The following is a 71,787-nucleotide window of genomic DNA, read 5'->3' as shown; positions in this document are numbered from 1 at the left end:
TCCCCACCCAAATCTCATGTTGAATTGTAATTCCCAGTGTTGGAGGTGGGGCCTGATGGGAGGCGATTGGATCATTCTTTTTTTTTTGAGATGGAGTCTCTCACTCTTTTGCCAGGCTGGAGTGCAGTGGCACAGCCTTGGCTCACTGCAACCTCTGTGTCCTGGGTTTGAGTGATTCTCCTGCCTCACTTCCTGAGTAACTGGGACTACAAGTGTGTGCCACCATGCCCAGATAATTTTTGTATTTTTAGTAGAGACGGGGTTTCACCATGTTGGCCAGGTTGGTCTTTATCTCTTGACCTCATTATCTGCTTGCCTCAGCCTCTCAAAGTTCTGGGATTATAGGCATGAGCCACTGTGCCCAGCCCATGGTGTGGTTTCTAATGGTTTAGCACCATCCTTCTTGTGCTGTCTCATGACTGAGTTCTCATGAGACCTGTTTGCTTAAAAGTGTGTAGCATTTTCCCCTTCATTCTCTCTCTTCCTCCTGCTTCAGTTATGTAGGATATGCTGGCTTCTCCTTCACCTTCTGCCATGATTGTGAGTTTCCTGAGGCCTCCCAAGCCATGCTTCCTGTACAGTCTAAGGAACTGTGAGCCAATCAAGTCTCTTTTCTTTATAAATTACCCAGTCTCAGGTAGTTGTTTATGGCAATGTGAGAACAGGCTAATACATATGAGCATACCACAGTTTGTTTATTCATTTACCTGTTGATTATCACTTGCATTGCTTCCACCTCTTGGCTATTGTGAATAATGCTGGTAGGAACATGAATGTACAAATATCCCGTTTAGACTCTGCCTTCAATTCTGTTAGCTATATACCTATACATGGAATTCCTGGATCATATATATGGCAGTTCTATTTTTAATTATTTGAGGAACCACCATACTATATTTCATAGCAGCTGCACTATTTTGCATTCCCACCAACAGTGCATAAGGATTCTAATTTCTCCACAATGTAGTAATTGTCATTTTCTTAAAAAAAAAATAAAAATGATGGTAGCCATCCTAATGGATGTGAGGTCTCCATTCATTTTTATGGGAGAGCAATAATATTCAATTGTATGAATATACCACATTTGGTTTATTTATTCTTCACCTGACAGACATTTGAGTTGGTTTTTCTTTTTGGCTAGTATGAATAATACTAATATGAACACTGCAGACAAGTTTTTGTTTGAATATATGTTTTCAGTTCTCTTGGGTATATGTGTATGAATGGAATATCTGGGTCATATGGTAACTCTTATGTTTAACTTTTTAAGGAACTGTCAAACTTTACCAAAGTGACTTTAATTATTTTATATTTCCATAGCAATATATGACGGTTTCCATTTCTCCACATTCTAATAATTGTTTTTTGTTCATATATTTATTATTGTTTAATTATAACAATCCCAGTGGATAGGAGTTGATATTTTATTGTAGTCTTTGATTTACATTTCCCCGTGGTTAATAATGCCAAGCATTTTTTAATATGCTTATTGGTCACTTGCATATCTTCTTTGGAGAAATGTCTATACACATCCTTTGCCCATTTAAAAATTGGATTATCTATATTTTATTTGTTGTTTAGTTGTAAAAGTTCTTAATATATTCTGTGTAGTAGGCCCTTGTCAGATATGTGACTTACAAATATTTTCTCTCATTCTGTGAGTTGTCCTTTCTGAGACTATCCTTTGAATCACAAAAGCTTTGAATTGTGTTGGAGTCAAATTTATCTACTTTTCTTTGGTCAATTGTCCTTTAGGTGTCTTACCTAAGAATCCATTGCCTAATTCAAGGACGCAAAGATTTAAATGCACGTTTTCATCTAAGAGTTCTATGGTTTTAGCTTTTACATTTAGAACTTAGATCCATTTTGTGTTAGTTTTGTAGGTGTGAGGTAGGGTCAGGATTCATTCTTTTGCCTCTGATCCAACAGTTGTCCAAGTATCACTTGTTAAGCCTCAATAGGGGTTTGTCTGATCTTTCTTCTTGTAATTATACTGGGGTTATATTTTTTAGGGAAGAAGACTACAGAGGTAAAGCACCATTCTTATTATGTCACATTAAGAGTACACGCTATCAATATGACATATCAGTGATGATGTTAACTTTAATCACCTGGTTAAGGTCATGTTCATCAGGCTTCTCCACCATAAAGTTAGTCTTTCTTTTTGTTCTCATACTGCACCTTTTAGAAGGAAGTCATTATACAGCCACCCTTAAGGAGGAGTTAAGCTCTACCCCTTTGAGTGCTGAGCATCTAAATAAATTATTTGGAATTCTTCTTCATGGGAGAAGATGAGAGAGAGGTAAATAGGATAATGTAAACTCATCAGGGTGGGATCCCTATGATGGGACTGGTGGTTTCATAAGAAGAGAAAGAGAGGTCTGAGCAGGCATGCTCTAGCCCCTCCACCACGTGATGCTCTGTACCACTTCAAGACCCTGCAGAGGAGAGTCTTCGTCCATATTAACTTGTTCAATAATTTATTTAAATCAGTATGAAGTCATGGATATTTATTTTATACTTTGGGTAATAATATAATATTACCTTCTTTTTTCATTTTTTTTTTTTTTACTTTCTTCTTCATTGTTTATATGGAATACTTTATTTACTTTTTGCTCTTTTTTTTGGTCTGATTTTAGTCATTGAGAGATTTTCCAGTTGAGACCTGTATTCCTTTGACACTTTATTATTATGTGTGTGTATGTGTTAAGCACTTTCTACTTACTTTCTGGCACTACAAGATCCTCCAGGCTCATTTTGTACATTTACTAACCTAGTCTTAGAATCAGCCAAATTTCTCCAAGGGCTCCTGTTTCCTTTTGTTGGAAAATGGTGTTAAAATACAAATCTGAGGGTGTATTTGATAAGTCCATTTTTTAAAACTTTCGTATTGAAGAACTGTCAAAATAATGTCAATTTCAGACTTAGGCCACAGGATTTGGGTATCCACACTTTGAAGAAGAAAGGATAGAGATGTGTCTTCGGTAGTTTTCTGTTGCACCATAAGCTTGGTGTTTTATAAAGAAAGTCAATTTATTTCTTACAATTCTGGAGGCTGGGAAGTCCAAGGCAAGGAGCTACATCTGGTGAGGACCTCCTTGTTTGTCTCCTCTGCAGGGTCTTGAAGTGGTGCAGGGCATCACCTGGTGAGGGGGCTACAGGATGCCTGCTCAGGCCTTTCTTCCTCTTCTTATAAACCCACCAGTCCATCATAGAGATCCCACCCTGCTGAGCTTATCTTATTCTAATTAACACTGTTACAATAGGGATTAAGTGTCAACGTAATTTTGGAGGAGGCATTCAAACCATAGCAAGGTGGATTCTGCACCAGTGGGTGGTAAATAGTGAAAGGAGATAGAAGATGCTGAGACTCCCTTCTTGTCTTTTGAACACAGCTTGAATTTCCCAATCACCTCTGCTTTGACCATGGTCTGCATACTGAATCAGTGTCAATTGAAATATTTTTCTCCTCATTATTAGTCATATTTTTATGCTTCTTTGCATGTCTGGCAATTTTTGATTGGATGTCAGACATTGCAAATTTTTGTGGGAGGCCACATGTTTTTGTATTCCTATAAATATTCTTGAGCTTTGTCTGGTATATAGTTAAGTTACTTATGAACAGTTTGATTATGCTGGGTCTTGCTTTTAATATTTGTTAGGTGGGACCAGAGAAGTGCCCAGCAGAGGGCTTTAGCATGAGTCTGTGCTGAAGTCCTCAATGATCTAAAAGCTTCTCCAGTACAAGATACCCCGTGTGCATTCCCTGTATTTCTAGTCCAGTGTTAGTACCCAGAAGGGGTACAATAGATGCTTCAATTTTGATTCATGGTACAAAACTCATCAAATGTGAGGAGTACTCCAGAGGGGCTTGATCCTTTTGGCTTGGGTCAGGAGCCTCAGAGCAATGATGAAGGGACAGAAGAGCTGGGTACTCCTCCCGGGAGCTGTAGCCATGAGTGTCCATGAAGGACAGGCCCAGCCACTCCTCCTCCTGCAGGGGGCTCTGGTCTGTGAAGGTCTGGTCCATGGTGCTCATCATTTGGGTCCTCTCCTGGTGGTAATTGACAGTGGTCTTGGTCTCGTTCGCCACTTTCCTGTGGGGTGGGAGTGGGAGGTTGATGGGAGAGACAGGCACTGTGTGGAGCTGGACAGCACTCAGAGGTGGGTGGAGAGGCCCTGAAGTCAAGGGTCTTGAGGCCTGGAGCCAGCAGCTGTTCTTGAAGCATCTTTGGATGCTGAACAGCTCTGCCTCCGTCCTCTACTCATCAAACCCAGAGAGCTGTTGCCTCCCCCACATGAAGCTGGCAGGGTCCCTGTCCTGGGGACCTTTGCTGAGGGCAAGGCATGGAGCAGCAGTGACCTCAGGCTGGGATCCTGCTTCTAAGTCTCACTGGCCCTGTGGGCTCAGAAAATGGGAAGGAAAGCCACTCCAGGTGTCATAGCAGACAGCTCCCCTGCCCCCACTGCACCCTAAACTAGGAAGGTGGCTGGCCTGGCTCCAGCCACAGTGTTTTCCCATCTCTATCTCCTTTTCCCTCATCTACTTCACTCAATTGATTGCTGGAGAAAATCAATTTGACTGTAGATCTTCAGTCAAAGATCTTCATCAAATTGATTTTCTCCAGCAGTGGGAATGGGCCGGGTGAAGCTGTCCTCCCTTCTTCCTCATGACCGGGGTCTGGCAATAGCCTGATTGATAAGGAGTTTCTTGTAGGCAGGGGCTGAGCTCCAACTTGCGCATCTCCGTATTGTGCCCATTTCTCCCAGAAACCAGGCCTGGACCCATTACCAGCCACAAAGGATATGGAACAGAAACCGACCCAGGGCCCATCTTCCCGCCACCATCAGACCATCTACCCCCCATCAGCCCAAGCAGCAGTGGGAGAAGGTGAGAGGCCTTAGTCCCTCCACTGGAGAGGTAGAGCTTCTGGAGTGGCTTCTGGGCAAGAGCCCTGCACAGCCCAGGCATCCAGGCCCAGTTTCATGCATGAGGACAGCAGATGGAGATCCTGGAAAAACTTGGAGGAAAGTGGGAGGGAGAGAAGGAGGTGGAGAGGCAGGGGGACAGCTCCATGATCAAGGGACCAAGAAACAGGCACAGGGAAACAACTTGGGACTCTTGTCAATGCTGGCGATGAGCCTGAGGGGCCCAGTCACAGTGAAGACTCCAGAGGAGAGAGCTGTTCACCTGCTCGGCCCTACAGTATGCAGGATGCAGGGTAGACCTAAGAAAAGACTATGGGGGCTCAGGGACACTGGCCATCCATGGGACAGGGAGGCCAATGAAAGGATCTTCCCAGGAAAACTCCAGCCAGCCTGTTCTGGGGCAAGGGAAGGACAGGATGACCTCTGGCTGCCTCTCCTGCCAGGACCAGGATGTCCTTCCTGTGCTAAGGAGACAGCTGTGTGTCTCTACTGTGCTGTCAGGCACTGAGGATGGCACAGCCTTCCCAGCCTGGATGGGAGGTGGCTCAGCTGGCCCAGGCCTCCTACCCCTAGCCCCTGCCAGGCTCTGGGCATTGCCTTCACTGTGGCCCAGGGCGGAGCCAAAGCACCCTTTGGGGGCAGGTGAGGAGCAGCCTCTGTGGCTGTGACTGCGACCACCTTAAGTGGGGAAGGGGCTAGGGAGAGACAGAGAAGGAGGAGGGAAGGAGAAGAGAGAAAGGGAGAGTAACACGGAGCTGGAGAGATGGGGAAGGGGACAGACAGAAAGGAAGGGCCAGGCCAGGCCAGCAAGCCACAGGGAAGACACACAGGGCTATGGACAGAGGACTGCCGGCCAGGATGGCTGAACATGGAGCACAGAGAAGACCTATCAGTGAGCAGATGCTGGCCTAGAGGATGGTGTTCGGTGGTGTGCCACAGGCTCTGTTCCCAGCCCAGGACACTCAGCCTACCTGGAAGAAGAGCTACAGAATGTTCTGGAAGGCATGCAGACTAGAAGACAGAGACAGAAGACAGAGTAGCATTGGCAGGCTGCAGAGTCAGCAGGGGCCTGGGTTGTGTCCCAGCTCTGGTACCTTCTGCGACCTCCCACAAGTCCCTCGGCCTCTCTGAGCCTTCATTTTCTCATCAGTAAAGTGGGACTGAGAAGAGCTCCTATGGTCAGGCCTGTCATGAGAACTCTGTGTCCAGAGCTGAGCACCGGGCTTGGCCCACCGGAGGCACCCAGGAAGGGGTGGGTCTGCAGAACTAGGGCTGCCCAGCTGTGGAAAGGACTCGTGGGGCTCTGAGAGTCATCTGTGTTGTGAACAGAACTGCTGGTGTCAGAACAGGTTGACCCTGCTCTTGTGTGTGCCAGCACATATGCACACAGGCATGGACTCCAAAGTGGGACTTGTGTAAGGATGGCCCTGCATATGGATTTGGTAAGAGGTCAGGACATCCTTCATTTTTCACTTTTTTTGAGACAGAATCTTGCTCTGTTGCCCCGGATGGAGCGCAGTGGCCAGAACACAGCTCATTTCAGCCTCAACCTTCTGGGTTCGAATGATCCTCCCACCTCAGCCTCCTGAGAAGCTGGGACTACAGGCATGCACCATTGTGACTGGCTAATTTTTCTATTTTTTGTGTATACAGGGTTTTGCAATGTTACAAAGGCTGATGTCAATGGGCTCAAGCAATCTGCCTGCCTTGGCCTCCCAATGTGCTGGAATTACAGGCATGAGCCACTGTGCTCTGCAGAATGTCCTTCTGACCACAAGGCATGGTTCAAGGGCATAAGGGGCTGCCCCGGAGAGAGGACATTGAAGGGTGACTCGTCCAGGGCTACTCAGCAGAGTCAGTTCCAGCGGTGAATGACCATGACTTGAGGACAAAGACGCAGAATGGAGCGACAGAGCAGAGTAGGGAAAGTCAGAGGCCGAGGTGGCCACAGAGAATGGGGTGGCCACCAGGCCAGGCCAGGTGCAGTGAGCCCAAGCCCAGCCAGAGAGGGTGGGGTGGGAGATCGCCCCCTAGGTGGGGCCAGGGACTCCCAGACCAGGTGGAGCTACTTATGGGTAGTAGGAGTAGGCATAGTGGTCTCTCCTGGCAGCATGCAAAGAGAGAACAGCACAGTCGTTGTCCAAAGTCTGTCCACCAAGGCCAAGTTGAGGCAATGCCCAGGCAGCAGGGCAAAGTCTGGGTGCTTCCTTTGCTGGGGAGGGGGCTGACCAGGGCCTGTACAGGTCAGAAAGACCTTCCTGGTCCCAAGAACTGGTCAGGCTCAGACATTAAGAACCAGGACCCAAGGCCCTTCTGGAAACTTCCCCAGGCCTACTTCAGGAGTGAGGAGGAGGTGCAGGAAAGGGCCTGGTGGGGGCGTCATAGAGCTTTCACACACAGTCATACACACATGCAAACACAGAAGGAAATACATAAACAGACACACATGTAGATATATACTCACATGCACTCACACAGAGAGGCACACATTGACACACACTCTTGCACTCATAAATGCATACACATGTATTCAAATACATTGACACATGTGGATGTACAGTCACCAACACACACACCTAACACCCCTGAACAACACACACTCACACTCGAGGGTAACAGTGCTCACCCAGGGCTGATGTCATCCCTGCAGATAGCCCTCTACTTCTTCCTGCAGGCCTCTCTACCCCTGAGGGGTCAGCTCTTTGCCTTGCACCTCCACCTGAGTGGAAACAGAAAGTGGGCAGAGTAGGGAGGACTCCAGCTGGACACCTAGGATAAGCCTCAGCCAGCCCTCACTCCCCCTGACTGCCCCTGCATGTGGGATCACTGAAGGAGCCAGGTCATTCTCTCAAGGGGGCTCCTGGAACACAAGTTGGGTCAGGAGCCCTATGCTACCAGAAAGCACTGTCAATGAAAAGAGTCAAGCTCTGTAAAATATTTTTAAAGAGGTTTATTCTGAGCCAAATTTGAAGGGCCATGGCCTGAAGCACAGTCTCAAAAGGTCTTGAGAACATGTGCCCAAGGTCGTTATAACTTGGTTTTCTATGACTTAGGGAGACTTAAGACATCAATACATGTGAGCTATACATTGGTTCAGTCTGGAAATGTGGGACAACTCAAAGGTGGGGAGGTCATAGGCGGATTCACAGATATTCCAATTGGCAATTGGGCAATTGTTTGAATGAGTTAAGTTATAATCTGAAGACCTGGAATCAACAGAAAAGAGTGTCTGGCTTAAGATAAGGAGTTGTAGAGACCAAGGTTCTTATCATGTAGATGAAGTCTCTTAGGTGGCCACCTGCAGAAGCAGTAGATGGCAAATATTTTCTATTCAGACCTTTTAAAGGAGCTAGACTGGAAGCTAATCTCTTCAGGATCAGAAAAAAAGCCCTGGAAAAGGAAACGAATTCTCTACAGAATTTAAATTTCCCGCACAAGAGACAACTTTGCAGGGCCATTTAAAAATATGTCAAAGGAATATATTTTGAGGTAGAATATTTTGATTTCTTTCGGTGCCTGTTATCTGTCATGTGATGCTATACTAGAGTCAATTTGGAATTTGGTATTTTATTGCTATGAAGAGTCTGTTTTGTAAGTCTTAAGATCTCTGTTTTAATATTAATGCTGGCCAGCTGCGCTGAATTCCAAAGGGAGGTGGGAATAGTGAGGCGTGTCTGACCCTCCCTTTCCATCATGGCCTTAACTAGTTTTTTAGGTTTCTTTGAAATCCCCTTGGCTGAGAGGAGTGTTCATTTATTAGGCTGTGGGGCTTAGACTTTTATTTTACTTTATTTTTATTTTGAGACAGGGTCTTGCTCTGTCACCCAGGCTCGAGAGCGGTGGCATAATTCAAGGCTGCTTGCAGCTTCCTGGCCCAAGTCATCCTTCCACTTCAGTGTCCTGAGTAACTGCAATTTCAAATGTGCACCACCATGGCTGGATAACTTGTTAATTTTTATTATTTTATTTTATTTTTTGAGATAGGGCCCTGCTCTGTCACCCAGGCTGGAGTGCAGTGGTATAATCATGGCTCACTGCAGCCTTGACCTCCCAGGCTCAGGTGGTTCTCCTGCCTCAGCCTCTTGAGTAGCTGGAACTACAGGTATGTGTCAGCATGCCCAGCTAACTTTTTGTGTTTTCTGTAGGGATGAGGTTTTGCCATGTTGCCCAGGCTGGTCTCGAACTCCTGGGCTGAAGTGAACCCTTCCTTCTGCCTCTGGGATTACAGACCTGGTTTATTTTTGAATTACATCATCCATGGTGTACAGTAAGCTGATTTCCATTTCACAGATGGGAAAGCTCAGTCATGGGGAGTCATGGGCTGCCCCAGTCCTCTTTGGGGGTCAGTGGCAGAAGCCTTAGGCCTCTGGATGCCTGTCCCAGAACTCTGGCCCCTGAATCTCCTCTATGTTCCCTCCTGAGGCCCTATCTAGGCCTGTTTCAGGGTCCTTCATTCACTTGCCCCCACATCACGCCATCAGCAGGAATCCCAGAACAAGGCCTTCCACAGGAAACTCTACAGATTGAGGGGAGAAGAGTGGAAGACTGAGGCCAGGAGGGCAGGAGATTGGCTCCAGGTCACACAGCACATCTCCATCCCAGGGTGAGTAGAGAGGATCCAGGGTGCTGGGGCTGGTGGCAGAGGCTTGGGTGGGGATGGGATGGATGAATGACATAGCATGATGGCATGATGTGGTAGGCTGGGGAGATGTGTGGAGATTCGGTCCAGGTTCTGCTTTGAACAATATAGAAGTTATTTTTATAAATGATAAACTCAAGTCCGGTGTGGTGGCTCACACCTATAACCCCAGCACTTTGGGAGGCTGAGGCAGGTGGATCACAGGGTCAGGAGGTTAAAACCAGCCTGGCCAAGATGGTGAAACCACATCTCTACTAAAAATATAAAAATTAGGCAGGCATGGTGGCAGGTGCCTATAATTCTATCTCCTTGGGAGGCTGAGGCAGAGAATTGCTTGAACCCAGGAGGTGGAGGTTGCAGTGAGCTGAGATCCCGCCACTGCACTCCAGCCTGGGTGATAGTGTGAGGCTCTCTCTCAAAAATAAGTAAATAAATAAAAATAAACTCAGATCCTGTCTCTCTGCCCTTGCCGAAAGCCCTTCACTGGATTCCTGGTGCTCTTTGAACGCAGCCCACAGGCATTCCTCCAGCTGAGGCAGCCCCCATGTGGTCCAGCTTCTGCATCTTGCTGCTCCTCTCTGCTGCAGCCACACAGCACTTGTGTTTCTCCATCTTGGGGCAGTTGCATGCAGAGTCGTCTATAACCACATTTTCTCTTCCTTCTCTTTATGCCTTCAGTCTCAGCAGAACCTTTCTGACTCTCCCTTCCACACACCAAACAAATTTCCTCCCTCTGTTGTCCTCACTCCTGGCTTCCCACTTTTTTTCTTTCCAGTACTCACCGCAATTGGTAATCATCCATTCATGTGTGTTCTTTCTTGTTTAATGCTGCTCTCCCCTTGCCTACAAGCTGTGCAAGAGCAGAATGCCTGCCTGTTTTCCCAACCCGATCCTCACTGCCCAGCACAGTGCCTGGACCATTGTACAGACTCTGTAAGTATTTGCTGTTAGCCGATAAATGAATGAAAGAATGTTGCTCCTCTGAACCCAGCGTTTCTTCCTCTGAAAAATATGGCTAATTATTATTCTGCCCAGAAGGGGCTGCTGTGAAACATGAATCATGGTAAGCATGCCCATAGCAGATGCACTAAACACTAGTTCATTCCCCCTCCTCCCTCTCCTGAACTTGCCCTCTCCAGTGAAATAGGACTCCAGGCCCAGGCTGTGAAGTGCTCTATCCCAGGTGGCTCAGAGCAGCTGTCTAATCAAACTGTGCTGAATTGAACTGAAGTCATTGGCTCCTGTCCATCAATTGACCTGTGTTGACTAAGCAGCTGCCAGACTCTGGATCCACACAGCCTGTAATCCAAACCCTTTCCCACTTCACAGAGCTCCCAGCCTTGGGAAGAGAAACAATGCAAAATGTTAGAAATACCCAATCACCTACTGCAGGGTGTCAGGACAATTGGCTGAGGACAATTGACACAGGTGACAAACAATTGGTTGAGGTTCCTGTCCTTACCTGGAATTGTCTCCAGGGGAAATGGGTTGAGAGTGCCTAATGCCACCCTGCCCCTGACTCTGTGTGCTGGAGCTCCCACAACCAGAGCACCTTCAGACGCCAAAAAAACTCAGAAGCCGCAACTGTTGCTTTGAGCTAAAAAACAGCAGAAAGGCTTAGAAAAGTCTGGAGGGGTTGACCTTGAGTGCTCTTTCCTCCAGATCACCAGGATGCGTGGAGTTCCCTTCTGCCTCTGGAGGAACTGAAGGAACCCCGTTGTCTCTGGGTATCCATGCCCATTCTGGAGCCAACTGGAGGAACCCTGGTATCCATGCCCACTCTTGTAGCCAACTGGAGGAACCCTGTTGTCTCTGGGTATCCATGCCCACTCTGATTTGTGTTCCTTGGCCCTGATGTCCCTGTTTCAGTTTGTCTTTTCTCTTTCTTGAATAGCCTTTTGCTGCAAGCTCTTCCAAATCCTATGTGGAACAAAGCCCAGAGTAAATAATTGAATGCTTCCACATTTAAATATTTCTAGGCCCAGCCTTGGTCACATCTCTGCAGGTGACATCCCATACTGACAGCCTCTGCTCTGGGAAGCAGAAATGCCTTTTTTTTCCTTTTGAACTGTTTCTTTCAAGCTCCCAAGTTGCAGGAAGTCACGCGAATGTCCCTACAGGAAGTCACGCGAATGTCCCTGGATTTTGTGTTCATTCCTGTCTCTAGCCCAGGCCCCTTTTGGTCACCCTTTCTTTGGGCAGAGATCAGGCTGTCCCCAGACCCAGGTACCACCCAGAAGCGATAATAATGAAAATGAGCCATGAGTAAAATGCATCTTAATCTGGAATGATCCCTGTTTTGCAGGTAGGGAAAGAGGCTCAGAGAGGTGAAGGGACATGCCCAAGGTCACACAGCAAGGATCCTTTCTTCTTGAGGTTGTGCTGCTTTCCCCCAGAAGGCCCTTACCATACTCCTGACTCCTGCCCACAGGACCCCCTGTGTGGTCAGTGGAGATTGGTGTGTAGGAGGTGGCAGAGCTGGGATGCAAACCCACATTTATTGAGCAGGCAAAAGGTGGCGTGGGATGTGAGCATGTGGGGTCTGTGTCTGAGTGCATGTGAGTGAGTGTGTGTCATTGTGCGGGTTGAGTGTGTGTCTTGGTCAGTTCAGGCTGCTATAACAAATACAATTGACTGGGGGGCTTAAACAGCAGACATTTACTTCTCATGGTTCTGAGGCTGGGAACCTCAAAATCAAAGTGTCAGCCAACTCTGTATCTAGGGAGGCTCTCTTCCTGGTTGGCAGATGGCCACCTTCATGCTGTATCATCACATAGCAGAAAGAGATCATCCCAGCTCTGCCACCTCCCAGCTGTCTAACCTTGAGAAAGTCATTTTTCTTCTCTGTGCCCATATCCACAGCCTAAAATGGGTGAGTGCTAATACAGCGTCACAGTTGTTGTCAAAATCATATGAGACCATGGGCGGGTAAAGAAAAAGAAAAATTCCCAGTATAGCTGTACACTGACCTGCTGCAGCAAACTGAGGACACAGCATTGTGCCATGCTGACAGTGGCATTGTCCAGGCTCTGCTGCTTCACCCACCCTGCGCCTGTCCAGTGTCTCTCCTGAGTGCTCCCCCAGCTCAGGCCCCTGCAGCCTGCCTGCTGGGAGCTGTAGCTGTCATGAATAAGGGAGCTTCCTCATGTACTGTGCTACTGTGAAGGAACAGCTTCTGAGAGAGAGGGGACCCAGTGGGGAGAAGCGGGAGGAGATCAGGTGTGCCAACGTTTGCCCACAGAATTGCTCTTTCCAATCTAGAGCACGCCATCAGAGGGAGGTGAGGGGCACCCCCTACTGTCCTTGTGAAAGTCCTCCAAGCCCACAGAGGATGTGAGGGGATGGATGTAAGCTCAGCCCCAACCCTGGCAGGCGCCCGCCGGCCTCTGACCCAGGGCTCCATTCTCTCCCCGCCTTATACCTGTCCGGCTCTACAGCAACCCTGAAAAATTCCTCCACAATGCACTGTGTCCCTTCCTATACTTCTGGGACCTACAATGGCTCCTGTTGCTTCTCTCTGGGTCCCCGGGCCTGCCTCACCTTTGTACGTCCTGTTTTCTCTTCTGTCACGTCACCTCCACTTCCCCTCCCTGAGCTCCCGTGCCTCCCTGAATGTCTTCAGTCCCAGCTCTGCTGTCTGCACTGTAAGTGACAATTCACTCCTCTGCCCTTCCCATGAGACCAGAAGCCCTTTGAGAGCTGACTCTGCGTCTGGCCACTCTGTTTCCTTAGAGTTCAGGATGGCACCTGACACCTTCCCCAGCATTTATTGAGTGCTGACTGCTGGCCAAGACTGCACTCAGCCCTTTACAGATGTCTATTAACATAAGATGATCTTCAAGGACATAAGGTCATCTTCAAGGACATATTGGAGACAAGGTGAGGTTGGGCTGGGGGCACAGACTTGAAGGTCAGGTCAGGTGGATTTGGATCTGGCTCTGCATGTACTGGCTGGGTGGTCTTTGTCAAGTTACTAAGCTCTGGTGCCTCAGTTTCCCATGTAAAGTGGAGGTAATGATAGCACCCATCTCATGGGGCTGTTTTGAGAATTTAAAGAGTGAATATATAGAAAGGGCTTAAAATCATGTCAGATGCAGGGTAAGTATTGGCTATGACTATTGTCCGTGTTTTATAGATGAGGAAATGGAGAGTAGGAAAGTCACTTACTTCAGCTCTCAGCCATGAGGTGGTAGAGTCAGAACGTGAAGCCAAGATCTACCTAATCCTGAAACACTCCCCTTACTGATTACAGCAGGGCCTCAGGGACTTCATCCTCTTTAGCCTCAGTGTCCCCATCTGTAAGGTGCAGGGGCTGGAGGGGAGGACGCCTAGAGCTCCAGTGCTAACACTCTTGCCTTCCTGAGATTCTCAGTGTGAATTCCAGACTTGGAACTGGTCTTGAAGGCTATGGGCTCCCCTTGTGCTTTCAGAACAGGATCCCAGGCACAGTCCTGGTTATGTGGCAGATTTCTGGTAGGCAGTGGTTGGCAGGTTGGCTTGAAGTGAAGTGGTCTGGATTTAGCAGGTGAGGCTTTGGGGGAGATGCTTCTGTGGAGGCCCCCAGAATTGGAGTGTGCTGAAACAGGCCCCAATAAACCTGTGGTGAGAAGTCATAGGCAAAACATGTAGGACCATGTCCTTCTGCAAGAGGCCAGGAGACAGTATCCCTTTCAGAGCTGGAGCAGCTGGTGCAGACCATTTTCTGCAGAGGCCCCTGCGGGGTGGGGTGAATGCTCTGAGCTGAGATGGGAAAAATCAGATTCTACTGGGGGGGCCCTACTGTGTGCCCAAGGCTTTCCGAACCCTGCCTCATTATTACCCCTTACCCTCTGCAGGTGGTGAGTTCCCAAATCCAGCTACCCCTTGACGTCTTCCCTAGCCTGACTCAGGGCCCCCACCCCATCTCTCATCAGCATTTCAGCAGCCTCCTTGCTGGGTGCCTGTTGCAGCCCATGTAGATCATGCAGATGAAGTCAGACAGGGGCTCTTCCCCAAACCCAAATCAGGTCATGTCCTCTCCTGGCTTCACATGGCCTCCTGTGCTGGGAGACGGCAGCCCCTGTGGTCTGCTGCCTTGCCTCCCTCTACACAAGCTGGCCTCCTTGCTGCTCTGAAAATGCACGAAACTCATCACTGTGGGTCTTGGTCGTTTGACATCCCCTCAGTCAGGAAGGCTCTGAGTGTCACATGCCTGGCTCTGTTGTTTTGTTTTTCTAATATCAGCCTAAATGTCAGCACATCAGTGAGGCCCTCTGGGAACTTCTATGGAAAGGAGCTCTGCCTCTAGTGTGAGTGCTCTCAGTTCATCTCACAGCTTCCTTTTCAGGCTCTGTACTGTGCGTGGAGGACCCAGCAGTGAGCAGGACACGTCCTTGTTCTTAGATCCTTGTGTGTCCTGTTGATGAGTAATGATGAGAACATTAGATCCCATTGATTAGAAGGAGGAAAAGAAAAAAATGAGAAAAAAATAAAAAGAAAAGGGATGATGAGGACCAATATTAGCCAGGACAGACCGACAGACAGACAGACAGACACACACACGCACATCTCTTTTAAAAAAAAAAAACAACTGATTGTGCCACACAGGAAGAACACAGGTTGCCATGGAAACAGGTAATGGGGACCTCACCTATTGTGGGGGTTAAGGAGTGCATCCATATTTCTATCTAAGCGTGGCATTAAAATATTGAAATGATGGGGCTTTCGTTTCCTCCAAGATAGAGTCTCCCCAGTCCTCTTAGGTCTTCCCCATGACAACTGAAAAGCCATGGAACATAACCCAGCAGTAGGCACAGGAAGGCTGAAGGACAGAGGCACGGCAGACTGCCTGGAAGCTCAGAATGTGAGGAATGGCACAGTGGCGAGCTCCCTGCCTTTTCTTATTGTTTCCCTTATATCCTGGACAGAGTGCTGCTTAACTCCCTATCCTAGAACGGCCAACAGACACAGACCTGAAAAGCACCAATTAAACCTATTGCTCTGTGCAGAGGACTTGGTTTTACCAAGGAAACCTAATGACAGGAAATATTTTTATCAAATCCTGCCCTACTCCAGTCCAACACCAACAGAAAAACTGCTCTTTCCCCACTCCTTCTGCTCTGCATTTTGAGCAGGACCAAGCAGCAAGCTGATGCTCCATCCGTTCCCAGTTACCCTGCACATAGCAGGCATAGATAGATGCTCTGACTCCCCTGCCAGGGTGATGTCAGCAGGTCCAGCCATGAGCTGAACCTCCACTTCCAATTGGCAGTACTGAGACTTATGCGGGTGATGCACTGTGGGGCTATTTACACTTGACACCTTCAACCCCCATCTAACTGGCAATCATCAGTGTGTCTAGAGAAAAACTGCCTGTACCCCAACCTGGCATCCATAAAGCAGAACAAGGTGGTAGGAGGTATGGCTGGTTCGCATTCTGCTTCTCCTGCCCCTCTCTTGATGTCAGCAGGTCCCAGTGGGAAACTGAGCTTCTGCCTCTACCCAGCAGCAACCAAGTGATACGAGTCATCCCTCAGCTCCCTCTGCCTCTGCTATCAGCAGGCCACAGTGGGAAGCTGAGCTTCCCACAGTGGGAAGTAGAGCCGACCCCATCTTTGCAGGTGGCCCGAGGGGAGCCGAACACTCCTATCTATTTGGCCCTCTCATTAAAAGTGTGGGAAAAACATCCGAGTCTTATAATATTCAAAATGCTCAGAATACAATAGAAAAATATCACTTATTATACCAAGAATAGGAAAATCACAACTGGAATGAGAAAAGATAATCAACAGATGCCAACATTGAGTTGAATCACATGTTGGATGATCTAACAAGTACTCTAAAGCAGCCATCATAAAAATGATTCAATAAGCGATTATGGATGATCTTGAAACAAGTGAAAAGCAAAACATTTCAGCAAAGAAATAATAAACAGAACAAAATGGAAATTATGGTACTGAAATATACAGCGACAAAATAAAAAGCTCAATGGATGGCTCAACAGTGGAGATGATGGAGGATTGAACCAGTGAACTTGAGGAAAGATCAATAGAATTTACCCAGCCTAAGAGCAGAGAGAAAATAAAATGAAAAATAAAAAGCCAAAGTCTCAGAGACCTGTGGACATCAGTACAATAGCTCTCAGTCATATTGTTGGAGTCTCAAAAGGCAAGGAGAGTGGGACTGAAAGAGTATTTGAAGAAATAATGGCTAACACTCCCCCAATTTAGAGAAGGACACATACCCTAACTATTCAAGAAGCTGAATAAATCCTAAGTAGCCTAAATCCAAAGAAATTCTTTTCAGATGGTGTGGTTGCTCATGCTTGTAATCCCAGCACTTTGGGAGGCCGAGGCAGGTGAACTGCTTTAGTCCAGGAGTTTGAGACAAGCCTGGGCAACATGCTGAAACCCTGTCTCTCAAAAAATACAAAAACTAGCCAAGCATGGTGGCATGTGCCTGTAGTCCCAGCTTTCTGGGAGACTGAGGTAGGAGGATTGCTTGAGCCCAGGAGATCAAGGCTGCAGTGAGTCGTATGTGTGCCACTGCACACCAGCCCAGGTAACAGAGTGAGACTCTGTCTCAAAAATAAAGAAATTCATGTCAAGCCACATTATAATTAAATATCTGAAAATGAAAGACAGTGAAACATCTTGAACACAGTCAGAAAGAAACTACATGTTACTTCTAAGTTACACCAATTTGAATGATAGCTGGTGTCTCTTTTGATACCAAAGAGGCTCAAATTAAGTGGCACAATAGTTTTCAGGTACAGAGAGAAAAGAACCGTCAACAGCAAATTCTACATCTGGTGAAAAGTAGTAAGGGGAAAATAAAGGCATTCTCAGATGAAGAAAAATTAAGAGAATTTGTTGCTAGCAAATACACACTTAAAGAATAGCTAAAGGGAGTTCTCTGAACAGAAAGGACATGATAATGGAAAAAAACTTGAAATTTCAGAGAGAATGAAGATTCTAAGAATGGGGGGAGGAGTAAACAGAGTAGACTCTCCTTTTTCTTATGAGTTTCTTAATTCATATTTGCTGGTTGAAGCAAAAATTAAAAACCATCTAATGTGGTATATAATGTATGTAAAGGAAGTGGTTTATGATTATCCTTATAAAGCATTTAAAGAGATCCAAACAGGAGTAAGGGGTCTATGCTTTGCTCACAGTGTTAAAACATCAATGCCAGTAGAACAGGATGAGTTATGCATATATTTTGCAATATTTAAAGAAAACACTAAGAAAATTATATGAGAAATTATTTTCATATTCTCAGGAACACTATAAATAAATCAATACAGAATCCTAAAAGTGTTTAGGTAACCCACAAGAAGTTAAGAAAATAGATACAGAGGAATAAGAAACAAAGAAAATAAATAGAAAACAAAAAATAAAACAGCAGATTTAAGTGCTAACATATCAGCAATTAAATGCAAATTGTCTCAAAGTATCAATTAACAGATATTGACCGAGTGGATCAAAACGAGCAAATAAACACAGCGACAATACCAACAACAAAACCTCACACAATCCAACAATATGCTGCATTCAAATAAATCACTGCAAATGCAACAACATAAGTAGATAGAAATTAAAAGAATGGAAAGAGATACACCATGAAAATGTTGATAAGAAAAGCAAGAGTGGCTATATTAATATCAGATAAAGTAGACTTTGGAACAAATAAAATTGCTAGAGAGAAAGAGGAACATTACCTAATGATAAAATGATTCATTCACCAAGAAGATATAACCATCCTAAGTGTGTATGCATTAAATAATAGCAACTCAAAATGCATGAAGCAAAACTGATAAAGCTGAACAGAGTAACAGGCAAATCAAAAAATGTAGTTGGAGATTTCAATACTCCATTCCTAGCAATTGATAAAACTAATAGATAGATCATCAGTAAAGCTTTACATGAGAACAACATGATCAAGATCTGTGGTTCCCAACCTTTCTGGTATCAGGGACTGGTTTCATGGAAGACAATTTTTCCATGGACACAGATGTAGTGGGGAGAATAGTTTGGGGATGAAGCTGTTATGTTCACACTCAGGATAATCTAATGCTGCTGATCTGGAAGGAGATGGAGTTCAGGCAGTAATGCTTACTTGCCAATAACTCACCTCTTGCTGCGCAGCCTGGTTCCTAACAGGCCATGATCAACACCAGTCTGTGGCCCAGGGGGTGGGAACCCCTAATCAAGAGGGTCTGATTTACATGTACAAAATACTCCAACCCAAACAGAAGAATACACATTTATTTTCAAGTGCCCATGAAACACTCACTAAGACTATACCCTGTGCCATAAATAACAAAAATCAAAATTTGAAAGTTAACGAATGAGTTCAATAGCCAAATGGAGGAGACAGAGGAAAGAGTCAGTCATCTTGGATACAGAACAATAGAAATTACTCAATCTGAACCACAGAAAGAAAATATACCGGGAGAAAAAAAGAACAGAGCACCAGGGACCTATGGGACTATAACTTGAGAACTAACAGTCATCAGAGTCCCAAGAAGAGAAAAAAAAGGAGGTGGGGACTGAAAAATGACTCAGAGTAATAATGGCTGAAAACTTCCTAAATTTGGCAAAAGACATAAACCTATAGATTCAAGAAGCCGAGTGAACCCCAAACAGGATAATTTCAAAAGATATTCACACCAAGACACATCATAGTCAAAATTCTGAAAATTAAAGACAAAGAAAATATCTTGAAAGCAGTGAGAGAGAAATGACACCTTATCTGTAGGGGAAAAATATTGGAACAAAGAAGGATTTCTCATCGGAAACTATGGAGGCTAGATACAAGTGGCTCAACATTTTTCAAGTGTTGAAAGAAAAGAACTGTCGACCCAGAATCCTATATCCAGGGAAAATATCCTTCATAAATGAAGAGGAAATTGACATTTTCAGATGAAGGAAAACTAAGATGATTTGTTACTAGCAGAAACATACCCAAAAGAATGGCTAAAACATTCCCTAAATCGAGAAGAAACAGTAAAAAAAGGAATCATGGAATACCGGGAAGAAGAAAGAACACAATAAACAAAAATAAAGGTAAATATAATGAACGTTTATTCTCCCCTTAAGTTTTCTAAATTGTATTTGATGGTTGAAAAAATAATAGCACTTTCTGATGTGGTTCTAAATGTATATAGGAGAAATGATTAAGAAATTTATGTTATTAATGAGGAGAGTAAAGGGAGGCGAGGTTTCTATACTTCACTCAAATTGGCAAAATGATGACACTGGTAGACTGTGATAAATTATATATATATATATATATATATATAAATAAAATGTAACTGAGAGTAACCACTAGAGACACTATACAAAGAGATAGACTCAAAACCAGTATAGGTAAGTCAAAATTCAAAGTTTAAAAACACTATTCACATAACCCACAGGAAGCAGAAGAAAGAAACAACAGATATCGGTCTGTAGTTTTCTTTTTGTGAAAGTAACATGTGTTTCTTCAACTGAAAAATGAGGAAATCATAGGCTCCACGTCATAGGGAGGGTTGTGGTTGTGAGGTTTAAGGTACTTCATATAAAACAAATGCATTAATGCCTGGCACTTATAGTATGTAATTCGCATATAATAAATGATTCCTATAATTTTGTTTAATAACATAGTGTCACTTCCTAATTTAAGGTCGCCCTGGACTGCAGTCTGAATCAACCTATTGTTTTTGTAGGATTTAAATTTATAAGTTCCAAAATTGATATGAAACAGTTTACAGTTATACATTGGATGAAATGAATTTACAGAAATCAGGATGTTGGGGGAAATGAGCAAGAGGAACCCAGTCTGCTCCTCTGCTGGAGGAGGGGTCTGTCAGGGACAGTGTGGACAGGCAGGAATGCCCACCAGGAAGGAGGCTCAGTGGTGCCCTGGAAGAAGGGGTGATTCCATTCAAAGGGGTAGAGAGGATTCCTGGGATCAGAGGTGGCAAATAAGTCTGGTCAGAGTTATTTCAGCCCTGCTGCTGACCATGAGGAGACTTTGGGAAATCACTCAATGTCTCAAGGCCTCAGTTTCTCCATCTGTGAAATGGTCTTATGAAGCCCCTCTGTGTGATTGGTGCAGGGCTGTGTTGGGACTTATAGGAGGTGCTCACCTCCCAGCACGGCCCTTGGCACAGGTCAGGGAAAAATGTATTAATTCCCTCCTCTCCCTCCATCCTTGGGCCTGGGGGATGAGCAGGATTTCTCCAGATGGAGAAGATCTGGGAAAGGCATTCCAGGTGCAGGGAACAGCCTATGCAAAGGCCTGGGAGCCAGGAGCACGTGAAAGCACTTGGAGTGTCAGGGTGTCAGGGGTGACATACAGGCCTGGTCTGGGGGCAGTGGGCCCTGGATGCCACCACCCAGGATGGCAGTGTGAGGGTACTGGGAGTGACAGCAGAGTGCAGAGACCCTCCACCCTCCTTTGGGGCCCAGTCTCTGCCTGGGGAGAGAGTGCAGCTGGCCAGTTTCCCAGGACCCACCAGCCAGGCAAGGGTAGAGAAGTGGAACCAACAAAAACACATCAGAAACAATCATCAGAAAGACGAGGTCCATGCCCAGCCAAACTCCAGCCCTGAGCTCTTGGAATGATTTGCTGCTGTAACCCAGCACTGGAAATTTGGGCAGTTTAGAAGGGTTTGGCCCGTTTTTATTCTGGCATAAAGGGCTGGATCTCATTAAGTTCACTTCAAATGCCAACTGGGGAATAAAGGAGGCCAAATCTCCTGATGAGCCTGGGCCTGGCACCAGCACAGGGCAGATGTGGGGGAACAGCCAGAGGCACGCTGTGGGGACACAGGAGGCTGGGTTCTCAGCTCTGCCCCCGTGAGCTGTGTGACTTGGGGTACACTGCCTAACCTCTGTGCCCACCCTCCTCCTGCAAGACAGAGTTGATGCTCATGGCTGTCATGCAGGGCAGCAGCACAGACTGAAGGAGGCAGCTCAGAGGCAGCCTCAGCTTCTTCACACCTGGGCTTCACTCTGTCTCCTGTTCCCTGGGAAGTTTCATTCTTCTCTCCAATTCCCCCTTCCACCCACTCAGGACCTGTGCCCTCATTCATCAGGCATGGGATTATTCTCCATCAGCCCTAAGCCCCCCTTCCTTGGAGCATTTATTCACCACCCAGCTCTCCCTCAGCCCCCCACCCATGCATGACTCTGGCTTCTGCTGTGAGCAGCCAGGATTCCTCCTGTGCGCATAAAGGGGGCTGGGTGGTTTAAAGAGCCCAGTGTGACTTCATTTAGGCCTCAAGTCCCCCAGGTCCCACCCAGCTTCCTCCTCCCAGGTCACTCAGGGGCAGGGCATTAATGGGTAGACCCTGGGGGAATCCACAGCCGCCCATCAGATGGGAGCCTGCCATATCTCAGTGGCATCAGTGTGACCTGGGCCAGATCACCTGTCCTGGCTCTGCCCAGGAAGTCCTTCACCTCTGGGCATGGGGAGCTGTCTGAGCCTCCCTGTGGCTCTGGGCTGGGAAGAGCCTCTGCCTCTGGCCAGTCTGCAGGGAACAGAGGTCGTTATCCATTCTGCTTCTCACAAATTAAGATCCATCAGCATCACTTAGACCTGACTGGTGGGTGAGTCTCCCTTGGTCTAGATTCAACTTCCTGTCTTTTTCCTGTCCCACTTTGATTTTGGTTCCTCTGTCCTTTCCTGTGTTCTTTATTTTGGACAGAAGTGGCCGTGAGGCTTCTGGCTTCAAAGCCTGATTACAGTCTGGCATTGTCTGGGTGCCCCATGTGGGAGCACGTCTGGCCAGCCATGTCCTTTTTAGCTCATCTGTTGCCCCTTCTCTCAGACCTTTTCTCCTTCATTTCATTAATTTTCTTTTTTTGAGATGGAGTCTCACTCTGTAACCCATGCTGGAGTCCACCGGTGCACAAAAATTAGCTCGGCATGGTGGCAGGCACCTGTAATCCTCATGCCACTGCACTCCAGCCTGGGCAACAGAGTGAGACTTGGTCTCAAAAAACAAATTAGGCCTAATCTTTATTTACAGTTTACTCTTTAGCTTTCGAAAAAGCAGATTTTTTTTTTTTTTTTGAATCAGAGTCTTGCACTGTTGCCTGGGGTTGGAGTGCAGTAGCACAGTCTCGGCTCACTGCAACCTCTGCCTCCTTGGTTCAAGTGATTCTCCTGCCTCAGCCTCCCAAGTAGTTCGGATTATAGGCACCCACCACCACGCCCAGCTAATTCTTTTGTATTTTTAGTAGAGACAGATTTCACTATGTTGGTCAGCGTGGTCTCAAACTCCTGATTTCATGATCTGCCTGACTCAGACTCCTAAAGTGCTGGGATTACAGGTGTGAGCCACCTTGCCTAGGCCATCAAAGCAGTTAACTAGCATTTAGAGAGTAGATGGCCAGGTGTGGCTCAGGCCTGTAATCCCATCATCCGTTTGGGAGGCCAAGGTGGGAGATCACTCTAGGCCAAGAGTTTGAGACCGGACTGGCTAACATAGTGAGACCTCCCTCTCTGTGGGGGAAAAATAGTCAAGTGTGGTGGTGCAAATCTGTAGTCCTAGTTACTTGAGAGGCTGCAGCAGAACTGCTTGAGCCCAAGAGACTGAGGCTGCAGTGACCTGTGATCATGCCACTGAACGCCAACCTGGATGACAGAGCAAGACCCTGACTCAAAAATAAATAATATCAAATAGACGGTAGAACCTTATGAACTTTTCACCCTTTCCACAGGTCTATAGGTGCCTGCAAGAAATAGTGAATGTTACAGGTAGACATTTTTCATTGCAATATAACTGGGATACCATTTATAACCATGTTACTGCGCAGACATAGAATGAAAAGCAAGTTGGCTAGGGATATAGCAAAAATTCAGGCATCATGTAGATGGCTGAATTTGAAGGACTTTTTCTGTTCTTTTTATTTATTTATTTATTTTTTTGAGATGCAGTCTTTCTCTTTTGCCCAGACTGGAGCACAATCTTGGCTTACTGCCACCTCTGCCTCCTGGATTCAAGTGGTTTTCATGTTTCAGCCTCCTGAGTAGCTGGGATTATAGGTGCACATCATCATGTCAGCTAATTTCTGTATTTTTAGTAGAGACAGGGTTTCACCATGTTGGCTAGGCTGGTCTTGAATTCCTGACCTTAGGTAATCTGCCTGTCTCAGCCTCCCAAAGTGTTGGAATTGCAGGCATGAGCCACCGCGCCTGGCCAAAATATATTTATTGTATAAAAAAGAAAGTTTTCCTTGTGCCATGTTCTAGTCATAGCTAAAAGATTCCTAAAATAAGCCTTGTTCTTTCTTCTTCTTTTTCTTCTGCTCTAGAGCAGTTAGAAAGAGTCTTGTTCTTTACAAGGCTTATTTTAGGAATCTCTTTTTTAAGTGGAGTTCTGTACTGTTGCCCCGGCTGTAGGGCAGTGGCGTGATCTCGGCTCACTGCAATCTCCATCTCCTGGGTTCAAGCAATTGTCCTGCCTCAGCCTCCCTAGTAGCTGGGACTACAGGGGTGCACCACCTCACCCAGCTAACTTTTTTGTATTTTTAGTAGAGATGGAGTTTCACCATGTTGGCAAGAATAGTCTTGATCTCCTGACCTCGTGATCTGCCCATCTCAGCCTCCCAAAGTGATGTGATTATAGGCATGAGCCACTGTGCCTGGCCAAGAGCCTTGTTCTTAACCCAAAGAGGCCTCTTCAAAAATTTCTATATCAGTGAGACTAATTAAACTGGAAAAGATCATCAACTAAATGATAAAGCAAGGTAAAGCCTTTTGCTAATTATTTTTGAATAATTTATTCTTGGGCTCCCTATGACTTGTTGAGGAATTGCGAGATACTGGGAAGTCTCTAATTAGGTAGTTTTAGAATAAACAGAAGTATGAACATTCATATACATTAGATTTGAAGACAACTACTTTTAACAGCATCTTGGTGGGAGTTATTTATTATGTGTCTTACTTTGAACAGAGATCATGCACATTGATTAGCTCAATAGTGTTCTTGTCCTCGTATAGTGAAGGAAATGTATGCAAGGTAAGGATGAATGTGGTTGCAGGGAGATCCAGGCACAGGTATTTGGCTTCACTATTGGTTGCAATGTGAATTATGGACTGTGGGCAAATGAACTTACCACTTTGTGAATGGCCCTTAGAGAGGGAATCCTAAAAAGATCCCAGGACTTCCAGTAGTCACATAGGAGATTGAGTCTCCAAGGGAATAGATTCCTAGAGAACACAGAGACACTTAGGTTAGCTAAAGAAGATGAAAAGGCCAGCACAGTGGCTCACACCTATAATCCCAGCACTTTTGAAGGCTGAGGTGGTGGATCACCTGAGGTCGGGAGTTCAAGACCAGCCTGACCAACATGGAGAAACCCCATCTCTACTAAAAATACAAAAAATTACCTGGGCGTTGTGGTGCATGCCTACGATCACTGTTACTCAAGAGGCTAAGGCAGGAGAATTGCTTGAACCTGGGAGGTAGAGGTTGTGGTGAGCCAAGATAGAGCCATTGCACTCCAGCCTGGGCAACAAGAGCAAAACTCCATCACAAAAAATTTAAAAAAAAGAAGAAAAAGAAGATGAAAAAGGAGGGTGGGCAGAGTGCTTTATAGCTGTAATCTCAACATTTTGGGAGGCCAAGGCAGGAGGATCACTTGAGCCCAGGAGATTGAGGCTGGGCTGATGACATACTGAGACCCCCGTCTCTTCAAAAAATAAAAAAATAAAAAACCCAATTGGGTATGGTGGCATGTGCCTGTGGTTTTGGCTACTCTGGAAGCTGAGGTGGGAGGAGGTGAGACTCACATAAGCCTGGGGAGGTGAGACTCTGTTGAAAAGAAAGAAGAGGAGGAGGAAGAGGAAGGAGGAGGAGGAAGAGGAGGAGAAGGAGGAGGAGGAGAAGGAGGAGGAGAAGGAGGAAGAGAAGAAGAAGGAGAAGGAGGAGGAGGAGAAGGGGGAGAAGGAAGAGGAGGAAGAAGAGGAGAAGAAGAAGGAGAAGAAGAAAAGGAGGAGGAGAAGAAGGAGGAGAAGAAGAGAAGGAGGAGGAGGAGAARGAGAAGGAGGAGGAGGTAAAGGAGGAGGAGGAAAAGGAGGAGGAGGGGAAGGAGGAGGGGGAGGAAGAGAAGAAGGAGGAGGAGAAAGAGAAAAATGAGGAGGAGAAGGAGGAGGAGTAGAAAGAGAAGGAGGAGGAGGAGGAGGAGGAGAGGAGGAGAAGAAGGAGGAGGAGAAGCAAGAGGAGAAGGAGAAGAAAAGGAGGAGGAGAAGAAGGAGGAGAAGGAGGAGGAGGAGAAAGAAATGGAGAAGGAGGAGATGAAAGAGAAGGAGGAGAAGAAGGAGAAGGAGGAGAAAAAGGAGAAGAAAAAGGAGGAGGAGAAGGAGGAGGAGGAGGTAAAGGAGGAGGAGGAAGAGGAGGAGTAGGAGAAGGAGGAGGGGGAGGAAGAGAAGAAGGAGGAGAAGAAGGAGGAGTAGAAAGAGAAGGAGAAGGAGGAGAAGAAGAAGATGGAGAAGAAGAAAGAAGCAGCAGCAGCAGAAACAGAAGAAGCAGAAACAGAAACAAAAGATGAGGCAGCAGCAGCAGCAGAAGGAGGAGAATCACTTGAGCTGGGGAGGTGAGACTCTGTTGAAAAAGAGAAGGAGGAGGAGGAAGAGGAGTAAAAAGGATGAGGAGGAGAAAGAGGAGGAAGAAGTAGGAAAAGAAAAAGGAGGAAGAAGAAGGGGAAGAAGAAATAGAAGAAGAAAAAGGAGAAGAAATAGAAGAAGTGGTCTCTGAGTAGCCATGAGGAGTAGGAAGAAAACCCAACCTACCTCTCACTGGGTCCATGGGGAAAACATTAAGGCAGAGAAGGTCTTCTGAGAGAGACTAGGTTTGGTGAGTAAGAGATTTGAAAAGCTAGAAGGAAAGGAGGATATTTAAGTTACTCTTACTTCATAATATATAACCCCAAAACTTTAGGCGCCTAAAATAACAATCTTGCTGGGTGTGGTGGCTCATGTCTGTAATCCCGGCACTTTGGGAGGCTGACATGGGCGGATCACCTGAGGTAGAGAGTTTGAGAGCAGTCTGACCAACATGGAGAAACCCATCTCTATTAAAAACACAAAATTTCTTGGGTGTGGGGAGTGGGCAGTTTCTCACCTGGGGGAAGGTGTAGCTTGTAGAGCACCTTGAGCTTCTCTGTCAGGTCCCTGTGGTACATCCTGCCTGTGGAGAAGGCCAGGGAGGGGCTGGCAAGATGGCTGCAGAGCCCCTTGCAGGGGGTCTGAGTGGGACCCTCTTCAAAGCCTGTGCAGCCTGACTCCCTCCTGGAGAGGTCACGGGGCGAGTCCCAGGCCTCCTGTCTCCCTGGCACCCTGTTGGGAAGGCTCAGCCCTTCCCTGGGGCTGGCAGACCAGTTTCTAGCAGCCCCAGACTGCATGGGGTAGGGAGACAAGGCTCCTGCTGGACCCCAACTTGGCTTCCGTGGGTAAACTGTTATTCCTGCATCTAGGGCCAGGGGCTCAAGCTGCCCCAGCTTGATGCAGTAGGGACAGACCAGAGATGCTGGCATTTGGAAGCCTTCCTGGGAAAGGGTGTGGGAGGGTCAGGCCCCTGGTAGCCCCTGCAGGCACTCATCCCCACCACAAACTCCTTGAAGTTCATCAGCGAGTCCTTGTTTTGTCCAGGAGCTGGCACATGTGCCCTGCCAGCACAGGCATGTGGGAGCCACAGGCCCAGGGTGTCAGGCTGGCAAAGAGTTCCTGGAACTGGCTGGCATCAATCCCATACTGCTCCAGGAAGGGCAGGCTGGGATCCTGACGGCCGACCACCTTGCGGCTGCACTCCCAGGACTGGCTAGTCAGGTGCTTGGCATGTGGGACATGGTGTGGTAAGATGGCCCAGCCACTAAGCCCGAGGGTTGAGGGGACCTATAGGCTGGTGGTGCATCCACCCTCCCCCTCCGTCCAACCCTGCAGAGCCCTGAGGTGGTGAGCACTGGCCAGAAACTGCAGCACCTCCCAGAAACTCTCAGGGTATCTTCAGCCCCTCATAACAGATGGGGAGAGGGTCGGCTGAAAAATACAGCCCTCGGCAGCCTGCAGGGGGCAGAGCTGGTCTGTTGGCCCCAGAGAAGGGCTGAGCATTCCTGTCAGGGCTCCAGGGAAACAAGAGGCCTGAGACTTGCTCTTGCTCCTATGACCTCTCCAGGAGGCAAGCAGAGCTGGCTTAAGTGTTGTGACACGAGGATCAGAGCACAGCGGCCACCTTCAGCACTGAAACTGAGGCAGCTGGAAAGGTGGATGGGAACTGGCAACAAGAACAGAAAGGCGGTCATTTCAACCATCAAGGCTGGGTCTTTTGCTAAAAGCACAAGAAAAAATTCTCTTGCACTGGGATTCCTGAGAAGAGTGGCCCTGGGGCTGTGATGACAGTCCTGCCTTGGTGTAGAAAGAGCAGTGCAGAGGACATCAGAGGTGGGGGAGCCTGAGGGCACATTTGGGCACCTGGGTCCAGCCATGTCTAAAGCTGTGCATTGCTAGACTTTTCAGTTACAAGGGCAATACATTCCCTCTTCTGTGTAAGATGACAAGTGGATTTTCTGCCATTTAAGAGGTGCTGCCTAAACTCCAAGAAGGATGTGATTGTACCACATGAGATTCAGGGTAACTGCCTCTGAGGATGCACTTGGGGGATACACTTAAATCTATTTATTTTCTGGGAGGAAGCTAGGATGCTAGGAAGGGGTCCTGCCCTGGCTCTGGGCTGTCACCTAACACCATGTAAAGGTCCTCCAACTCTTCATTTGAGAAACTGATGTCCACAGTTATAGCTCAGACCTAGAAGGAAGGAGGAACAAGGGGTATGGCTGGATCGCAAGCTCCTGCCACAGAAGTACAGCACTCTGTGAGAGTATTCTCAGTGGATGAGAGCAAGGGTGTGAAGCACCCTCTAAGTGGCCCAGCACTTGAGGGCGGACCCTTCAGGAGGGGGAGGCCACAGCCCATCCCTGGCCCCCCACCCACCATCAGCTCACACTCCCGGGCTCCTTCTCAGGATGGGCTTTGGGGAAACTTTCTCTCCTCAACGTGCAGTAGAGGTCGCAGGGTGAGAGATGCTCACTTAGCTCCTGTCATCTGGATTCCTGCAGAGAACCTGGTGCCAGCTCTGCGGAAAGAGCCTAGAACCTGCCAGCCAATGCTCCTTTGCTTTAATTGGCTGAAGCAGCGAGTCTCTGGTGCTGTGACCCAATGTCCTCACAGTGTCCTACAAGCCTGCAGGAGGGTTGGAAACATGAAAACAATGGAAGAAGTCCCTGCCTATGGGGACAGAGACCATGAACTGGTCTTAGAGCACAGGGTGGCAGGGAGGGCCTGTCCCCTCCAGAGACATGGACAGAGCTTGTGGCAGAGACATGGTGTCTGGAGTGTGTGAAGGGTGGCGGGATGTTACCTGGGAGTGGGACAGGGAACACATGGCATAGCCAAGCTGGGAAGACTTGGCCCAGAGGGCATGTGGTCTTCAGGGTGGGAGATGTCTGAGAAACTTCTTGGTGACTTGCCCATCAGCAGAGAAAAGTAACTGGGACCTCTCCCCACCTTCTCATCTACACCTCTGGATCCCAGTCCCATAAATCCTACCAAGATGTACATACCAAGTAGTACAGGAGACTTGGTGTGGTGGAGCCCTGCACCCACCCTGCTCTGTGGAGAGGGCACCACTGCCCCCAGGCCCAGCCCCTGCCCAGCCCCACTGACACCCATGCCACATTCCTCTTGGCTGTGTCCTCCAAGGACTGGATCACTTTCAGCCTCTGTTTAAGCCACATCTGCTCAATGTCTTCGGCCCTTAGGCTGCTGAATTTCTACAGGCAGAGGTGATGGTGAGATGAAGCCAACTGCAGTGCAGAGGGTTGCCACCTGCCCGTAGCCAAACCAACCAACATGCCAGATGGAGCGGGCCAGCCAAACTGGCGCTACTGATTGCTGACCTCAGGACACTTTCAGAAGCTGAATTATGTCCACCTCTGGAGGGGGTCATCTCTTCGTGTCAGCAAGGCATGAAGGTGTGGGATAGGAGGAGAAACACTCTGCTTATTGACCACATTATCCAGGTATCTGCAAAGGGCAGAGGACAAGAGTCCAGACCACACCCAGGCAAAGGGAGCCTCCTTCCCACAGCTGAGTGATACGGAGGGACCGAATCTTCACACAGACTCCTAACAAGGAGCATGCTGAGGACTGGGCACCCTCCAGGAGGGCAGAGGTGTGCCCTGGCAGGGCCCCCAGTAAGTTGGGGAACTCTCTACTGGGCAGTGTCCCCCATGAGGCCTGAGGATGCTGGGCTGTTTTCTGAGGGGAGGACAATATCCCTTGAGCAGGAACCCTTTATAACTCCAGACCCTACCCAGTTGGAAAGATGACAACTTCCTCCCTTTGACAGGGCCCTGGGGACGTGGGACCCCCCCACCTTGGCCAAGAAAAATCAGGGATCAAAGGCTGAGTCACAGGAGAAAGTCTGGGAGGGTGGGGAGGCCTGCTGCAGCCCAGGGAATCAGCTTCTCCAGGGACAGTCTTGGAGACAGAGCCCCACCTGTGTCAGCTGACCTAGCCTCACCAGAGCTCATGGCCTCCCTGGCTCTCTGGGCTGAGCCTGACACTCAGGTGGGAGGAGGTAGCTGACTTCCCATGTCCATGACCCTGGTCCTATCCCCAGTCAGACCCTCTGCTCTGGAGGAGGCCCAATCTGCCTGTTGTAGAAGGGACAGGAAAACCAGCCACAGACTCCGGCCGCAGGCTGTGTCTTTACATTAGCATGGGACAAAAGCTACTATGGTCCACAGTAGGGAGGTGACAACCCTGCTGGATCTACAGAGTCCCAGGCAGCACCTGACCTGGTCACAGGCAAGTGGCAGCATTTCCAGGCTGTTCCTGGGGGGTGGGGGCACTCTAAGCCGGGCAAATATGCTATGTAGGAGGGTGGGATTCCACAGAGCTCTGGGCAGGGCAGAGTGCAGCCAGAAGGAGCCGGGGCTTGAAGGCCAGACTGGGGTCTCAGACAGTGCCTTTGTACAGAGGACCCAGGCGAGGGGCAGGGCCAGGTTTGATGAGTCCTGTGGGATACAGGTGGGTCAAAGACCTGAGAGAGGAATCCCAGGGAAAGGGCATGGTGGGCCAGGGGCTGGATCCCAGACAGAATCTGCAAGGGATGGTATGTGGGGACTAAGGAGGGGGTGGAGGGGCTGGGATGATGCTGGGTCTTTGGCACAACAAGCCGGACATCAGCTCATCCAGCTGTTCCAGGGGGCCCAGGGCAGGCCTGCTCCCTCCAGGGCATGGGGGCTGCAATGCAGCTGAGCTTGGGGAGGTAGGATGGGGACCACCTGGTGGATATAGGAAAAGTCCAGCTATGCCACCAACGGGAATTGTGGTCACTGGATCTTGGCTCTGCTCCCAGGAGAAGCATCCCCATCCCCAGATCGGATTGGCAGCTCTTCAGCCAGAACGCTCTGCCTGCAGTGTCTGCTTTATTCCTCCCAGCTCCTATCACTGAATGCTGCTTCATCTCCCACTAGAAAGGAGCCAGCTCCTGACCCCAGAGTGCCCCCAGGTCCAGCCATGGCCTAGCACTTGGTAGGCACAGTCACTGCATGCTGACTGGACTGTGCCCAGGGCTGCTGAGAGGCTCTGCTGTGAGCCCCCTGAAGGAGAAGGAGCCCAGCACGTCACCTGCCCAGCATGGTCATGGCCTCGCCCTCATGATTGCAGACCAGCAGCTGCTCCATGTTGGTGTCCAGGACTGCCAAGGCCACCTGCAGTATCACCTTGATGCCCTCATAGAAGAAGCAGTTGACAATGACCACAGCACTCTCGAAGTTCATGATGCCGAGGAAGAGGGTTAGGAACCAGGACAGCAAGATGTCGGAGATCATCCCTAGGTCCTGCATCTTCTCTGAGAGCTGCGGCAGGAAGTCTCTTGTGAGCTCTTTGAAGATCCCTTGGTACACCAGGTCTCCTTCGGGCAGGACAAGCAAGGTGATGGTGAGCTCACCCATGGCCTGGGCAGGCCCTTGCCTGGAGCTTACCATCCCTGCCAGCTCTTCAGTGAAGGCTGAAGGGGACTTGGAGTGCCAGCAGAAAACAAGAACAGAAAAACCCTTCAAGTCTTCTCTCAAATCTCCCAAACCACTGGGCAAAATAACTGTTTCTTCCACTACACTTGACTTTTATTTTGGGGAAATACTGATTTCTCCCTAAGGCATGAGAGGTAAACAGTGGCTCTGTGTCCCATTCTGATGACTGTGAACAGATGGAACTCTGAAGGACCCCAACAGTGGTAACTCCAAACACCAGACGGCAAGGGAAGGACAGGGTAACACACTTAAATATGAACTTTATTAATTACTCTTGCAAGTCCATTTCCATTTAATAACAGATTTTACTGGATGTGAGTTCAGTAAAGTTGAGCATCAGGTTACATGGGGGATATATACTCTCTAGCTTTGACGTTTGAAATTTTCTATCATCAAAAAGTTGACAGAAAGTTAGATGGATGGGAATTTAGGATCTGAGGGGACTTTTATAAACCATCGAATGTGGAATACTACCCTCTAACTCCTAGGGAACCCAAGTGAAGCCTGGAGCTTGGCCTGGGAAGGGCTGCCACCTTCATGGAACCACCAGGCACCTGGAGATTCAAGCAAGGCAGCACCCGGGACACTTACCCACCACCCTGATGTAGTAGTAGTTGGGTGGCATGCACTTGCACAGGGCCACCAAGAGCCAGAAGGCCTTCTCCTCGCTGCCATAGAGCAGGAACACCAAGGCCACGATGTTCATTGCCTGCTGGGCACAGAGACAGCTGGGAAAGGCTTGCACTGCTGGCCAGCAAATAAAACTGTCTCTCCCCACCCCTCCCAGCTACCGCCTCCCTGCAAGGGCCCATATGATCTCCTTTTTGTTGTTGTTGTTATTTATTTATTTGTTTTTGAGATGGATTTTTGCTCTTGTCACGGGCTGGAGTGCAGTGGCACAATCTCGGCTCACTATAACCTCTACCTCCCTGGCTCAAGTGATTCTCCTGCCTCAGCCTTCTGAATAGCTGGTATTACAGGTGCCTGCCATGACACCAAGCTAATTTTTTGTAATTTTGGTAGAGACGGGGTTTTGCCATGTTGGCCAGACTGGTTTTGAACTCCTGACCTCAGGTGATCTATCCGCCTTGGCTTCCCAAAGTGCTAGGCTTACAGGTGTGGGATTACGGCCGTTGCTATTTTTATTATTTTTCAGGTTCTCATGGTGAAGATTAACGGCCTCCTTCTACAAGCAAGTCTGCCTCCTCAGGAAGGTTGGGCATCCGGTAATGAGAAACTGCCCCTGCCCAACTCTGGGAAATGTCAAAAGGCAATTTGTAGGAAATGGATTTAACAGAGAGTCAGCCAGGTTCTTCAAACTGGGTCAGAAGGCACTGGGAAACCAGAGAAGGTGGACATGAACACATCACACTTCTGTGGAGCAGTGTCTGGTGTTAGGGGTGGGACGCATGACCAAGTTGATGTGGAGGGGAGCCACATGGCCAGAGCCCCACACCAAGGCCACTCACTGGGCGCAGAACTAGGACCACACACGGCCATAGCTGCTAACAAGACCTTTAAGGCAAACAGAAAGCTATTTGACTTGGCCAGAAACATGCCTAGATTTAAAATCAAAAGCTACCAGGAATGCCAACCTAAAGCACAATTAGATATGTTCATGCCCATCACTGTAACAGTAACATTAACAGAATATAGCAAGTGTTGATAGGGTGTGGAAAAATCAAAACCCTTGTGAATTGCTGGTGGGAATATAAAATGGTGCAGCTCCTGGGGAAGAAGTATGGAGTTCCTCAAAAAATTAAAAATAGGCCAGGGCACAGTAGCTCACACCTTGTAATCCCAGCACTCTAGGAGGCTGAGGGGGGTGGTTCACTTGAGCTCAGGAGTTCAACCCCAGCCTGGGCCCCACAGTGAGACCCTTTCTCTACAAAAAATAGCTAGGCGTGGTGGTGTGCACCTGTAGTCCCAGGTACCCAGGAAGATGAGGTGGGAGGATTGATTGAGCCCAGTAGGTGGAGGCTGCAGTGAGCCATGATCATGCCACTGAGCTCCAGTGTGCGCAACAGAAGGAGATGCTGTCTCAAAAAAAAAAAAAAAAAAAAAAAAAAAAGGCCAGACATGGTGGCTGGTGGCTCATGCCTGTAATCCCAGCACTTTGAGAAGCTGAGGCAGAAAGATCACTTGAGCCTAGGAGTTTGAGGCCAGCCTGGACAAGACAGCGAGACCCCATCTCAAGAAAAAATTATTCAGATGTGGTGGCACATGCCTATAGTCCCAGCCGCTTGGGAGGCTGAGGAAGGAGGATCCATTGGTCCCAGGAGCTTGAGACCAGCCTGGACAACACAGCAAGACCCTGTCTCCAAAATAAATAAATAAACAAATAAAGAAAATAAATTTAAAATAGAACTACTGGCCAGGTGCAGTGGCTCATGCCTGTAATCCCAGCACTTTGGGAGGTGAGGTGAGTGGATCACCTAAGGTCAGGAGTTCAAGATCAGCCTGGCAAACATGGCAAAATCCCATCTCTGCTAAAAATACAAAACATTAGCCAGGTATGGTGGCACATGCCTGTAATCCTAGCTACTCAGGAGACTGAGGCAGGAGAATCACCTGAACTCAGGAGGCAGAGGTTGCAGTGAGCCGAAATTGAATGATTGCACTCCAGTCTGGGCAGCAAGAGTGAAATTTCATCACAAAAAAAAAAAAAAGAAAAAGAAAAAGAAAATGTGGTCTATATGTACAATAGCATACGATTCAGCCTTAGAAAGAAAGGAAATTCTGACACATTCATATGACATGGATGACCCTTGAAGATATCACGCTAAATGAAATAACCCAGACACAGAAAGGCAAATACTATATTATTTCACTTATATGAGACACAGTCGTCAAATTCATAGCAATGGAAAGCAGAACAATGGTTGCTAATGGTGGCTGGGGCATGTTTAATGGGCACAGAACTTTGGTTCTGCAAGATGAAAAGAGGTCTGGAGGTGAACGGCAGTGATGGCTGCACAACAGTGTGAATGTGCTTAAAGCACTGAGCTGTACACTTAAAAATGGTGATGGTGGGACATTTTATGTTATGTATGCTTATTTTACCAAACAGAAAACAATCAAATGCTGCCGGGACTCAGACCAGAGTACAAAGAAGACAACTTCTATGTGGCATGGGGATGAGATGAGCAATTAATACTGTTTTAAAATTCTATCTTTTTCTGCAGCTGGGCTCCTTCCTCGAGACATGAGGCACAGTCATGGCACAGGCCTGGGACCACAGCGACCTGCTCCTGTGAACCTCTGGTGGCAGATGCTGTCTCTGGGCCCTTGCCAGTCCCCTTACCTGGCAGTAGCTGATGGTGGGCTTTCAGAAGGCACAGGCGGTCAGCACCTGCCGGAGGGTGGCAATCCCGAGCTCATTCTGGAAGGCAGGGAGCTCAGGCATGGAACAGTGTAGGTCTCGCTCGATCTCCTCCATGGCAGCTCATTGTAGTAGCTTGGATGAGTCTCCATCTCATTCCAGGCCCCTGGTGAGACATGGGTTCCAGCTGTCTCTCTCTTTCTGGTACTCTGAAAGTAGTAACAGGGCAGCTTGGAGACACCAGTGCCCCACAGAGAGGTAGGACTTGGGGTCAAGCACAAGTTGCAAGGCAAGGTTTCCCTCGTGCTCCTGGGGAGGTTGCTCTACCCAAAAGTTCAACTGGCTGACTTGCCTCTCCCAGGGGCCATGGGTATGAATGCTGTCAGAGTCTGTCCCCAGGAAAGGAGGTCTCTAAAGGCCTGTTTCCCTCCCACTGTGAGTGGGAGGGCACCACCCGGCCAGCAGAGTGCCCAGCTCCCAGCCTCTGTCTCTCATGCTCCTCCCGGTTAGGCCCCTGCCCACAGCCCAGAGCCCAGCTCCTGGCTGTGTGAAACAGCCGGGAGCTCCTGCCTGGCCAACTCCAGGCTGGCTCAGGACCAGACAAGCTCACATGGGGAGAACTTGGGGGGCTGTGACTGGCTGAGCTGAGGCAGTGGGGCAGTGGGGGTGCATCCCACTCACCAGAGAAGAGGAGTCACAGCTCTCCCCGGAGGCTCTCAGGGATGCCCTTCAGGACCAGTGCCCCTGTCTTGGCTGTGCAGTACATGCACACATGGCACCCATACTCGAAGAAGTGGATACGCCATGATTCCTCTTTCATCTTCTCTTTAGCCTGAGGGAAAAGCACATCAGGGAGACTGGGGGCTGAAGCACATCTGAGTGCTGAGCCCTAGGCCACGGGAAAGCCTCATGAACACCCCAGACAGTGCTGGCGAGCAAGTGTCCTCCCTCACGATTCCTGGGAAAGACCAGCCTGTGCTGAGCCACACTTTCCAAGGCTCATGAGACCAGCTCCTCAGTGGGAGGGCCCTTCCCTTCAGAGGCTGAGAGCCCGTGGGTTTCAGCACCACTGAGCAGGGCAGTGGAGCCGCCCAGAGAGCGCCTGCTCCATCCCACGCTGCTGGGGCACAGCCTGGGTGGGCACTGCACAGTGGTGGGTCCAGGGTCCTGAGGGAAGGCACAGGGCCGGGACTGGCTCCAGCCTCCCTCCTGAGGGCTCAGCTCTAGACGGAGGCTGGAGTGCTGGTGCTCAGGACTCACTCCCTTGGCTCCAAGGTCCTCCATGGACGAGTTTTTCTGGAAGAGCTTGAGCAGGCCCTGGGACATGGAAGGCACCTCTGGCGCACAGACGCTCTGGTGGCTGTTGGGGGGAGAGGCTCGGCTGGTGGGCTGCTCTGCCACCTCCTGAGGAGCTGGGGAAGACTAGGAAATAAAACGGGGAAGGGGACACCCTAACCACTGCACTGCCAGGCAGCCTCTGATGCAGCTGTCCATCCAGAGCTGGACCATGGCCTGGTGCAGGAAGGGCCATGGGGTGAAAGGCGCATGAAGAGCCCGTCTGGTTGGGTAGGAGGCTGTGGCTGCAGTTCAGCCCTCAGCTCCTCTTTGGCTGCTGGACATGGAGTCCTCAGTAACCAAATCCACCCTCCCAAGTGAGTCAATCTCAGGGAGCAGGTTTTGGGCTCACCCGTGGGTCCTTTTCTGAGGGAGGTCAGTGCAAAGGCCAGGAGAGGCCCTATCTTAATGTGGAGACACACGCCTGTCCACTCGCAGGCCCACACTTCTTGGGCTGCACAGAGGGCTGGGGCGATGGCCTGTGATGTTGGTCTGAGCTCAGGGTGGGTTTGGGGTGACTGTGTCACCCAGTTGCCACCAAGGAAACAAATGGCCCTTCTACAGGAGTGGGATAATCCAAGGAGCATGCAAAAGTGTTGAGATACTCCAGGGAGCATGCAAAGTCTGCTGCAGCCATCATGGTGCCACACAGCCCTGAGTGACACTGTCTTGGCAGAAAGCAAAGCCCAGTGCGGGAGAGCCCAGGGCCAGCTGACTGCCTGGGCTTCTTGGCTCTGCAGGTTGTCACCTCCCCACGGTGGCTCCAGCCTGGGTTGGGTTCTGTACTCCTCACACCCTCCTGCTGGCTCTGGTCCTGTGGCCAAGGTCCCACTCCACCCAGGGCCGGGGAAGCAGCCAGGGTGCTGGGCACCCTCCTAAAACACTTCACATTCCGTGTTTTTTGAGAGAGCCATGATCTTGACCATGATGGTTTCATGAGGGTATACGTGTTAAGACGTACCAAATTGTTCTCCTTAAATATGTAAAGTGAATTACTGGGACATGCACGTTCTGGCCGAAGGGGGGTAAATTTCCCAACTCCAGGAATTTGTGGCGGAGAGAGCAGATAACTGCAGCTCTCCCGGCACCCCAATGCTCGCACCATGTCAAGGCGCAAGCAGGCGAAACCCCAGCACATCAACTCCGAGGAGGACCAGGGCGAGCAGCAGCCACAGCAGGCAAACCCAGAGTTTGCAGATGTGGCCCCAGCGGCACCCGTGTTGGGGGAGCCTTGTGCTCCAGTGAACCACCCAGGGAATGATGATGAGGTGAATGAGGATGAAGCCACAGTAAAGCGGCTTTGTTGGGAGGAGACGCACGTCTGCGAGAAATGCTGCACAGAGTTCTTCAGCATCTCTGAGTTCCTGGAACATAAGAAAAATTGAACTAAAAAATACACCTGTCCTCATCATGAATGACAGTGAGGGCCCGGTACCTTCAGAAAACTTCTCTGGAGCTGTACTGAGCCAACAGTTCCCCAGTCCCAGCAGTAAGGACAGTCACAGGGAGAATGATGGCAGCTCAGGGGACATGAAGGAGAAGCCAGATGTGGAGTCTGTGATGTACCTAAAGACAGAGACAGCCCTGCCACTCCCCCTCCACCCCAGGATATAAGCTATTTACCCAAAGGCAAAGTGGCCAACACTAACATGACCTTGCAGGCACTATGGGGCACCAAGCTGGCGGTGAATCAGCAGAGTGTGGATGCCCTTCCTGCCTCTGTGCCCAGTGCCAACAGCATCCCGTGGGTCCTGGAGCAGATCTTGTGTTTGCAGCAGCAGCAGCTCCAGCAGATCCAGCTTACTGAGCAGATCCGTATCCAGGTGAACATGTGGGCCTCCCACCCCCTCCACTCGAGAGGGGCAGGGGCCGAAACGCTGAAGACCCTGAGCAGCCACGTGTCCCAGCGGTGTCTGCAGCTGTGGCTCTGCTCAGCCAGAAAGCTGGAAGCCAAGGCCTGTCTCTGGATGCCTTGAAACAAGCCAAGCTACCTCACGCCAACATCCCTACTGCTACCAGCTCCCTGCCCAGGGCTGGCACCCTTCACTCTGAAGCCGGATGGAACCCGGGTGCTCCTGAACGTCATGTCCTGCCTCCTGAGTGCTTTGCTTCCTCAGGCCCGGGGTTCAGTGCTCTTCCAGAACCCTTTCTCCACCATGGTGCTAGACACATCCAAGAAGGGGAAGGGGAAGGGGAAGCCCCCAAACGTCTTCACGGTGAAGGTCAAACCCAAGGACGAGGCAGTCCTCCACAAGCACAAGTGTAAGTACTGTAGCAAGGTTTTCGGGACTGACAGCTCCTTGCAGATCTACCTCCACTCCCACACTGGAGAGAGACCCTTTGTGTGCTCTGTCTGTGGTCATCGCTTCACCACCAAGGGCAACCTTAAGGTGAACTTTCACCGACATCCCCAGGTGAAGGCAAACCCCCAGCTGTTTGCCAAGTTCCAGGACAAAGTGGCGGCAGGCAACAGCACCCGCTGTGTGCTCTCTGTACCTGACCCCATAGATGATTCGAGTCTTTCCTTAGACAGCAAACCTGTCCTTGTAACCCCCTCCGTAGGACTACCTCAGAATCTCTCTTTGGGGACTAATGCCAAGGATCTCTCGGATGGCCCCTTGCCCAGTGACCTGCAGCCTGGGCCTTCTCCAGACAGTGATGGTGGACCCACACTCCCTGTAGTGGGACCAGACCATCATTCCCCAAGGGCTGGTGGCTTCCACGGGAGTGGGACCCCTGAGCCAGGGTCAGAGACCCTGAAACTGCAGCAGCTGGTGGAGAACATTGACAAGGCCACTACAGATCCCAATGAATGTCTTATTTGCCACCATGTCCTAAGCTGCCAGAACTTCCTCAAGATGCATTACTGCATCCACAATGAGGAGAGACCGTTCCAGTGTAAGATCTGTGGCCAAGCCTTTTCTACCAAAGGAAACCTGAAGACACACCTTGGGGTTCACCAAACCAACACGTCCATTAAGACTCAGCATTCGTGCCTCATCTGCCAGAAGAAGTTCACCAACGCCGTGATGCTGCAGCAGCATATTCGCATGCACATGGGCGGTCAGATTCCCAACACGCCCCTGCCGGAGAATCCCTGTGACTTTACGGGTCCCGAGCCAATGACAGTGGGTGAGAATGGCAGCACCGGTGCCATCTGTCGTGATAATGTCATCGAAAGCATCGATGTAGACGAAGTTGGCTCCCAGGAGGCTCCCGGCTGCTCCTCGAAGGTCCCCACACCTCTTCCCAGCATCCACTTGGCATCACCCACACTAGGGTTTGCCACGATGGCTTCCTTAGATGCCCCAGGGAAAGCGGGCCCTGCCCCTTTTAACCTGCAGCGCCAGGGCGGCAGAGAAAACGGTTCTGTGGAGAGCAACGGCTTGACCAACGACTCGTCCTCACTGATGGGATACCAGGAGTATCAGAGCCGGAGCCCAGACATCCTGGAAACACGTCCTTCCAGGCACTTTCCCGGCCAATAGTCAAGCCGAAAGCATCAGGTCAAAGTCTCCCGATGCTGGGCGCAAAGCAGAGAGCTCCGAGAACAGCCGCACTGGGATGGAAGGTCGGAACAGTCTCCCTTCCACGTTTATCCGAGCCCAGCAGACCTAGGTCAAGGTTGAAGTTCCTGGCACGTTTGTGGGACCCTCAACCTTGTCCCCAGGGATGGCCCCTTTGTCAGCAGCCCGGCCACGCCGACAGGCCACGCAGCGTGGCTGCACACGGCGTGGGAAGAACTTCTCGTCCGCCAGCACTCTTCAGACCCACGAGCGGACTCACACTGGGGAGAAGCCTTTTGTGTGCAACATTTGTGGGCGAGCTTTTGCCACCAAAGGCAACTTGAAGGTTCACTACATGACACACGGAGCCATCAATAACTCGGCCCGCCGTGGAAGGAAGCTGGCCATCGAGAACACCATGGCTCTGTTAGGTACGGAGGGAAAAGGTCTCAGAAATATTTCCCAAGGAAATCCTGGCCCCTTCCGTGAGCGTGGACCCTGTTGTGTGGAACCAGTACACCAGCATGCTCAACGGCGGTCTGGCCCTGAAGACCAATGACATCTCTGTGACTGACGGCGTTCCCAAACACGTTTCCTCACTTATCGGAAGAAAACAAGATTTTGGTCAGCTAAGCTAAAGGAGAACGTGCGTGGAAGAAGGGTAGACAGTGACATCTCTAGAATCTACTTTGTTTCGTGAGAACTCATCTCCTCCTGTTTTCTTTTTCTTACTGATATGCAAATAATGTTTACCATGGTTGTGACCACAACCTCAGGCAAGTCCTACAATCACGATTGTTGCTATGCTGCTTTGCAAAAAATTGAAAAAATAATTCATACCAAAACAAATAGACTTTTTTGGTTTTTGTTTTTTCTTTTTTTTTTTTTTTTTTGAGGCGGAGTTTCGCTCCGTCACCCAGGCTGGAATGCAGTGGTGTGATCTCAGCTCACCACAACCTCCGCCTCCCGGGTTCAAGCCGTTCTCCTTCCTCAGCTTTTGAATAGCTGGGATTATAGGCACATGGTACTGAGCCTGGCTAATTTTTTTGAGTAGAGATGGGGTTTCATTAAGTTGGCCAGGCTGGTCTTGAACTCCTGACCTCGTGATCCACCTGCCTTGGCTTCCCAAAGTGCTGGGATTACAACTATGAGCCACTGTGCTCCGCACTTTTTTTTTTTTAATGTTGGAAAGAAGGGGGTCTTGCAAATTAGCTTTGTTACTTGTAACAGACGTATCCGTAGACCCTCTGTACAACCCAGAATGACTTTTTCCAAAGACTTACCTATTTCAAGGTAGAACTATTGGAACTTCCAACAGCGGAAAAGACAACTACATAGCCTAATTAGGGGAGAGGGGTCTGTATTCTTCCTCTGTGTAACTCTATACATCCATGGGACTGTACACGCAGGTAAAAGGATAAGGCCTGTCGTCTCTTTAGGCACCTGTTTTCTGTGCCCCAATCCTGTCCCCATCTTATCTTATCTTTTTTTTGGAACGTACTTAAAAAAGGAACAACAAAAAATTAAGATTGTAGAATTATAAAATTGCTTCAACCTTAGAATCTTGAGTAGGATCCCCTCAAATGGACTTATGTTAGTCCTTAGGGAGTCAATGTATGTGTTGCTGCTTATTTAAATACAGTTCAGTTGGAGACCCGAGAATGCCAATGTTTCCCCTGCACCTCTTAAATGCCTTCCTCTTCCTGAACCCCAGAAGAGGTGGGCACCTGAGCGGGGAATCTCAGGTGACTTAACTTACTTTGCCAGTGCCTACTGTATTGAAGAACTGGGCTTTCATTCTTGAGAAGAAACTCGTGGAAGGGCATGTTTCCTATCACAGGTTCACATGCTGACTTTTTGTTGGTGAATTTCCTTGATGTGACTTCTGCGAAGTAATTATGAAGATTTTTGTTTGTTTGTTTTCTTGCTGAATATTTCATGAAGGCTATGAAGTTAGCACAGATAAGTCCTGGGTGTGAAAGCTTTAATTTATCTACCTCATTTATTTTTTATGTTTTGTAGCCATAGTGTATGTTTTCCTGTTTTAAGACCACAGAAGTATTCCCAGGACCTATATAAAACCGAAGAGTTGATGTATTGGTGGGAAGAGCTGAACGTTCAAGATGATTTTGTGACGCCTTTTTTTTTTTTGTAGTCTCCTTTTGTATATGTGCTATTGAACAAATGAAACATTGCTCTTGTTTTAAAAAGAAAGGAGAAAGAAAAAAGAAAACTTTAACTTCTGGGAGGAAAAGTCTTTCCCCTCTATGTGGAAGGTCCTGACGGAAATGTGGATCCAAGACTCTTGGCCAAAGTGTTGTCTCCTCATTGTTGCACCCTGACTTTAGGATCCCCCCACACACACTTTTTTTTTTTTTTTGCCGAGTTGTGCCTTTCCTTCTGCAATTGTGATTGAACACAATACTAGTACCTGTTTACACTGTGAAGTGGATATTGTTACAGAAAACATATCAGTGGCTTTCTTGACTGTTGAGCTAATAATGCCTTGTGAAGATATGATCTACGGAAAGCCCTGTAGTTGTACCTGCTGATGCTGTCTGTTGGAAAATAAATTTTGAATGTTTTTTTTCCCACCAAGTGTAAAATAAATAAATAAATAAACACCCTATCTTCTTCATAACTCTGTCATGTTGCTATGTGACAATGCTTTTCCAGATATTTTAAATCATATTCCTACCTTTTTTAAATTATATTTTATTAAAAGACTTTACTAAGGAGAACTAAATTATGTGTGAAGTTTCGATTTGGGGGATCAACAATTTATACAAAAGTTGGAATTGTAATCTCATTATTGCAGAAATATCTTGGTGTTTTGAGGGGTGTGTGTGTGTGTGTGTGTGTGTGTGTGTTTATACTTTGAATGTTTGACTAATATACGTTTTGTTCTTTAAAACATTTGGATAAAACGTTTGAAAGCATAAAAAAATAAGTACAGTACATTGCATACCAATTTTACTTCAATAAAATTATTAATACATACATGCATATATATGTATACATTATATATTAATTAATATATTTATATATTTATTATAAATATTTAAATAAATATATCAATTAATTGACATGTAATATATGATTGATTAATTATACATTACGTATTAATATATATTCATACACACACACACACACATATATATATATGAGAGAGAACTCTGTTAGGTTGACGTCTACAGCCCAACCCTCCGCCCCCATGATGTTATAGAAATAGATTTTGGGTCTACTTAACAAATGTTTACAAGCTGCCTGAATCCAGTGGACAGATTGACTGCCTGCCTGCCTGGAGGTCCTGCTTCCCACCTAAGCTCCCCCAGAGGGACCAACTAGGACACACATGGGCTCGCAGGCTGTGAGACACTTTGGAGGATCACAAATCTCAGTGCCAGGGAAGGAGCCAGAACACTGGGTGTGTGCTGTGCAGCACATGTGTGCTCCCAGTGAGGTGGCAAGTACAGCACCGAGTTTGGGGTCAAGGGTGCTTTCTGCAGAAGCTTGGCTCAGGTCCCACCTTAGATTGGGCTCACTGGCTTCAGGTGGGTGCTGAGAGCTGCCTGGGATCCTATGTATTCCTAGTTCAGTGCTCCCTACTTTCCTGAGTTAACCATCTCACAGAAACCTCCAAAACTACCTTGCCATCCTTACATTCCACCGAACCACACTTCTTCCCATTTAATTGGAACAATCTGAGCTCTCCACGGGTGCTCTCCTGCCCCCTCCCATCTGCCTGCACCTGGACCCCACCCACTGCCTTCCCCAAAAGTCACTCTCCAGCACAGGATTGCAAATTTTATTCTTTTGGAGATGTAGTCTCATTCTGTCACCCAGGGTGGAATGCAGTGGCATGATCTCAGCTCACTACAACCTCCACCTCCAGGGTTCAAGTAATTCTCCTGCCTCAGCCTCCTGAGTAGTGAGGACTACAGGTGCATGCCACCACACCTGGCTAATTTTTTTAGTAGAGACAGGGTTTCACCATGTTGGCCAGGCTGGTCTTGAACTCCTGACCCCAAGTAATCCCTCTGCCTCAGCCTCCCAAAGTGCTGGGATTACAGGCATGAGCCACCATGCCCAGCAGGATTGCACTGTTATTCCCCTAAAGCTCACCCCCACTTCAGCTGGGTGTTGTTCAATTATTATGTTCACTCTGCTAAGATTCATCCAGTTGTGCATGGTATGTGCACTTTTAAGTATATATGTTATACTTAAAATTCTAGCCCTCCCAAAAGTTACCTCTGTTATTCTCTGCTGACCTTTCTGCAACATTTCTTGGAAAGAATTGCCTAACCTTACTGTCTCCTTTCCCCCTTTCAAATTTTTCTTCCATGTGTTAGAAAGTGTATATTTATACTGTAATACTTTTATGTCAATATCATTATATTGTTCCCTTAGTTCATTTTTTTAAGATGTCAATTCCCTACTACTAAATTAGTAGGCATTTTCTTCCACTTTTTTCCCTCTCTGCCAGCATCTAATTGAAAGAATACACTTGTAATTAATAAGGCAATCAGTGAATTTTTTCTACTTTCCATATACTTTCTTTCTTTTTTTTTTTTTTAATTGAGATGGAGTGTTGTTGCTCTGCCACCCAGGCTGGAGTGCAGTGGCATGATCTCAGCTTACTGCAACCTCTGCCTCCTGGGCTCAGGCAATTCTCCTGTCTCAGCATCCCAAATAGCTGGGATTACAGGCATGTGCCACCACGCCTGGCTAATTTTTCTATTTTTAGTAGAGATGAGGTTTCACCATATTGGCCAGGCTGGTCTTGAACTCCCAACCTCAGGTGATTCACCCATCTTGGCCCCCCAAAGTGTTGGAATTATAGGTGTGAGCCACCACGCCCAGGCTCATATACCTTCCAAATTTCAGGGTTTCTTTTTGTACTATGTCTCCATCATCAGACAATATAAAATTTATATACTGTCACCTCTGTTCTATCTAATCTTAATTCCACAGCTAAATATATCCAAGGCTCCCCCCAATCCTTATGCCCCAGTTGCTTTCATCACTCTTTGGTTATATGGAGTCTGTTCTCCAGCAGACTCCACAGATGTTGATAGAGCCCCTGAACTCCTCTGCGTGGTCTTTACAGCTTGTGATCTTTATCCCTGAAGGTCAGTTTGGTTGGGCATAAAATCCTTAGGTCACAGCTTCTTTTACTGTATATCTTAAAAACATTACTCTGTATAATCTCAGCACTTTGGGAAGCTGAGGCAGTGGATCATGTGAGGTCAGGAGTTTCAGACCAGCCTGGCCAATATGGTGAAACCTTGATGCTGTCTCTACTAAAAATACAAAAATTAGCCAGTCATGGTGGTGCACACATGTAGTTCCAGCTACTTGGGATGCTGCGTCAAAAGATTGTAGTGCAAAGACTGCAGAGGTTACAGTGAGCCAAATCTGTGCCACTGCACTCCAGGAGACCTTTCTGAGGAATAATCTTTCAGGATCTTGGCTCACTGCAAACTCCATCTCCCACTTCCTGGGTTCAAGTGATTCTTGTGCCTCAGCCTCCTGAGCAGCTGGGATTCCAGGCATGTGCCACCAAGCCCAGATAATTTTTGTGGTTTTGGTAGAGACAGGGTTTCACCATGTTGGCCTGGCTGATTTTGAACTTCTGGACTTAAGTGATCTGCCTGCTTCAGCTTCCCAAAGTGCTATGATTACAGGTGTGAGCCACCATGCCTGGCTGGAATAATTATTTAATATTTAAAATCTAATAGTTTTATGAGATTTTATGTCAGTATATGTCAGTATTGACTATTCTGTGTTGATTTTTCCAGACATTCAATGTATGCTTCCACAATACAAGTTAAGCTTACTTTATAAGGGTTCCTGAATCACAGTTTCTATTATCTGTTATTCTACTGATTTCTTTTTAATAGGAAGGGTGTGAGGTAGCACTACAATTATACATACGTTGGATCTTCTTTGTCTTCTTTTTTTATTTCACTCTGTTCCCAGGTTGCAGTGCAGTGGCAAGATCTTGGCTCGCTGCAACCTCTGCCTCTCAGGTTCAAGTGATTGTCCTGCCTCAGCCTCCCGAGTAGCTGGAATTACAGCTGCATGCCACCACAGTCAGCTAATTTTTTGTATATTTGGTAGAAACGGGGTTTCACCATGTTAGCCAGGGTGGTGTTGATCTCCTGACTTCATGATCCATCCACCTCGGCCTCCCAAAGTGCTGGGATTACAGGAATAAGCCACCATGCCTGGCCTGAGCCTGACTTCTTTATCCATTCTCAGGACAATTTCTTCTATGTTTGAGTCTCCTCTAACTCCATTTTTCTCTTCTCTATTTCTTATTTCAATGTATTTTTATTCTTGTGTTCCAGATTTTTATTTCAGAAATATCTGTGTTTTTTTTTCTTATTTCCTCCTGAGTCCTATCAACTCCCTTTATATTTTTCTGTTGACTAGTCACTTTTAACATGGGCTTTCTAAACATTTTTAATTTATACCATCCTTTAGTAGTTTTTTTGTTTTGTTTTGTTTCTTTTTTTGTTTGTTTGTTTTTGAGATGGAGTCTTGCACTGTTGCCCAGGCTGGTATGCAGTGGCGGGATCTCAGCTCACTGCAACCTCCACCTCCCAGGCTCAAGCAGTTCTTCTGCCTCTGCTGAGGAGCTGGGATTATAGGTACCCACCACCATGCCCAGCTAATTTTTTGTATTTTTAGTAGAGACAGGGTTTCACTATGTTGCCCAGGCTGGTCTCAAACTCCTGACATCGTGATCCATCTGCCTCATTCTCCCAAAGTACTGGGATTACAGGCATGAGCCACTGCACCCAACCCCATTATTTAGTAGTCTCTGTAGTTTTTCTAATTCCCTTGAGGTCACTTTGAAACATTAGGACACAGTTTTCATCTGCCTGGAGGGATGCTTTTCTGATGTGCTTTCGTTATCTGTGGAAGGTTATCTGGTTATTTTCTCCCCTGCAATATCTTTGTACAGGGTGTGAAGAGCATCTTTTACTGTTCTTTCATCAGGATGTTCTGTGTCTGGGAAGTTGTGGGTCAGGGTAGCTTTCTTAACTCCACAGCTTGAGTGTCCCTTCCCCCACTGTGGTCTGTCTGTGTAGCCCTCTCTCCTGTACTTTCTGGGATCGACTACCTCTTGTAGCTGAAGCTTCTTTCTCCATTACCCCAAATTTTTCTGCTCTGTTCAGTCCCAGTCCTTTTTTTCTTGGGGTGGGCTTTTTTCTTTTGGAAGAGAAGTTTTTGACAAGGGCATGGGCTTACCTAACATTCTTGATCTTTCCTCAGCCATACAATATGTCAGGCAGTAATAAGACTGTGGGTAGAGATAAAGCAGGATTTTGTGTTTCCAATAATAAAAAAACCTCTTGTATAAAATGGAGCCTGAGAAATATGCTTCCAGTTTCACTGGCTGTCTCTCAGATTCACTTGCTGAGGTTTCCATTTGCTGAGTAGTCTCCTGTGAGAGGCATTTTGGTTACTTTTGGATTCCCTGGCTCTTACGACTATCAGAGCCCTTTTTCCTTTCTGCCACTGACTCAGCATGGCTACTGGCTCTGTGTCTGCATGGAGTCATGCCACAGTTGGTGGTCTGACCCCCAACTGGGGTGCATAGTTGGTGCACAGAGCACAGCATGGAGGTTCCTCAACATATTAAAAATAGAATTGCTATACAATCCAGCAATTCCACTCCAGGGTATGTCCCCAACAAAACTGAAAGCAAAGATTCAAACAGGCATCTGTGAACCCATGTTCACAGCAGTGTTACTTGTAACAGCCATGAGGTGGAAGCAGTTCAAGCTTCAATGAACAAAATGTGGCTTATCTATATAGTGGAATATGATTCAGCCTTAAAAAAGAAATCCTGAGCATGCTACGACAGGGATGAACCTGGAGGACACCATGTGAAATAAGCCAGGCACAAAAGGGAAAAGACTATCTGATTCCACTTATGTGCATTACTTAGAATAGTTAAATTCAAAGAGTCAAAAGATAGAATGGTGGTTGCCAGGGGCTGAGGGAGTGGGGACTGGGGAGTTACTGTTTAACAGGTTCACAGTTTCAGTTTTGTAAAATTGAAAAAGTTCTGTGGCTGGATGGTGGTGATGGCATAACCATGTGAAATGTATAATGGTAAATTTTGTTATGTGTATTTTACCACAATAGTATATATTGAATCTGACTACTTCTTGCCACCTGCACTGCTCCCACCCTTGATGCTGGACTCTGTCATCTTGTGTCCCTGCTACTGCAATGGCCTTCTGCCAGGCTCCTTGCTTCTATTCTCGCTACTCGCTAGTCCAGCACTGCCCAAGAGAGATGATATCCACAAATGTAATTATAAATTTTCTAGTAGCCACATTAAAAAGTCCTAAAATAAATTACTGTGATTAATTTTAATAATATATTTGACTTAATCCAATATATCCAAAATATTAGCATTTCAACAGGAATTAATTAAAAAATGATGGAGTGGCTGGGCATGGTGGCTCGCGCCTGTAATCCCAGCAATTTTGGAGGCTGAGGCAGGCAGATCACCTGAGGTAAGGAGTTTGAGACCAGCCTGGCCAACATGGCAAAACCCCATCTCTACTAAAAATACAAAATCAGCTGGTATGATGGCAGACACCTATAATCCCAGTTACTTGGGAGCTGAGGCAGGAGAGTCACTTGAACTCGGGAGGCAGAGTTTGCAGTGAGCCGAAACTGCACCATTGCACTCCAGCCTCGGCAATAGAGCAAGACACTGTCTCAAAAAAAATATAAAAGGCTGGGCACCGTGGCTCACACCTGTAATCCCAGCACTTTGGGAGGCTGAGGCAGGCCGATCGCCTGAGGTTGAGAGTTCGATACCAGCCTGACCAACATTGAGAAACCCTGTCTCTACTAAAAACACAAAATTAGCTCAGCCTGGGGGCACATGCCTGTAATCCCAGCTACTCAGGCACAATCTTGGCTCACTGCAACCTCTGCCTTCTGGGTTCAAGCAATCCTCCTGCCCCAACCCCTTGAGTAGCTAATTTTTATATTTTTAGCAGAAACAGGTTTTCACCATATTGGTCAGGCTGATCTCAAACTCCTGACCTCAGGTGATCCACCCACCTCGGCCTCCCAAAGAGCTGGAATTACAGACATGAACCACCATATCCGACCTTCAGTCCCCTTTATGCTGACTGAGGGGGCAAGTCACCTCTGTGATAGGGGGAAGTTGGACCAGGACTCTCTAAGGCCTCTCTCAGCTCTGAGAAGCTCTGATTCCTGGAAAAGCAAGCCAGCTGCCCAGAAACAGTGAGGGCCCAGGCTCTGCTCTGAAAGGCCTGTGCTTCACCTCTGGGCTCTCAGGCAGTAGCTGTGTTAGTCTGTTTTGTGTTGCTGTAAAGGAATACCTAAGGCTGAGTAATTTATAATGGAAAGAAGTTTATTTGGTTCACGGGTTTGCAGGCTGTACAAGCATGGCACCAGCATTTGCTCAGCTTCTGGTGAGGCCTCAGGAAGCTTCCAGTCATGGCAAAAGGTGAAGTAGGTGTGGGTGTGTCATGTAGCAAGAGATGGAGCAAGAGAGAGGGAGGAGGCACCAGGCTCTTTTTACAGATCTCTAGTGAATGAATAGAAAAAGAACTCACCCATTATTGTGAGGACAACACCAAGCCATTCACGAGGGATCTACCCCGTGATTCAAACACTCCCACTAGGCCCACCTCCAACACAGAGGTCACATTTCCACATGAGATTTGGAGGGGACAGAACATCGAAGCATCTCAGTGATGGACATACGAACATGGCACCTTGGAAGGTGGAGGAGAATAAAATAAGCAGCCTTCACCCATTGCCAACTGGACAGATGTGACTAAAACCATGTGACAAACAGCCCTGCCTCCTTTCAGCACTGTGCCCAGAGCCGGGGTGCAGAGCTGGGACAGGATCATGTACGATGAAACCTGGGAAATCAGAACTCAGAACGCAGACCACAAGAAATAATCGTGTTCCTACCGTGTGGAGGGACAGAATAGTGGGTTTGCACCAGTGGGGACATAGACAATGAAAGACACAGCTTAAGCTCCTGTCTCTCCAAACCAGAACTGTTCACTCTGTCACTTCCTCCTGGTTCTTGGTGACTGCTGATGAGGGGAGCGCTTGAGCTGGCATTATTTGGAATGGTGCAATCAAAGGAAGTCCTTCCCAGATTCTTATCTCTATCTTTCTTGTCTTAAACCTTGTGATTCACTTGTTCTTCATTTTGTTCCAACGCACTGGAAATTTCTGGCTACTTTAACACCTCATTCCCTTTCTAGTGCTTAGAGATCTACCTGCACCACGAGTTGTGGTCTCCAGCCCCAGAGCCCTGACACCCAGTGGACTCTGCTTCGACTGCCTTTTCCCCACCTTGTCTACCTGCCAAGTCCCTCAACTCAACTCTAGGCACCTTTCCCCAAAGCCCTAGTTCTCTTCTCCTTGTCTCCACAACACCCTCATCATGGTTCATCCTGATTTGCTCTGATGTTATCCCTCCAGCCAGACAGTGAGTTTCTGGAAGGCTGGGAGTGGGCCCGATAGGGCAGAGGGGAGGGTTCCACTGCAGATCTGGGGCTGGGCCTGCCAGTTGGATGAGTTTGAGCCTCTTAGAACCTCAGTGTTCCCATCTGCAAAGTGGGAACCATCACTTCTACCCAGTGGAATGTATATCAGCCTGGGAAATGGACAGTAGCTTCTGCAACCAACAAACCCTGAAATCTCAATGGCTTAACCCAATACCAGTTTATTGTCATAACTGCTTGTGAACCAGGTGGCCCTGGTCCATCTGGGACATGTGGCCTCCAAGGTCATGATGGCAGGGAAAGAAAGGAGGAGGCAACACATTGGTTCTTTACTTTCCGGACTCAGAAGCCGCTGGTCACTTGTGCTTGCCGTTCCTAGGCCATAATTTAAGCAAAGGCCACCCCTGCAACCACAGGGGAGACTGGGAAATATAGTCTTACTGGGCGCTCAGAAAAAGGAAACTGAATCAGGGCATAGTAAACACATAGCCTGTCCCCACCACAGATGTGTTCTAAAGATGAAATGACAAAGAATGTGGAGTTCCTAGCTGACTGCCTCTAACATAGTAAATGCTTGACAACCTGCTAATTCTCCATTTCTTTCTTCATCCCCAGGCCCAGGCTCTAAGGAATCTGATCTCTAACAGAGTCCATGTGAATGCCAGGTGCTGCCCTCCTTCTGGGCCCAGGCTTACCTGTCTGTCTCCACCTGCAGCCACCCCTCCCTCCTCCAGCTCTCTCCAACCCCCCCCCCCCCCCACCCCCCCCCCCCCCCCTCCCTCCTCCAGCTCTCTCCAGCCCCCCTCCCTCCTCCAGCTCTCTCCAGCCCTGGCCTGGGCAGCTTTCACTACCTTCTGCACCTGGGCGGCTGTCTCTTTTCAGAGCATTGATTTGCGATTGGCCCGCACAGCTCTAATGGGCCCGCAAGGCCCTTGGCTGCGCTGTGGTAGCTATATTTAGAAGCTCAGGGCTGTAGAACAGGAACCCGCCCTGCCTCTCTGGAGCCAGCACTTGCTCTGGAGTCTCTGGAAAAGGCAAGAGTCCATCGGTTCTGAGGGCTGCTGAGGCTCCTTACTCCTTACCCAGCAATGCCCACCCTCACTCCCTCTCACCGCCTCTCCCTGCTGGCTCAGGCAGGGAGTTGGGAGCTGCAGCCACACTCAGCCAGGCTCTCAGCCCATCTGGGGCGCCCCTCCTCATTGAGGGTAGACAGTAGAGGGTCTCTGCTTGTCTCCATGTCGGAGGTCTCTTCAAAAGAGCACAGGACACAGGGGCCTACAGGACAGTGTGCTCCTCAACGCACCTTAAGTCATTCCATCGTCACTATAGCTTATATCAAAGTAGATCTTATTGGCCCCATTTTACAGATGAAGAAATTGAGGCTTGCAGATTGCAAAGCAATGTTTTCTAAATATGTGTGGTCAGACAACCCAACCTCCCTTTATTTTGCACAGAGTAAACCCAAATCACCTACTTCAAAGCGTGACAAGCATGATGACCTATTTCTCATCCCCAACTGATCCAACACATGTTTCCCAGGAGTTCAGTGTCTGCCCTCCTTTAGCTCAGGGGTTCTGAACCAACACTCCAAGGGCCTGGGGCCTTCCAGCATTTGCATGTGAAACATTACCTGAATATGTATCTTTTCAGCAAGGGTCTATAACTAACTTCCAGTAGATTCTCAGAGGGATCTGGGACCTGGGACCTGACATAAGCAAAGAGCCCCTGCGCCGGCTTGAGTCCCTGTAGTCAAGGCCCAGTTTTGATCTGGGGTTTTGCAAAAGCGACCTGAATGGCAAAGCTTCAAGGAAGAGCTCCATGAGAGTAGGAGAAATGGCCCGTGTTACAGCAGGGACGAGGGGACAGTAAACAGATGAGCTTGGCTGGAGCAGAACAGGTGTTTGGGAACAGTGACAAATGAGGCTGGGGCTTCTAGGGAACCTCGGAAAATGGGCTGAGGCATTTAGATTTGATTGGAGAGACCTTGGGGAGCCACAGGACATCCTGGAGTCAGCAAGTGGCAGCTTGGGAATCAGGTTTGTGGAAAAGGCAGGCAAGAGTGTAGAAGAGAAACGCATTGTGAGGATGGGGCTACATGGGCAACTGAATCCAGGAAGATTCCTGCTGCTTTAGGAGCACACGCAGGGCTGGTGATGGTCAGGAGAATTGCAGTGTTGGAAAGAGCAGCGATGCCCTGGGGAGACAGTTGGCTGGGAGCAAGGACCTTGAATCTGAAGGCTCCCGATGGTTTGAATCCCATGTCAGCTGTGTCTTACCTGTGCAACTTTGGGCAAGCAACTTATCCTGTCCTCTGTGCCTGGGTTTCTTCCTTATGAAACAGAGATAATTGTGCCTGCTTGGTGGTTGTGAACATTCACTTAAATGAGAGAAAATGCACCTGAAATGCTTACCTATCAGCAAGGCACACTCCTCGGCACTCGACAATGGTGAGGTCTGTTATGACCCCTCAGTCCGTCCTGTAAACATTTACTAAATCCCTGCTATGCACCAGGGGCCTTCCTGGACATCCTAGGATGTTTGCTGACAATAACCCCATGAGATGATGGCATCACACCCATTTGACAGATAAGAAAACTGAGGCACAGATAAGAAAACTGAGGTTTTTGATAATCAGTAGTGACATCTGTTAGGATTGATGCAGAAGTTCAAATGTTAAGGGGTCAGTGACAAAGGTGTGACCTCTCCCTGACCCACGGTGAGAAAAAACATGTGCTCCTGATAGTGTTTAAGGTCATACAATTGATTGATTCTTGGGATTGTGGCTGAAAGGGGTGCTGATCCAGGCACTGACAGCATCTCACAAACTGTAACATGCCTAACAGTCACTGGGGATCAGATGCACGTGAAGATTCTGACCTTTTGAAGCGGGGTCGGGGTGTAAGACCCTGCATGCTAACCTGCTCCTGGGTGATGCTCTTTTTTTTTTTTTTTGAGACAGTCTCACTGTGTCACCCAGGCTGGAATGCAATGGCATGATCTCAGCTCACTGCAACCTCTGTCTCCCAGGTTCAAGCAATTCTCCTGCCTCAGCCTCCTGAGTAGCTGGGATTACAGGCGTAGGCCACTGTGTCTGGCTAATTTTTGTATTATTAGTAGAGATGGGGTTTCAGCATGTTAACCAAGCTGTTCTCAAACTCCTGACCTCAAGTGATCCGCCCACCTCGGCCTCCCAAAGTGCTGGGATTACAGGGGTGAGCCTCCATGCCTGGCTGGTGATGCTTTTTTGAGTAATAAGGATTTCCAAAAAAACGGCTTTGGGGTACAACGGACTTGACCTTGGACGAGAGACTGAGCCTCAATTTCCTCATGTGTAGAATGGATAAATCTTATCAATCTTGCAGGGCTGCTGTGAAGATTCAAGGAGTTGGTGTCTTATTAGTAAATATTGGCTAAGCTCTTATTAGTAAATATTGGCCAGCATTTACTATTAGTACATATCGGTAAATAGTAATTAGTAAATACTAACTAGTAAATAGTAATTAGCAAACAGTATTAGTAATTAGTAAATACTGGCCGGTATTTGCAAACAGTAAATTACTATTTTACTAATTACTAGTATTACTAATTAGTAAAAAAATAGTATTTACTAATTTACTAAATATTATTTATTGATATTTACTAATAGTAATTATCAATTAGTATTATTACTATTACTAATTACTAGTACTAATTTACTAATTATTAGTATTACTAGTTAGCATTTACTAATTTACTAATTACTATTTATTGATATTTACTAACAGTAATTATCAATTAGTATTGTTAGTATTACTATTAGTACTAATTTACTATTACTAATTACTAAATAACTAGTTTATTACTAGTAAATGCTGGCCAGTATTTATTAATTACTAATTCTATTAGTATTAGTGAATCCTAATATGGGGGACTGCAAAGGAGGAGAGAAGAGTAATGCTGAAACAATTTAGTGATACTAATTTACTATTAGTAACCACTGGCCTGTATTTACTAGTACTAATACTTAGTAATAGTATTATTATTCATAGTTACAGTTGCTATTACTATTGGCTCTGAGCCCTCTCTGAAAGTCTGTCTCAGTGTGCAGCCAGGCACGGTGTCATTTCCACATATTCAAAAGTCAGGATGCTTCCCTTGCTCTGCAACTCATTCCACCCCAGGAGAAAAAAAAATCAGGTGCATTCTATCATCTCAAACAGCACCCACGAATCATTTCATATTCAATTTCCCCATCAAATTCACAGACACAAAGCACATGCCATTATTCCATTTCCTAGTGATCTGTGTGGTGGTAATCGTAAGTAGGACACTTCTTTATGCCCTTGGCACTCCCAAATCTGTGAAACTCCCTTTCTAGGCCAGACTCCCTTTCTGGCAGCTGCAGTAGGCTTCTCACCCTCCAAAATCCTGACACCCCCAGCCCCTGATTTCTGTTTATCTGGGACATGAAGGAGCAACAGTAACGTGTCTCTCTGGAGAACAGCACTGGTTCTCCCTTGGGTTCCGTGGAGGTGAACTTTGGCAGCAGGCAGCAGGGCAAGCTGGATGGAAATAGGTTCCAAGGTCAAAGACAAAACTGTGTGGTCACCTCCTGCATGCCATTCACAAGCTAAGAGACCTTGGGCATGGTCACCTTGCCTCTAGGAAGCCTCAGTGTCCTCCTCCACAAAATGGGGATGACAGCCACACAGGGTGGCAAAATCAAAGTGGCTGGTCAAATGCTATGCCCTTCATAACTGTGACAGCTGTTTGTTGAGGTTGTGTCAATGGATGGCATGATGAGATGCCCTGGAACGAGCTGCTCTCCAGTCTCAGCAGGCGGCATTACTCACGGATGGTCCACGCGGCGCTACTTTGGCCCCATCTTTGCAGCCTCAGAACCCTGACTGAGTTTACATCATCAGAGTAGCCACTCCTGCCCTAGCATCTCCCTAGACAGAGCAAAAAGGGTCCTGGGGGAGGCGGAGGTGGAGAGCTATTAAATACATTTACCACCATGTAAAGCATGGCACTGACTTCACTGAATAAGGTGGGGTTTGGAGGACCCCCACAATGCCAAGCCCTGGCTTCTAGTTCATAAGCAGTGGGGAGGTCTGAAGGGGTCCTGGGGGTGTGGCAGTCAGGCTGCTGGGGTTGGGGCAGTGCCTGTTTACCAACCAGAATGGAAACTTTTCAGCATCTTAACAACCAGCGTGGATGGCGTAGCACACACCAGCTGGGCTGCAGCACTGGGGTGTGAAGTGAAAGGAGCCTAACAAACCCCAAGACCTGCCCAGGAGAGTTTAGCACGAAAGGGCCCCTGTATGTGTGCAAAAGACTACACCTAATCCAGCACTTTGGGAGGCCGAGACAGATGGATTGCCTGAGGTCTGGAGTTCAAGACCAGCCTGGCCAACATGATGTAACCCCGTCTCTACTAAAAATACAAAAGTTAGCCAGGTGTGGTGGTGCCTGCCTGTAATCCCAGCTACTTGGGAGGCTGAGGCAGGAGAATTGCCTGAACCCAGGAGGCGAGGGTTGCAGTAAGCCAAGATCACACGACTGCACTTCAGCCTGGGCGACAGAGTGAGACTACACCACATACTGAGCACCATTTCTCTGTCTCTCTCTATCTCTCTTTGCCTCTCTGTCTCTCTCAGCCTCAGTCTCCCCATTGTTCAAACCAGAATCCATTTATCTCTGACCCTCCTGGACTCAAAAGGCGAGGTGAGACTGTGTTTGTGGATGTGAACTTGTGCATGTGTGCATGTGTACATGTGCACATGGGCGCATGTGTGTATATGTATGTAAAAGGCCACACGCCTCCCTCTCTGATGTCTCCACCACGCTGGACCCACCTTTCCCCTCCCCAGGTGCTCACACCCATCTCCTCCCAGCCTCTTGCCCTCCACTCCAGGCCTTACCTGTCACACCCAGCTGGTGTCTGCCCTCACCTTGGAAAACACAACCTCTTAAAACAAGCTGACTGGCGAGGGAACTGGCATGACGGAATGCAAAGCTAATCACACAGAGATGGGCCTGTTTACTTGCATGGAATGCATTTTTCTCAGACTGTTTTATCCACCCCCGAGCCAACTGAAGCGTTCTCAATTTATCCTGCCCACACAGAGAGACCAGATTGGCGGCAGGCATGCACATTCACAGAAGCCCAATATAGACTTCCAATTATCTTTTAATTTCACTCCTGTCTTTATTTTTTCATTTCACTTTTTCCAAAAGGGGATTTTTTTTAAAAAAAGCTGTAATTTATAGAGTTTGAAGTCAACTAGCAGGAGTGTCGTGTTCACCTGCCGGATGAAATGAGACCTCAGGGTAGAGACGAAAATTCACTTCCAGCTGCCCTGCAAGGAAGACGTCTGCCTGTCACAGGTCCCAAAATCCCTATTCTTGTCTGTTCTTCTATCTGTCTGTATTAACTATAGTTTCATCTCTCTTTTTGAGACAAGGTCTTGCTCTGTTGCCCAGGCTGAAGTGCGATGATGCAATCATGGTTCACTGCAGTCTTGACCTCCTGGGCTCAAGGGATCCTCCTGAGTAAGCCTCCTGAGTAGCTGGAACTACAGGCATAAGCCACCATTCTCTGCTAAGTTTTAAATTGTTTTATAGAGAAGGGGGCTCACTCTGTTGCCCAGGCTGGTCTTGAACTCCTGGGCTTAAGCAATCCTCCCACCTCAGCCTCCCAAAGTACTTGGATTACAAGAATGAGGCACCACATCCAGTCTATTTTCCTATTTTCTGTATCCTTGATGTTTCACCACTGGGACCTCTCTGACCAGGAGAGACTGCCCCTCCCAGGGTTAGCTAGTTCCTAGAAATAGCAAGTGGCTTATCCAAGAGTGTATCTCTCATATGTAAACCAGCCAATCAGAACCCATATCCCCCAACCATCACCTTCATCAGATTCTCAAGGCCTCTCACACCCTGGGACAGTATTCCCCTCCTCCAATCACCCCAGGCCCAGGTACCAGACAAGTAAAGACAGCCCTGAACCTGCTGAAAGTATTCCAACTAGCCAATCTGAATCCTGCTAACCCTGCCTCTCACTCCTTCCTGCAAAATCATCAGAAAGTCTCTCTCACCCATGCTTCTTTCTGCCTCACTCCCTCTGCCTCCTGACTGACCCAGTGCTTCACCACATGACCCTGCCTGGTGCAGTGTGCCCCCTTCTCTTGGGACCTGTGAATAAAACACCACCTTTCAATGGCAGGCGTATCCTGATCTGTTGGCCTTGCCAGACCTGAATAATAATGAAACCTACATTTTCACACACTGTAAGGTGGCTGTGTTGACCGAGAATTGGAATGCAGGGCAGAAAGCAGAAAGCCTAATTAATGAAGGCATCTTCTAGGCTCAGCTGTTTCACAGGTATTACTTCTGCCCTCAAACAATGGAAAGTCACAGGAAGCGCCAAGCCAGCACTCAAATTAGTGGCATCTGGCCCTGCCCCTCACCCTGCACCCAGCCCCAAGCTCTAATCTGGGGGTCTCCAGTCTTTGTTGTTTTCACCTTCCCCTGGGGTTCCTGTTCTTTGCTATCTCCCCCATTCCCAACACATCAAATGCCATTGCCACACCCTCTCATCCTAGGCCGGTGCAGGGACTCCTGTTCCAAACTCCCATGGAAGCCCTCTGGAACCAGCATTTGCACCCCCACCATCTCCCTGCCCGGCATCTCCTAGACCACAGCCTCCATGGGTAGAGGTGCCATGGTGGTCTCCCTAACCTATGTCATGACATGGACATCCTAACACAAGGCCTGGTACATGGTAAGTATCTTGTAAATGTTTGCTGAATCAATCAATCAATCAATCAATCATCAATCAGTCTATGCCCTTTCCTTTATCAATACCCAATTCTAAACACTTCTTTCTGGAATCCTTTCCCTTTTTTTTTTTTTAAAGAAAGAAAGAGAGAAAGAAAGAAAGAAAAATAATAATAATAATAATAATAATAAATGAAGGAGAGGAAGAAAGAGGAAGAGGAAGAGGGAGAGAGAACAGAAGTGTTGCTTTATTGCCCAGGGTAGAATGCAGTCTAAAAATGAGTATTGAAAACCTCGTTTATGCTTAATAATGGAAACAGGAAAAAAATTAAAAATAAAGAAAAAAATGAGGGAAGAAAATAACAAACAAGCAGCTAACCAATATTTCATTTAAATCTGCGAGTAGGTGTGATGTGGTACTGATAAGAGTGTGTATTTTGTGTATTTAAAGTGGAGAGTTCTATACATGTTTATTAAGTTTACTTGTTCCAGATCTGAGTTCAAGTCCTGGATATCCTTGTTAATTTTCTGTCTCGTTGATCTGTCTAATATTGATGTTGAAGTCTCCCACTACTATTGTGTGGGAGTCTAAGTCTCTTTCTAAGTCATTAAGAGCTTGTCTTATGTATCTGGGTACTCCTCTATTAGGTGCATATATATTTATGATCACCGAGTCCTGTTGTTACTTTGATCCTTTTACCATTATGTAATGTCCTTTGTTTCTTTTAGTTTTTGTTACTATTAAAGTCTATTTTGTCAGAGACAAAAGTTACAACTCCTGGTTTTTTTTTTTTTTTTTCTCTCCATTTGATTGGTGAGTCTTCCTCCAAACTTTTGTTTAGAATCTTTGTGTGTCCTTGCTTATGAGATGGATCTGGACACAGCATGCTGATGGATTTTGGCTTTTTATTCAACATGTGTGTCTGTGTCTTTGATTGGGGCATTTAATCCATTTAAATTTAGGATTAATATTGACATTTGTGAGTTTAATATTGTCATTTAATGCTAGCTGGCTATTTTGCCCATCAATTGATATAGATTCTTCATTATAAAGATACTCTATCTTTTGGTAAATTTTTTGGATGACTGATACTGGTTGTTCCTTTCTGTGTGCAGTGCTTCTTTCAGAAGCTCTTGTAAAGCAGGCTTCGTGGTGATGAATTCTCTCAGTGCTTGCTTGTTCGTGAAAAATTTTATTTTTCCTTCATTTATGAAACTTAGTTTGGCTGGATATGAGATTCTGGGTTGAAAATTCTTTTCTTTGAGGATACTGAATATTAACCCCCACTCTCTTCTAGCTTGTAGGGTCTTTGCTGAGAGATCTGCTGTGAGTCTGATAGGCTTCCCTTTATGGGTAACCTGACCATTCTCTCTAGCTGCCCTTAGAATTTTCTCCTTTATTTCAACCCTGGTGAATCTAACGATTATGTGCCTTGGGGTTGCTCTTCTTGAGGAATATCTTTGTGGTGTTCTCTGTATTGCCTGGAGTTGAGTATTGTCCTGCCTTACTAGATTAGGAAAGTTTTCTTGAATAATATCTTGAAAAATATTTTCCAGCTTGGATTCATTCTCTTCATGACATTCAGGTACACCTATCAAACGTAAATTAGGTCTTTTCACATAGTCCCATATTTCTTGTATACTTGCTCATTCCTTTTTACTTTTTCTTCTCTAATCTTGTCTTCTCGTTTCATTTCATTAAGTTGGTCTTCGACCTCTGATATCCTTTCTTCTGCTTGATCAATTCGAGTGTTAAAACCTGTGCATACTTCACGAAGTTCTCTTATTGTATTCTTCTGTTCCATTAATTCACTTATATTCCTCTCTAAATTGTCCATTCTCGTTAGGATTTCATCAAACCTTTTTTCAAGGTTCTTAGTTTCCTTATATTCGGCTAGAACATGTTCCTTTAATTCACAGAAATTTCTTATTATTCAATTTCTGAAGCCTAATTCTGTTATCGGGGCGCACTCATTCTCCATCAAGCCTTGTTCCCTTTTTGATGAGAAGCTGTGATCCCCTGTGGAGGCAGAGGCATTCTGATTTTGAGTATTCTCAGCCTTTTTATGCTGTTTTCTTCCCATCATTGTAAATTTATCCACCTGTGGTCTTTGTAATTACCGACTTTCAAATTAGGTTTCTGAGTGGACGTCCAACTTATTGATTCCCAGCGACGAAACCTGAGCAACCCACTGCGCTGGCCAAAACAGCAGTGCCAAGACTCCTGGTGCTTTTCTGCCTGGGAATCTCCGGTCTGGGTTCCCTCCTGGGTCCCCCTTTCAGTCAACTGAATGGGCGATTCTGTCTTCCCGGAGCTCCAAACATCAACCAAAAGGGGAACCAGTCCCGTTTACTCCGCACCAGGAACCACTGCGCCTTCCACAAGAGTCGTACTGGCGACCTGTGGGGCTCCTCCGCTGGGAATCTCCTGGTCCATGAGCAAAAAAAATTCGTCTGAAAGTGTGGCATCCTCTCGTTCTCTGCGCTTTCACTGGGAGCTAAAATCCTGAGCTGCTAGTAATTGGCCATCTTGGATCTCTCTCTCTGGAATCCTTTTCCTGACCTCTGTTCTGATAAACCACCTCATTCATCTCTCCTTTGTGATGCATGGCGGCCTGATCATGTCTCAGGCTTATGCCCGGTCTTCTGGACCAGGAACATAAGTTTCCCTGCGGCTGGGACTGTCTTCTGCTCCCAGTGATCCTCCCACCTCCCCACATCACAAGGCTGGTTCTGGCACATCCAGTACCCTGGAGCTTTTCGAATGGAAATGCTGATTGTTTGACTTGAAGGGTTTAAGCTGGAGCCACAGAGAGAGGGCTCTGGGATACGATGGAGACTTTATCAGGTGGGAAGCAGCAGTCAGAGGGGCTGAGAACCTTCTAACTTGGTAGCATCTGAGAGGACAATGAGAGGTCCCATCTCACCAAGGAAGCTTTTCATACATCTTCCCTTCTCCAAGATACAGCTACCTCTACCAATGGAATGGTAGCCTGGCAACTGGAGGACCACCTCTTCAACCTCAACAAAGCATTTTTCACTCCTGGAAAACATTTTGATTACCCTGAATACCTCATTCTCTAGTTTCTAGATGAAGACAATGGTCTATGCAGCCAGAAATGCTATAAATCAGGACTTGTCACTCTCAACCCATTGACACTATCTGTCTTAGCGTCAGTTCCCTCACCTGTAAAATGGGGGCAATGATAATAGCCACCTATCCAGATTACTGGGAAAATTAAATGACTTTACTTATACAAAGCACCCAAGACTTCATTTCCATTCTGTTACTCACCTTGATTATGTAGAGAGAAACTGCTCACCCACTACCCAAGGATGAACAGGAATTTTCAGCAAACAAGTAGAAAAGCTAACTTATTTTTTATTCCTAGACCCACTTCAAACTCCTGAGATGACTGTTTAAAATGAGGGTTTCCCGGGACCCACCCCAACCTACTGAATCAGGACATCTAGGAGGCAGAGCTTAGAAATATGCATCTCTGGCTTGGCAGAGTGGCTTATGGTAATCCCAGCGCTTTGGGAGACCAAGGCAGGTGGATCACCTGAGGTCAGGAGTTCAAAACCAGCCTGACCAATATGGTGAAACCCCATTGGTACTAAAAATACAAAAATTGGCCAGGCGTGGTGGCATGCACCTGTAGTCACAGCTACTCAGGAGTCCGAGACAAGAGAATTGCTTGAACCCGGGAGATGGAGGTTACAGTGAGTCAAGATCATGCCACTGTACTCCAGCCTGTACAACAGAGTGAGACTCCATTAACAAAAATGAAAGCAAGAAAGAAAGCAAGAAAGCAAGAGAAAGGAAGGAAGGAAGGAAGGAAGGGAGGAAGGAAGGACAGAAAGAAGGAAAGAAAAAGAAAGAAAGAAAAAGAAGAAAGAAAGAAAGAAAAGAAAGAAAGAAAGAAAGAGAGAAAGAAAGAAAGGTAGGACAGGCTGAGGACACCTGACTTCCTAAGAGGTCACACCTGTTGGATGAAGTCAAGCCTGTAAAACTCTGGACTCTGCAAACAAGGATTTGCATCCCCATTTACAAGCCACTTGACGTAATCTTGAGGTCCAGTTACTCCTCCGTCAAATGAGGATAACAATCGTGTCTCTCCCCAAAGGGGCTGTGAGCACAACATGAGATGAGATGAGCTTCATCTCGAGTGTCCAGCCCAATCCACTCCGTGTAGACAGTCCCTGCTGGCTACTGTCCCAAGTGTCCAGCCCAATCCACTCCGTGTAAAGACGGTCCTTGCTGGCTATTGTCCCAAACCATGCAGCACCTCACATAGACTTAGGGTCCTCAGCTAAGCCAGCTACAGACTCTGTCCCCAAGGACTTGGAATCCAGCAGGAGACCAGATCTTGCACACACGCACTTCATGATACAGCACCTCTGGTCAAGGTTGAAAGAGGAACCTCTGAGAACAAGAGACCCAAAGGGTGAAACAAGGATCTTGGATGGATGAAGGAACTAGGGAGGAAGGCTTTCACACAGTCTTTCACCTAACTCCAATAGGCTGGAGGGATGTCTACCAGCCTTGCCAGCCAAGAAGTCACCCTGAGCCCGAGGTTTCTAGGCAGTGATCAGGAGATGAATTTGGAAGGAGGCTGGCACATAGAGGGCTGTGAACACAGGCATAGGGAGTCAGGATTGTCTCCTAGAGTCAAAGCCTTCAGAGCCAAAGTCCTCCCATGCATGCATTTCCTGTGACCCACAGAGTGTTTTTCATTTTCATTTTCCAATCAGATGTCAACATTTACAAATTGAGAGTGATGACGTTACTACTGGGATTCTAAGTTTCTCTGCAACAGTGGGAGGGTGAGGCAGTGCTGAGCCACCTGGCCTGATACCATCAGCTGGGGTGGAGTGGGCAAGGGTCCTCACTTGTTCACTTTACCTGACCAGCCCCCATAGACAGCGAGAGTTTGGGACCCCTGAAAATGACTTTGGGGACCCTTTGAGGACCTTGGACAGTGGAGGGTTAGAATTAGGTTTGTACTTTGGAAGGTCCTACTGATGGCAATTGATACTAGCGATGATGGTGCTGATGATGAGGAAGAAGAGGAGGGAGAAGGAGAGAATAGTTTATATTGACTAAGCTTTCACAATGGGGGGCTCTGCCCCAGTGTTTATTTCTGTAGCCCATTTAGTTCTTAACACAGGCAGATGAGGTGCATATGCTGTCATCCCCCTTTTTCAGATGAAGCAGAGCAGTGGGGCCGCTTTCCTGAAGTCATACAGTTGGTAAGCAGCAGAGCTAGGTAATCTGGGTCCAGGACTCACAGCACTGGTGATGGGGGAGGGGAGACAGTGGTGGGGTTTAAGATAAGTGAGTCTTCCCTTCATCTTTCACCATAGGAGACTGTCTGGTTTTAAAAGAGAAGATGTGCCCACATCTAACCCCAATCTGAGGACTAATGCCATGTCTTTCCCCGCTGTTCTCAGAAAGGCTGGTTTCTCTTAATAAACTTGTCAGGCAGGGAAGGAGGGCAGAGGCCCTCACGGTGGAGTCGGGTGGCTTGGTTGCAGGCCCTGGCTCCAGCCTCTGCCGCTGAGTTCCCCGCTTGGCCAGCAAAAAGCTGACCCCACTGCAAGGACCAGCAGACCCCACAAGAGTGACCCCATCCACGCCTACCGGAGCTCCATCTGCCCATGATTCACCACACCCAAGCTTCCAAGCCCAATAGATTTGCAAAAGAGAAAATAAAGTACATACATAAAGAATAAACAGCCCTGTGCATTTCCTGGCATCAGGTGACTGGTTAAGAGCTTCCTCCTTCTTTGTGTGTCTACTGGCTACTCCTAACATCCCCTAGCTGCTGACACAGTGCTGGCTCAGGTCACAAGTTCAGCCCCTGGGAGGACCCCCAGACCCCTGTCACCAGGGAAGGATTGAAGAAGGAGGCCAGCCGGGGATCTACCAGCTCTGGGCCCCAGCGGCCACCCTCTGCAGCTCAAAGCCACCTTTGCTCTGACTCCTCTCCTTGGCTGGCCAGCCAGAGCCAGCCCAGAACTCCCTCCCCACTGCTTGGCAGGACCAAGGAATCAGTCCCTACTGGACAATTATTAATCAGATTCTTGACATTCCTCAGCCTCAGGTTGGCTGGAGAAGCATGTTCCCCAGAGGAGCAGAGGTCCAGGACTGGCATTTAGATATGCAGCTAATGAGCAAGATGGCGCTATCAGCTGCTGCCCTGCTCCTGGTGACTGGACTACAGGCTGTACAAGCCCAGTGGTGGGGTGGGAATGCCCAGGCAGAAGCCAAGGAGGAAGCAGAGGGCTCAGAGCAGCCTGCTGTCCAAGGGGCTTCTCCTGGGGCAATGCAGAGGGGGCCAAGATGCCCCAAGAAGCAGCAAAGGGGCCGAAGCACCACAGGGTTACAGCTGGGAGAATCCAAGAGGCTCCTGCATCCTGGTCATGGGGGCCACATCCACAGACAGGAAGCTCCAGAGAAAAGGCTCAGGCGAAGAGCAGGGAGGGCAGGGCTCTGACTCTGAGCAGATGCCTTCTTGCTGCTGCGGCCAGGAAGCCAGAACAGATGTTGGTGGTAATCCTGACCCTCCCCATTGCCCCCACTTGGGCAGTGAACCGAACAGCTTCCCAGCTGAACTCACTGCAGCAGCCCATGGCAGCTGTGTGTGTGGTGAGCCTGCTCCACGGCAGGACAGCAAACCCCCTGAGCAGCCAGGGCCAGGGCAACTGGAACCTCCCCACTGTCACCACGCGGCTCCTTTGCAAGGCAGCCGTGAAATGAACCAGAGCTGGGTCTTCACTTGTGTGATGGAGGTCAACAGAGTAGAGGCTGGGGCTCTCCAGGTTGTGTCCGATGTTGGCCTGACCTGCATCAGCTGGAGGGAGCCCCCAGTGCCTCCTATACCTTCTCGTCCATAGCCCATCTCCGAATGGAGAATTTCATACAGAGGGTAGAGGGGGTTGGGCCCAGGCTCAAAGGCAAGGTGTATGACTACTATGTGGAATCGACCTCTCAGGCCATCCTCCAGGGCAGCTTGGCTCCCAGGACAGCAGTCCTGACTGAGGTTCCATCCCTCATGCCACCGCCAGGGTCCCAGGGAACAGGGGCAGCCTCGGGATGCCAAGCCGGTGACACAAAGGGTGCCGCTGAAAGAGCCGCCTCCCCGCAGCCAGGGCCGTCATCCTCCACCGGAGGCTTCAGCGGGAAAGAGAGTCTCCTGCACATAGCAGAGAACCCAGAGCTGCAGCTGCCGCCGGACGGTTCCCAGCTCCCTGTTCCCCACTGCCCAGACCTGGGCGCCCTGCCTGCCTCAGGCAGAAGCAACTGGGAGCCCCATGTGCAGCTGGTGGCCGGGACCAGTTTCTTCCATGTCCCACTCACCCCTGCTCCGATCCCACAGGTCCACCTGGATCTGGGCAATTGCTGTGAGGTGCTGACCTTGGCCAAGAGGCAGAGCCTGGAGGCCCTGAAGGAGGCGGCCTACAAGGTGATGAGTGACAACTACCTCCAGGCTCTGCGCAGCCGGTACATCCACGGGGGCCTGAGCGGGACAGAGCAGGAGCTGATTATGTAGCGCCGGCTCCGGGCCGCCAGTACCTAGTTGTGGCTGATGTGTGCCCCAAGGAAGATTCCGGCGGCCTCTGTTGCTATGTCGACGAGCGGGACGCCTGGCACCCGCTGGTTCACCTGCCCGCCGGAGGCCGTGTTCCGGGGCTGTGCCATCTGCAGCCTCTTCAATTATCTCTTCGTGGTGTCCGGCTGTCAGGGGCCCGGGCACCAGCTCTCCAGGCCCGTCTTCTGCTACAACCCACTCACGGGGATCTGGAGTGAGGTGCCCTCTGAACCAGGCCCGGCTGCACTGCTGGCTGGTGGCCCTGCACGGGCACCTGTACGCCATCGGCGGGGAGTGTCTGAACACGGTGGAGCGTTACGACCCCCGCCTGGACAGCGGGGACTTTGCCGCGCCGCTCCCCAGCGACACGTTCGCCCTGGCGCACACGGCCACGGCGTGCGCCTGGGAGATCTTGGTGACGGGCGGCTCGCTGCGCTTCCTGCTGTTCCGGAGCAGCGCCGGCGGGCCGGCCCCACGGGGGGTAGCAAGGAGCGCACGGCCGAGACGGTGGCGGTCGACGGCTTCCTCTACCGCTTCGACCTCAACTGCAGCCTGGTTATCGGCGTGTACCGCTGCAGCGTCAGCACCCGGCTCTGGTGCGAGTGTGCCACGTACCGCGCGCCTTCCCCGGACGCCTTCCAGTGCGCAGTGGTGGACAACCTCATCTACTGCGTGGGGCGCCGGCTCACCCTCTGCTTCCTAGCAGACTCTGTCCCACCCAGGTTTGTGCCCAAGCAGCTGCAGAGCTTCCCGACCCCGCAGGGCACCCTCCTGCCCACCGTCCTGACCTTGCCCACCCCCGATTTGCCTCAGACCAGAGTCTAGTAGTCCCTCAACTGGGCTCCTCATGCAAAGCTGGGGGCCACAGGGCTCCACCGCCAGCCATCCCTCTGGGGGCCATTTCCAGACAATCAGGCAGCCCCGGAATGTAGCATGAAGAGGTGAATTCCAGTCCTTTCTCCTTCCATGGCTGGGGGGAGAGGGGTCTTAGATGAGTCTTACCCTTCCTGGGCTGCGGAGGCCCCACGGCAGACAAGATGACCAGGAGCTGGTGTTCCAAGGCAGAAGGCATTCATGTTTTCAGAGATGACCACCCTTGCTTCAACTCTGAATTCTTGTGGGGATACACCAGGACCCCACCAAAGTTTAGGGGGCATAGCCTTATTGTATCACAATTCGAGGAGCCAGTGGACCCCAGCAGCCCCTGAAGCTGGTTGCTCTGGAGAGGGATTGGCTCTTTCAGCCACCAGTGCCCTTTCCTAAAATTCAGCAACCAGGCCCCACCTTCAGGGTTTCCAGAAGCTCTGGGACACACAGGTGGGAAAGATGGAGGCAGGTGACTTGAGCAGGACCAGGAACGAGCCTGGGGAGCCCCAGGGGGCCTGGCCAGAGGGAGTGGCGGTTGGAAAAGTAGAACAACTGAAGCTGGGGTCAGCCTAGGGGACTCTTGCTTGTGAGAAAATTTACCAAAGCCCCCCTTACTTTCTCCTTATTGGAAGAAAGAGAAGCACTCATTGCACCAAGCTGTCTTCTGCGGGTCTGCTGGTATGCTAGGGATATGCGGAAGTCTCAGCAAAGGGAAGAAACTATGTGATCCAAGGGCTGTCCTGCCCCTCAGCCCTGCCCATGTTAACTGACCATCGCACTCATCCCCTCCCTCTCCCTGTCTGGAAGCTGGGGCAGACACCACCAGGCAACACTTCAGGTGACAGCATCATTTGCCCTCCTTGTACCAGGGGCAGTCACGTGGTGCGCCTCATTCACATTTTCAGGTTCATGACCATGCCGAGGAACTAGAAGATTCTAGTGAAGCATCCAGAGACTGAATCTCCTTTCACATTGGGTTTGATAAACTCTGAATGAAGGAGACCCCCAGCTTCAGGAGGGCACCTGTTCTTCCAGGAGGGAAGGGAGAGAGCCTGGCCCAGTGTGTTACCACAGCCTTTGTTCCATCTCTGAGGGAGACACAGACACAGCCAGGAAGGCAGTGATTCTCTTGGTCCCAGCCAGAAGCCAGGGGAGATGGGAGGTGCACCAGAGCAGGGCCTGATAAGGGAGAAAATAAGGATGCTTTGGACCTCAGTGTACCTGTCTTGAAAATAGGAAAAACAATTCATGTCCCTATGTCCCTATCCACTCTGTGGATAAATGAGAGCTCCCAAGAGAAAGTTTTTCCCAGTTTCCCAGGTGGTCCCAGCTAGAGCTTTTGTCCCCTGAAGGTGCTGGGGCCCAGGGTGGAAGAAGCAGGACTGGAACAAAGGATGAAAAGGAGTTTGGCATGGACATGAGAGGAGAGCTTGCATTGGATCACAGAAGGCCACCATTCCTGGCCTGGACCTAGAAAGAGGAGGCAGCTGAGTTTACTCCTCAATCAGAGACTAGAAAGGGAAAGTCAGCTGGGACCATGGCTGCCTCCAGGGGAGAGTGACCCCCGACCCCAGCCAAGGCCACGTTCCAGCTCAGTGTCAACACTTAGGCATGAACCTCCAAGGGACCAGTGGGGTGAGTGAGAATGGCTTCAGTGACAAGACTCAAAGGAGGCACTAGCATTGTGCTGCTGGACTAGGGGAAGGACTAGCTTGGGAGGAAAACCCTACTTAGGAGCGGGGGCAGGTGGAGTCAGATCCAGCCCTCAAGGGCAGACCTCTACTGAGGGTCCAGGCAGAGGACTAAGGCAACAACCAAACTCGGTGAAGCTCTCGAAAGGTTCTAAGCCGAAAAGGAGCAAGGACCACTCTGGAAAAACATTCCAAAGCCCATTGCATACCTGTGTTAGAGACTAGGGAGTGATTCCAGGAATAAGGTGGCCACATGTGTTCCAGACCCCAACCGATGGTGGGTGTGGTCTTCAAATGAAAGGGGGAGCTGAGATTTGGGTCTGGGCTGAGAGGAGGAGTACACAGCCCATCTGATCTACCTCTCTTATGATTCCATTGGCAAAATTATTCATCAGTCAACCTATCTTTTCCTGGCAAGTTCTCGCAATGGCCTCATAAGTATTTCAAGAAAGTGTCCCAGGCAGTCACTACCTGTAGATTAGAGCTGATGTGGTTGTCATCGCTGGCCTGGGATTCTCGAGCTGGGCTTCGGGAAGAATGTGGTCAGGGCCGTCATGGTGCAACAAGGTAGCTCAAGACCTTGGAAAGACCCCCTGAGGGCACGATGGTCCATGCAGTTTCAGATGACGCTTTTAAAATATATTCTGTTTTAATGATGGCTTGAGTCCTGCCACTCATGGGAATATCTGCAGAACCGGTAGGATCTGATTTAAAATTGACATTCTCTATTGTAATTTTGTTCCTGTTTATTTTTAAGTTTTTGTTTCACTGGAAAGATCATGCTCAGTTTTAAATGTTAAAAGTATAGGAGTTGCTTTGTTATGATAAAACTGCATGTGTACACCCACCAAAAAAAAAAAAAAAGGTCAGGATACATTCATTTACTCCTGAAATAAACATTTACAGAATGTTTGGGCTCCGCAGTGTTCTAGGTGCTAGAGATGCAGCAGATACCTACCTTACTGGAGCTCACATTCTAGCAAAGGAAAATGGACACCTTTTAAAATTGATTTATTATACTTTAAGTTCTGTGGTACATGTGCAGAACGTGCAGGTTGGTTACACAGGTATAATACACGTGCCATGGTGGTTTGCTACACCCATCAACCCATCATCAACATTAGGTATTTCTCCTAATGCTATCCCTCCCCAATCCTCCCACCCCTGCTATCCCTCCCCTAGCCCCCCACCCACTGACACACCCTCATGTGTGGTGTTCACCTCCCTGTGTCCATGTGTTCTCATTGTCCAACACCCAGAAAATGGACATTTTTAAAAAGAAACACATAGAACCTAGAACCTAGGTGGCATACACACTAAGGAGAAAGCCAAGGCAGGGTCATGGGATCATGAGTGCCGGAGGAAAGGGGCTGCTCTTTTCGGTCATGTGATCGTGCCTCCCTGATAGAACGACATTTGAACAAGGACCTGGATGGAAATCAGGGAGTTGCACAGACCAGGACCAGCTCAGGGAACCAGATGGTTGGCCTTGCTGCCAGAAGGACTTTGCTGTGTCCACCAGGGAGAGCAGGGCAGCATCCAAGGAGTGCCATCCTGACGTAGGAAGAAGGACGGGGCCCAGCTCTTCTGGTTTAGCCTTTGGTGTAAGGGAAAGAACTCAATTACACCAACATTGACAACATACAGGAGTGACAGCCAGTATCAATACCAGAATGTTGTAGATCCCATACTCAGGTGTGCAGCCGAGATCACTTCATGGGGCCAGAGTCTCAGATTTCTACTTGACTTTGCCTGGGGTCTGTTGGCCTCCTGCCTTTAGCCTCAGACTGGCCTCTCTGTCACTTGGCTTCTCATAGTTTTATCATAACAAAGTTTTAGTTTTATCATAACAAAGCAACTCCTATACTTTTAACATTTAAAACTGAGCATGATCTTTCCAGTGAAACAAAAGCTTAAAAATAAAAATAATAATAATAATAATTAAGTTTGGGTTGCTTTCCACTTTAAGCCAATCATGCCCATTATTGGAAAAAAATAAAAAACAGACAAAGGTATTAAAAATCTCCCCAATTTTGTCACTCAAGGACACCCACTACTCTGGTGTGTGTCCCTCTGGTCTTTGTCTTCTGTGCAAATTTTTTGTTTGGCTTGATTTTTGCCTAGGTGTGATTATGCTAAATCTACAATGCAGTTTCTTCCTGTTTGCACTTAGCATTTTATAATAAGCATGTTCCCCTGTTATTATAAATCCTGGGTAAACATCATTCCAATAGCTGCACAGTATTCCACGGAGTGAATGTACCGAGGTTTATTTAAACATCACCCTCTTGTTGGGCCTGTAGATTTTTGTTTTCTGTTGCTTTCTCTTTCTATCATAAATAAAACGTCCTTTGTTTTCTTATTCCTATCTGGGGCCATCATCAATATTTACAAGAGAATGTCAGTCTAGGTCCCGTCTGGAATAGCAGAGTTGTTGAAACAACCATGGAAGTTACAGCATTTGCCTGGGGCTGGGGCCTGGGCCCCTCTGTGACTGTAGGACAGAGCTGTCCTTGGAAGTGCCCAGCAAGAGAGGAAAGGCTGGCTGGAGGGGCCATCCAGGGGTACCACGTTCACTGGGCCCCTGTTCTCTGCCTGCTTTTAAATTCATCTCTTCACTCATGTTCACAACAACCCTATTTTACAGGCAAGAAAACTGAGGCTCAGAAAGTTCAAAGAAATTTACCTTCATGGCAAAATCCAAAGACCTTCTGTTCTGTTAAAAGTACTTGAATTCAAGACCAAGCACAGTGGCTCATGCCTGTAATCCCAGCACTGTGGGAGGCCAAGGCAGGAGGATCACTTGAGGTCAGGAGTTCAAGACTAGCCTGGCCAACATGCCGAAACCCGTCTCTACTAAAAATACAAAAATTGTTTGGGCATGGTGGCGCGGGCCTGTAATCCCAGCTACTCGGGAGGCTGAGGCAAGAGAATCGCTTGAACCCAGGAAGTGGAAGTTGCAGTAAGCCAAGATTGAGCCACTGCACTCCAGCTTGGGTGACAGAGTGAGACTCTGACTCAAAAATAAAAAAGAGAAAAATAGGTGCTTGAATCCAGCCTCACTGCCTTGCATGCAGTACTCTCTCCATTCCTGTATGCTGAGATGCGGAGGCAGCAGAGGCCAGGACTCAGCATCAGCCTTGCCCCCAGCCCTGTCTCCACCCACGCTAATCAACTGTGCTTCATCACTGAACTCTGAGCTCAAAGAACATTTTCTTAAATTCTCTGATCCTTTCCTTCAGCGTTGCCTAGAATGAGGAAAAGAAAAAAATTCTCTGATCTTCAGTACCTGCATCTGTAAAACGGGTTTGCCACTGCCAGCCTCAAGAGGATGCTGTGAGAACTAACACGACAATACAGGAAAGCACCTACCCAGGAGTTACTCAACGTACATCTTGTACTGCTGTAGCCCGCACCTGTAATATCAGCACTTTGGGAGGTTTGCTTGAGCCCAGGAGTTCAAGACCAGCATGGGCAGTGTGGCAAAACCCCATCTCTACAAAAAGTACAAAAATTAGCAGGATGTGGTGGTGTGTGCCTGTG

At 48.1% G+C, this 71,787-nt stretch overlaps 3 pseudogenes; 2 read left to right on the top strand and 1 right to left on the bottom strand.

Annotated features, from left to right (window-relative positions):
• Positions 1 to 13,896: 13,896 nt before the first annotated feature.
• LOC116544917 lies at positions 13,897 to 37,397 on the bottom strand (annotated as a pseudogene).
• On the top strand, positions 37,396 to 40,431 carry LOC116544923 (annotated as a pseudogene).
• A 23,730-nt stretch (positions 40,432 to 64,161) lies between these two features.
• On the top strand, positions 64,162 to 66,778 carry LOC116544927 (annotated as a pseudogene).
• The last annotated feature ends 5,009 nt before the right edge of the window (positions 66,779 to 71,787 follow it).

This window comes from Sapajus apella, unplaced genomic scaffold (assembly GCF_009761245.1).
Source record: "Sapajus apella isolate SASKATOON/1434 unplaced genomic scaffold, GSC_monkey_1.0 scaffold236, whole genome shotgun sequence".
Lineage (NCBI taxonomy): Eukaryota > Metazoa > Chordata > Mammalia > Primates > Cebidae > Sapajus > Sapajus apella.
Note: the sequence above shows the minus strand (reverse complement) of the source record. Positions and strands in the feature narration are given on the sequence as shown.